The 70301-nt window shown below is 44.4% G+C and overlaps 20 non-coding genes across 20 annotated transcripts; all 20 read right to left on the bottom strand.

Moving 5' to 3' along the window:
- Window positions 1-2278: 2278 nt before the first annotated feature.
- On the bottom strand, window positions 2279-2350 carry TRNAD-GUC (transfer RNA aspartic acid (anticodon GUC)). Its single transcript has one exon. It is a non-coding gene; the product is annotated as a tRNA-Asp (tRNA).
- Window positions 2351-2713: 363 nt separating this feature from the next.
- Window positions 2714-2799, bottom strand: TRNAY-GUA (transfer RNA tyrosine (anticodon GUA)). Its single transcript is given in 2 exon segments — window positions 2714-2749; window positions 2763-2799. It is a non-coding gene; the product is annotated as a tRNA-Tyr (tRNA).
- A 6609-nt stretch (window positions 2800-9408) lies between these two features.
- On the bottom strand, window positions 9409-9480 carry TRNAD-GUC (transfer RNA aspartic acid (anticodon GUC)). The gene has a single exon. It is a non-coding gene; the product is annotated as a tRNA-Asp (tRNA).
- Window positions 9481-9843: 363 nt separating this feature from the next.
- Window positions 9844-9929, bottom strand: TRNAY-GUA (transfer RNA tyrosine (anticodon GUA)). Its single transcript is given in 2 exon segments — window positions 9844-9879; window positions 9893-9929. It is a non-coding gene; the product is annotated as a tRNA-Tyr (tRNA).
- Window positions 9930-16536: 6607 nt separating this feature from the next.
- Window positions 16537-16608, bottom strand: TRNAD-GUC (transfer RNA aspartic acid (anticodon GUC)). The gene has a single exon. It is a non-coding gene; the product is annotated as a tRNA-Asp (tRNA).
- Window positions 16609-16971: 363 nt separating this feature from the next.
- TRNAY-GUA (transfer RNA tyrosine (anticodon GUA)) lies at window positions 16972-17057 on the bottom strand. The gene is given in 2 exon segments: window positions 16972-17007; window positions 17021-17057. It is a non-coding gene; the product is annotated as a tRNA-Tyr (tRNA).
- Window positions 17058-23663: 6606 nt separating this feature from the next.
- Window positions 23664-23735, bottom strand: TRNAD-GUC (transfer RNA aspartic acid (anticodon GUC)). Its single transcript has one exon. It is a non-coding gene; the product is annotated as a tRNA-Asp (tRNA).
- A 363-nt stretch (window positions 23736-24098) lies between these two features.
- Window positions 24099-24184, bottom strand: TRNAY-GUA (transfer RNA tyrosine (anticodon GUA)). The gene is given in 2 exon segments: window positions 24099-24134; window positions 24148-24184. It is a non-coding gene; the product is annotated as a tRNA-Tyr (tRNA).
- A 6607-nt stretch (window positions 24185-30791) lies between these two features.
- On the bottom strand, window positions 30792-30863 carry TRNAD-GUC (transfer RNA aspartic acid (anticodon GUC)). Its single transcript has one exon. It is a non-coding gene; the product is annotated as a tRNA-Asp (tRNA).
- Window positions 30864-31226: 363 nt separating this feature from the next.
- TRNAY-GUA (transfer RNA tyrosine (anticodon GUA)) lies at window positions 31227-31312 on the bottom strand. The gene is given in 2 exon segments: window positions 31227-31262; window positions 31276-31312. It is a non-coding gene; the product is annotated as a tRNA-Tyr (tRNA).
- A 6608-nt stretch (window positions 31313-37920) lies between these two features.
- On the bottom strand, window positions 37921-37992 carry TRNAD-GUC (transfer RNA aspartic acid (anticodon GUC)). Its single transcript has one exon. It is a non-coding gene; the product is annotated as a tRNA-Asp (tRNA).
- A 363-nt stretch (window positions 37993-38355) lies between these two features.
- TRNAY-GUA (transfer RNA tyrosine (anticodon GUA)) lies at window positions 38356-38441 on the bottom strand. Its single transcript is given in 2 exon segments — window positions 38356-38391; window positions 38405-38441. It is a non-coding gene; the product is annotated as a tRNA-Tyr (tRNA).
- Window positions 38442-45049: 6608 nt separating this feature from the next.
- On the bottom strand, window positions 45050-45121 carry TRNAD-GUC (transfer RNA aspartic acid (anticodon GUC)). The gene has a single exon. It is a non-coding gene; the product is annotated as a tRNA-Asp (tRNA).
- A 363-nt stretch (window positions 45122-45484) lies between these two features.
- On the bottom strand, window positions 45485-45570 carry TRNAY-GUA (transfer RNA tyrosine (anticodon GUA)). Its single transcript is given in 2 exon segments — window positions 45485-45520; window positions 45534-45570. It is a non-coding gene; the product is annotated as a tRNA-Tyr (tRNA).
- Window positions 45571-52178: 6608 nt separating this feature from the next.
- Window positions 52179-52250, bottom strand: TRNAD-GUC (transfer RNA aspartic acid (anticodon GUC)). The gene has a single exon. It is a non-coding gene; the product is annotated as a tRNA-Asp (tRNA).
- A 363-nt stretch (window positions 52251-52613) lies between these two features.
- On the bottom strand, window positions 52614-52699 carry TRNAY-GUA (transfer RNA tyrosine (anticodon GUA)). Its single transcript is given in 2 exon segments — window positions 52614-52649; window positions 52663-52699. It is a non-coding gene; the product is annotated as a tRNA-Tyr (tRNA).
- A 6609-nt stretch (window positions 52700-59308) lies between these two features.
- On the bottom strand, window positions 59309-59380 carry TRNAD-GUC (transfer RNA aspartic acid (anticodon GUC)). Its single transcript has one exon. It is a non-coding gene; the product is annotated as a tRNA-Asp (tRNA).
- A 363-nt stretch (window positions 59381-59743) lies between these two features.
- TRNAY-AUA (transfer RNA tyrosine (anticodon AUA)) lies at window positions 59744-59829 on the bottom strand. Its single transcript is given in 2 exon segments — window positions 59744-59779; window positions 59793-59829. It is a non-coding gene; the product is annotated as a tRNA-Tyr (tRNA).
- Window positions 59830-66437: 6608 nt separating this feature from the next.
- On the bottom strand, window positions 66438-66509 carry TRNAD-GUC (transfer RNA aspartic acid (anticodon GUC)). The gene has a single exon. It is a non-coding gene; the product is annotated as a tRNA-Asp (tRNA).
- Window positions 66510-66872: 363 nt separating this feature from the next.
- Window positions 66873-66958, bottom strand: TRNAY-GUA (transfer RNA tyrosine (anticodon GUA)). Its single transcript is given in 2 exon segments — window positions 66873-66908; window positions 66922-66958. It is a non-coding gene; the product is annotated as a tRNA-Tyr (tRNA).
- Between the last annotated feature and the right edge of the window lie 3343 nt (window positions 66959-70301).

Genomic DNA, 70301 nt, shown 5'->3' with positions numbered 1-70301 from the left:
TTTAGGAGTGATGCAACAGAACACCCATCCTCCTGATCTGGTTCTCTGTATGTATGGGATGTGTGTGAGTAGGAGCCCTGAGTAGATGGAGGTCTCTTGGTGGTTGTGGAAAGAGATGCAACTGGTCAAGTAGGTGGGGCCTACGTTGTGTTGTGCCTTGAATGTGTATGTAAGGTGTTTGAAATTAGTTCATTTCTGTTTCGGGAGTCAGTGGAGCTCTCTGAGGTATGGTGAGATGTGAATTCAGAGCGGGAGGTTGAGGATGAGTCTGGGTGCCAACTTCCAGGTAGTTTTCTAGTGAGTTATCTGATGTTTCAAGCATAGAGAGCATCCCCGTGGCCCATCTTGCTGCTAACTTGGTCATGAGTGGCAGTTTTCTAGTGTTGCTGGCTGTGGATTCTAATGATGAGTATTGTCTGCTTTCAAGCCCTGCAGGAGGGTTGCCACTTTTTCAGAGAAGAATTCTAAATATTTCTGTCTAGACTCAGGTTACGGAAGGTCCGGGAGATTGTATTTAAATAGTAGTTTGTGGAAAGTTGCACTCCACTCTTTCGGACCTTCATACAAGGAGTAAAACTTTCCTCTTAGCAGTGAACTTACAGCCTGTGATAGTATTCTCTCAGTTCTGAGACTCACACTGAGTAGGGCTTTGAGAAACTTGTTCCAATAAAGAAAATAAAGACGGACTGAAGGGGGCTCAGAAAGAAATGAGGGGTGAAGAAAGAAAGAAGCTGGAATGTGGAGGGAAATAGATTGATGTTGTTAAAGTAATGTTTTATTTTACCAAGTTTGAGAGGGTTTAAAGTTTGACTTCTCAGCACTGAAGGTAATGGATATCAAACAAAAAGTCACTGTGGAAACCTGGGATCTTTAGAGCTTCAGTCTAACGTCCTAGCCAAGAGCCCATGGAGGGGCTCTGTTGTTTTGGAGAGCTCACAGGTATCTTTACAGGTGTCCAGGTCTCTCATCAACTCCCCCCTTAGTCTGAAAGAAGCCTCGCCGGGGGTCGCTGCTCTCTTTACAGCAGTGTGGACCAGACATCACCACACAGGCTTAAACCTACGCTTTCGCCGACTGACCAAGATATACAAAAAGCCAGAATAAAACACCAGACATGGAAGACACACTGCATTCATGGAGACCACGAAGAAAGAGATACTGCACATTAAATAGATTTACATTAAATAGATGGAGAATACTTGACGGAGACACAAACTATTAAAACAAGCATTTGCAATGCAACGGGTCTCGCGTTTGCTCATGTTAGAGCTGATCGCGTTGTAAACTCCTAACCCGACTTTTCACCTATCGGGCAAAAGTGCATTTATGTACATAACCCGAAAAAGTGAAGTTAATTATGTAAAGTGCTCGACTTCTGCCAAGCGAGATCGCGCTCGTGAATGAGAGAAAAAGAAGTCCATGAGCCCGATGGAAAACAGCGAGCCTCGCATGTTTTCTGTACTTGGTCGCTGCGCTGGAGGAGGGCTAGCCACCGGAAAAGGCATGACCTATGCGTGCCTTCGACTAATGAAAGCAAGCGGATTTTATTAGGCAAGCCCACGTACCAATAAAAAACACTGACGTGACGTTGACAGGGCTCCGAGCCCTTTTCTAAACACTAAAGCGTCTCGCTGCGATACGCATGCGCGAGCGCATGCAACGCAGGCTCGACCCTAAAAACATGGATAACCAATACACTACCCGGAAGCCTACGTTTCTTCGTTACTACAACTTGCGTTCACTCCAATTTCAGAAAAGTACGTTCGTTATTAAAAAAGATACAGTTTGGTTCTAATTGTTTGTATAGATGATATATAGTTTTGGTTGAAAATCAGAGGCGCAACTAGAAAAAGTAATAGTGATGAAGCTGATAATACATTTGAAATTAACCATGACGCAATTACGTGGAATTGATAATCAAGCAAAACAGCCAGTACCAATTGTTCACCACATAGTACTTTGTTTTTCTGTAAATATTAAACATTCGCTGTCGACAAAGTGGTCCATAACTTAAAATCAAAATGTACAAATGTGTTCCCAAAACTTGATTCCTTCATGTTGAAAGCTTTCTCTGTTGGATTTCCAAGCCTGCCAGCGCTCTGCTAGAGGCGCCTCGGTGTTGGTATTTATTACAATTCTATATGCTGCCACTGATCATATTATACAGTGCACTTCATATACATTAAATCGCAATACTTCTAAAATGTCGAGATTGTAAACGAAACAAATAACAAAATGTATTTCTAAAGTGTAAACATGGTTAAGTCATAAACATAGTCTCCCCGTCGGGGAATTGAACCCCGGTCTCCCGCGTGACAGGCGGGGATACTGACCACTATACTAACGAGGAACTGATGACTCCCTGGTACCTGACCTCCTACTGATTGTTCTACCTGTCCCCCTGCTGGGGGCGCTGCACCCACAGAAATGTCAGTGTTGACCCCGCCTGTGCCAGGAAGGAGCCGGTCTCTGTGTATCACTGATTTACAGCTTCCTCTGCACAGACTCCTCCTTTTCTCTCTCTGACAGTCACTGGGATCAGCGGCTGCACCTCCGTCCATTTCTGCTCTGGCTAAATTCACTTCTTGGTGCCATCTGAGAAAAATGGGGGAGACAAAAAGAATTGTCAAGCTCTAGCGTCGTTGCTTCAAAACATGGCGTATTTTAATTTCAGAATGTGAAAAGAAATATGAAGAGCAAATACGAAAAAAAATCCTTCGAGCCGGATTTGAACCAGCGACCTAAGGATATCAGCTTCACCACTACAGTCCTCCGCTCTACCAACTGAGCTATCGAAGGGATGGAAGCATCATGTGACTGCAGCCTTCAGGTTATGTACCTGCCAGCAGTGGGGCCCATGGTGACCATGTGTATGTTTGCTGTGCATTTAAAGACCGAGGTCACATATCAAGCTGTGTCTTCAGGATGCATGCTGGTTATTTTCAGATGCCTATCTCATTCTCCAACAGCACAAACCTACAATCAGCATCATTTAATCTACCACCTGAGTACTTTTTGGAAACTCATCGCACAATAACTACAAAGGGTGACTCGCCATTTTAATCGGCAAGGCGTGCTTTTCCTCTTCATTTGCGTACTCTGGAAAACACATGCCGCTTTAGCAATGCACATTTTCAGTGCTTTTCTAATATCTGAATATTTCAGCAGCAAGCATGGGGGAGGGCTTTCTGTTGAAGTCAGTCATACAGCCATTGTCTTTCCATCTTGATTACCTTTACTTAGAATTCAAAAAAATAAATGTGTCTTGTCGCAGACACACAAAGTGATTTCTCAGCATTCGCTGTGGTTTATTAAAAATAATGGGAACTAACTTTCTTGAGAAAAGTACAGCTCAGGAAATAAAATGGCAAAACCATCACAACAAGTATGTCGGCCAATGAACTCAGCTGGAATGCTGAAAGTTGTGTAGATTCTTAAACTTTGGAAAGCTTGGCGCTCAGTGTAAGAATGATAGGGAGTGTGCGGTGAAGGTGCAGGCATGTTGCCCCCCCTGTGATTGGTGAAGGCATGAACAATGACAATATTAACACTTACCAGTTTTACATAAAAAACCTTGCTCTAGTGCAAGGGTGCCCAACATAAGTCCAGTAGAGTCGGATCCATGCCGGATTTGCAGGATATCCACAAGATATATATATGATTGCCAGAAATGAACAACAGTTACATATTAAGCTCGTCAGAGGTCACCTTGAAAACCTGGCATGGACGGCCCCGCCTCCCACTGCAATGGAAACCATTCTCTAACACACAGGATGGGGGGAGTGATACTGCTTCCTACCTGGCCTCGTGCAGGAAGGAAGCCAGAGACAGTGTCTGTTAAACTCACTACAAACAGTGGCAACTTGGAACGATTTCACATTTAAGGCTGCACCCAACATTGTCTGCAGCTTGCCAGGCTGTGAGCAGGCCCAGGGTTTGCACAGACTTGAACAGATCCAGCTCTGCTTAAGAGGCTCAGCACTGGTTCTGTAAAGTGTCCATCCCTGGCCAGCCACAGTGCACGCGAGGAGCTGCTCATCCGGTCCTGTGCTCTTGTGCAACAAAAGGAAAGTAAAGTGACCTGATTTCTAAAGTGTTTGCTATTTCCATATGTCACCTTCATAGCACCGTAAATAACCCGTATTCATAGCAGCCACTTTATATACCTTGTGAGGGAAAAGCGTTGAGCCCACTCGGTTCGGATTTAAGGATGTGACCTGTAAGTCATGCTCAGGTACCAGCAGGGGGCACTTTACTAGTGAGCCATCTTGGAGGCTGCCCATGACTGACTCTGCCCTAGCCCACCCCACCTTTTTGAGACAAGCATCTGTTGTGAAAACTCCTCGTCCCCCCCTGGCTCCCAGCAAAGGCCTGACAGCCATCATCTCACCCCTGGAAGCACCTAGAAACTCTGCTGCTAGGCGCTCTCGAGCACAGTGTCAGTCCCACGGCTGCCTGCGTGTCTTTGACTTCTTCAGGCATCCCTCGCGCTTCCACATAAAGTGTAGCTCGTGACACGCATCACCAGAAGGGAGATTATGGTTGGGGCATAGAAGCTAGACCCCAGGCGCTACATTACATACCCTGCACTGATGCTACAGCAATTGGGCATCGTCATTTGAACGTATTTGCCCTGGTTAGTCAGCGAAAATGTCTTTTTATTTAGCACGTTGATGTGCCACAAATGTCATCACAAAACAGGATCAGTACAAGTGTAACATATGCATCCCAGAAATGCAGAAGCGTTGGTTCAACACTGCAATGTATGTAATCCCCCCCCCCCCCAGGACTGAAAAATGCAATTAAGGAGCAAACACTTTTTTTTTAGCTCAAATCACTCAGCTGTGTTTTTATAAAACATTACTGGTTTCTTGACAGCAGTGTGAATGATGACCCGAATTGCAGTCTGAACAGGGCGTGGCTATTGTTGGCAGCTCTTTCATGGCAGTACCACAATGGCTCCAGATGACAAACAAGCCTTGGTAAAGCTAATAGATCTTGCCTATGTGGGATCTATTGGTTTTGTGAATGTTTTTTTAGCCACATTGTACAGCAGCTCTGGCTTCAGTGCAGCATGGATGAATGTAAAAAAAAGCACTATGAAGTGATCAATGCTGGCTGTGTCATATACAGCTTTTTTCCTTTACTTTCAGCCATGTTGCAGCATGGCTAAATCACTGGCAAAACCAGTAGCTATCACATAGGCGATACCTATTGGCTTTGCCAATGCTTGTGTTCCTTGCCATTAATAACCTGACATCTGAAAAACATCAGGACTTTTACAAGGAGACGTGCACACTACAGGATACTGTCATTTCACTACTAACGCACCTCATGCTTGTCAATGGAAGGTTCCATGGTGTAATGGTTAGCACTCTGGACTTTGAGTCCAGCGATCTGAGTTCGAATCTCGGTAGAACCTGCTGTAGTTTTAATAATTTAACATTCATTTGTTTAGTTTTGTATTATTTTAAAATTTTCAGTCCCGTACTAATTACAAGCGAGCTAATATCTTTTGCACAGTTTACATCATCTATGCGTTGCTTATCTTGTTTATTTGAATATGTTACTATATGGATGATATCAATTAAAATTGTAGCACAGAAGTATCGCTCGTCATATATATTAATAATGCAGAACAAGTTAGGTGGACATAGATATTAATAATAATGCAGAACAAGGTAGATGGAAGTGTTAAAAGTGTTTCCGCCCAGTTTCAAACACGCGACCTTTCACGGGGGCAGCGAACGTGATAACCACTACACTACAGAAACTCGCGGGAGCTGATGTCGCCTGTACATTATACTGAGAATTATAAAGGGGTGGGGCATTGGGGGTGACGAGCAGTGAGGGGAGTGCACTGTGCACTCCCCTCAGTGCACATGTGTGTTTGGCCGGCCATCTGGGGCACACTGCTGCCGGGCTGGAGAGAGCAGGCACAGGCTCCCAGTCTGTCTGGGAGCGCCGTGGCTGGGCACTCCCAGCCAATCCTAACACTTCTCTGAGCAGCGTCAGGATTGGCCGCAGGGCAGGCTGGGAGCCTGCTGCTGACGGAGGAGCAGCGGTGCGACGGAGCAGGTAAGTTTTTAGTTTTTTAACTTTTTAATATTGTTAATATTCTCCTTGCCTCCCCACACCCCGCTCTCCACCCCACCTCTGGTAACCCCTGTGAGTCGCGACTGCCACTTAGTCAAGGAGAGTTATCTTTCCCTTAGAGTCCACTCTAGTCAAGGGGGCAAAAAGATTCTGAATCTCTGCCTAACTGAACAACACTTTAATCACCCCAGAGCCTTCCAGTAGCTGACATCACACCCAAAGAAACAATTACTAACAAGACACCATTGTGAATTATGTCCAATTCACTTTTATCCTCTTCTGAACACATCTGCTCCACCTTGGATTACATCCATGCCCAGGAATATAGTAAGGGAGACGTTCTTGTAGCTCCTTGTTACCAAGTTTCGTCCTTGGCAACCCAACTCTCTCTTCCTTACCTATCACCTGCAGACGAAAGAAAAATAGCGCACAAACAAAGCAAGTTTCATGTTGAAATTAAACATAGGAATTGGCAGACCTTAACTCCAGCTTGAACAATGGAATGGAAGCACATTTTAGTTATGTTTTTACGAATGCAATTGTCTTAAACACAGTAAATGATGAGTGACTATAAAATATATCATTTGTTAAGATACCAAGGTATAAATGCATCTGGTTAACATTTCATAAAAGCAGTTTATATCTAACAAGTGTAATATCACTCACAAAGGCACCATAATGTTGTGGTCTTTTAATGCATCACATTTACATGGGTATAGTTTTTCACACAATATATGAAGGTAAATGCTGTCCTTCTCTTCTACCAAAGAAAGCATAAAGGCACAGCCATGTTATGCTCTGTCACACCCATTGCTGTGAAACATCTGGTGGAGCCCTGGGGGTGCATCTGTAACGTAATGGGTATTTGTAAGGCACGCAATCACCTGCAAGGGTTTCCTGGCGCTGAGCAGGCGTGTGTGTGTGTAGCCCTGTCTAAGGTAGGTTGGTTTATTAAAAACGCAGGTCTTCAACTTCTTGCAGAATTGAAGAAGAGAAGAAAATGCTCTGGTGTGAAATGGGAGTCCATTCCATGCTTTAGGAGTGATGCAACAGAACACCCATCCTCCTGATCTGGTTCTCTGTATGTATGGGATGTGTGTGAGTAGGAGCCCTGAGTAGATGGAGGTCTCTTGGTGGTTGTGGAAAGAGATGCAACTGGTCAAGTAGGTGGGGCCTACGTTGTGTTGTGCCTTGAATGTGTATGTAAGGTGTTTGAAATTAGTTCATTTCTGTTTCGGGAGTCAGTGGAGCTCTCTGAGGTATGGTGAGATGTGAATTCAGAGCGGGAGGTTGAGGATGAGTCTGGGTGCCAACTTCCAGGTAGTTTTCTAGTGAGTTATCTGATGTTTCAAGCATAGAGAGCATCCCCGTGGCCCATCTTGCTGCTAACTTGGTCATGAGTGGCAGTTTTCTAGTGTTGCTGGCTGTGGATTCTAATGATGAGTATTGTCTGCTTTCAAGCCCTGCGGGAGGGTTGCCACTTTTTCAGAGAAGAATTCTAAATATTTCTGTCTAGACTCAGGTTACGGAAGGTCCGGGAGATTGTATTTAAATAGTAGTTTGTGTAAAGTTGCACTCCACTCTTTCGGACCTTCATACAAGGAGTAAAACTTTCCTCTTAGCAGTGAACTTACAGCCTGTGATAGTATTCTCTCAGTTCTGAGACTCACACTGAGTAGGGCTTTGAGAAACTTGTTCCAATAAAGAAAATAAAGACGGACTGAAGGGGGCTCAGAAAGAAATGAGGGGTGAAGAAAGAAAGAAGCTGGAATGTGGAGGGAAATAGATTGATGTTGTTAAAGTAATGTTTTATTTTACCAAGTTTGAGAGGGTTTAAAGTTTGACTACTCAGCACTGAAGGTAATGGATATCAAACAAAAAGTCACTGTGGAAACCTGGGATCTTTAGAGCTTCAGTCTAACGTCCTAGCCAAGAGCCCATGGAGGGGCTCTGTTGTTTTGGAGAGCTCACAGGTATCTTTACAGGTGTCCAGGTCTCTCATCACCTCCCCCCTTAGTCTGAAAGTAGCCTCGCCGGGGGTCGCTGCTCTCTTTACAGCAGTGTGGACCAGACATCACCACACAGGCTTAAACCTACGCTTTCGCCGACTGACCAAGATATACAAAAAGCCAGAATAAAACACCAGACATGGAAGACACACTGCATTCATGGAGACCACGAAGAAAGAGATACTGCACATTAAATAGATTTACATTAAATAGATGGAGAATACTTGACGGAGACACAAACTATTAAAACAAGCATTTGCAATGCAACGGGTCTCGCGTTTGCTCATGTTAGAGCTGATCGCGTTGTAAACTCCTAACCCGACTTTTCACCTATCGGGCAAAAGTGCATTTATGTACATAACCCGAAAAAGTGAAGTTAATTATGTAAAGTGCTCGACTTCTGCCAAGCGAGATCGCGCTCGTGAATGAGAGAAAAAGAAGTCCATGAGCCCGATGGAAAACAGCGAGCCTCGCATGTTTTCTGTACTTGGTCGCTGCGCTAGAGGAGGGCTAGCCACCGGAAAAGGCATGACCTATGCGTGCCTTCAACTAATGAAAGCAAGCGGATTTTATTAGGCAAGCCCACGTACCAATAAAAAACACTGACGTGACGTTGACAGGGCTCCGAGCCCTTTTCTAAACGCTAAAGCGTCTCGCTGCGATACGCATGCGCGAGCGCATGCAACGCAGGCTCGACCCTAAAAACATGGATAACCAATACACTACCCGGAAGCCTACGTTTCTTCGTTACTACAACTTGCGTTCACTCCAATTTCAGAAAAGTACGTTCGTTATTAAAAAAGATACAGTTTGGTTCTAATTGTTTGTATAGATGATATATAGTTTTGGTTGAAAATCAGAGGCGCAACTAGAAAAAGTAATAGTGATGAAGCTTATAATACATTTGAAATTAACCATGACGCGATTACGTGGAATTGATAATCAAGCAAAACAGCCAGTACCAATTGTTCACCACATTGTACTTTGTTTTTCTGTAAATATTAAACATTCGCTGTCGACAAAGTGGTCCATAACTTAAAATCAAAATGTACAAATGTGTTCCCAAAACTTGATTCCTTCATGTTGAAAGCTTTCTCTGTTGGATTTCCAAGCCTGCCAGCGCTCTGCTAGAGGCGCCTCTGTGTTGGTATTTATTACAATTCTATATGCTGCCACTGATCATATTATACAGTGCACTTCATATACATTAAATCGCAATACTTCTAAAATGTCGAGATTGTAAACGAAACAAATAACAAAATGTATTTCTAAAGTGTAAACATGGTTAAGTCATAAACATAGTCTCCCCGTCGGGGAATTGAACCCCGGTCTCCCGCGTGACAGGCGGGGATACTGACCACTATACTAACGAGGAACTGATGACTCCCTGGTACCTGACCTCCTACTGATTGTTCTACCTGTCCCCCTGCTGGGGGCGCTGCACCCACAGAAATGTCAGTGTTGACCCCGCCTGTGCCAGGAAGGAGCCGGTCTCTGTGTATCACTGATTTACAGCTTCCTCTGCACAGACTCCTCCTTTTCTCTCTCTGACAGTCACTGGGATCAGCGGCTGCACCTCCGTCCATTTCTGCTCTGGCTAAATTCACTTCTTGGTGCCATCTGATAAAAATGGGGGAGACAAAAAGAATTGTCAAGCTCTAGCGTCGTTGCTTCAAAACATGGCGTATTTTAATTTCAGAATGTGAAAAGAAATATGAAGAGCAAATACGAAAAAAAATCCTTCGAGCCGGATTTGAACCAGCGACCTAAGGATATCAGCTTCACCACTACAGTCCTCCGCTCTACCAACTGAGCTATCGAAGGGACGGAAGCAGCATGTGACTGCAGCCTTCAGGTAATGTACCTGCCAGCAGTAGGGCCCATGGTGATCATGTGTATGTGTGCTGGGCATTTAAAGACCGAGGTCACATATCAAGCTGTGTCTTCAGGATGCATGCTGTTTATTTTCAGATGCCTATCTCATTCTCCAACAGCACAAACCTACAATCAGCATCATTTCATCTACCACCAGAGTACTTTTTGGAAACTCATCGCACAATAACTACAAAGGGTGACTCGCCATTTTAATTGGCAAGGCGTGCTTTTCCTCTTCATTTGCGTACTCTGGAAAACACATGCCGCTTTAGCAATGCACATTTTCAGTGCTTTTCTAATATCTGAATATTTCAGCAGCAAGCATGGGGGAGGGCTTTCTGTTGAAGTCAGTCATACAGCCATTGTCTTTCCATCTTGATTACCTTTACTTAGAATTCAAAAAAATAAATGTGTCTTGTCGCAGACGCACAAAGTGATTTCTCAGCATTCTCAATGGTTTATTAAAAATAATGGGAACTAACTTTCTTGAGAAAAGTACAGCTCAGGAAATAAAATGGCAAAACCATCACAACAAGTATGTCGGCCAATGAACTCAGCTGGAATGCTGAAAGTTGTGTAGATTCTTAAACTTTGGAAAGCTTGGCGCTCAGTGTAAGAATGATAGGGAGTGTGCGGTGAAGGTGCAGGCATGTTGCCCCCCCTGTGATTGGTGAAGGCATGAACAATGACAATATTAACACTTACCAGTTTTACATAAAAAACCTTGCTCTAGTGCAAGGGTGCCCAACATAAGTCCAGTAGAGTCGGATCCATGCCGGATTTGCAGGATATCCACAAGATATATATATGATTGCCAGAAATGAACAACAGTTACATATTAAGCTCGTCAGAGGTCACCTTGAAAACCTGGCATGGACGGCCCCGCCTCCCACTGCAATGGAAACCATTCTCTAACACACAGGATGGGGGGAGTGATACTGCTTCCTACCTGGCCTCGTGCAGGAAGGAAGCCAGAGACAGTGTCTGTTAAACTCACTACAAACAGTGGCAACTTGGAACGATTTCACATTTAAGGCTGCACCCAACATTGTCTGCAGCTTGCCAGGCTGTGAGCAGGCCCAGGGTTTGCACAGACTTGAACAGATCCAGCTCTGCTTAAGAGGCTCAGCACTGGTTCTGTAAAGTGTCCATCCCTGGCCAGCCACAGTGCACGCGAGGAGCTGCTCATCCGGTCCTGTGCTCTTGTGCAACAAAAGGAAAGTAAAGTGACCTGATTTCTAAAGTGTTTGCTATTTCCATATGTCACCTTCATAGCACCGTAAATAACCCGTATTCATAGCAGCCACTTTATATACCTTGTGAGGGAAAAGCGTTGAGCCCACTCGGTTCGGATTTAAGGATGTGACCTGTAAGTCATGCTCAGGTACCAGCAGGGGGCACTTTACTAGTGAGCCATCTTGGAGGCTGCCCATGACTGACTCTGCCCTAGCCCACCCCACCTTTTTGAGACAAGCATCTGTTGTGAAAACTCCTCGTCCCCCCCTGGCTCCCAGCAAAGGCCTGACAGCCATCATCTCACCCCTGGAAGCACCTAGAAACTCTGCTGCTAGGCGCTCTCGAGCACAGTGTCAGTCCCACGGCTGCCTGCGTGTCTTTGACTTCTTCAGGCATCCCTCGCGCTTCCACATAAAGTGTAGCTCGTGACACGCATCACCAGAAGGGAGATTATGGTTGGGGCATAGAAGCTAGACCCCAGGCGCTACATTACATACCCTGCACTGATGCTACAGCAATTGGGCATCGTCATTTGAACGTATTTGCCCTGGTTAGTCAGCGAAAATGTCTTTTTATTTAGCACGTTGATGTGCCACAAATGTCATCACAAAACAGGATCAGTACAAGTGTAACATATGCATCCCAGAAATGCAGAAGCGTTGGTTCAACACTGCAATGTATGTAATCCCCCCCCCCCAGGACTGAAAAATGCACTTAAGGAGCAAACACTTTTTTTTTAGCTCAAATCACTCAGCTGTGTTTTTATAAAACATTATTGGTTTCTTGACAGCAGTGTGAATGATGACCCGAATTGCAGTCTGAACAGGGCGTGGCTATTGTTGGCAGCTCTTTCATGGCAGTACCACAATGGCTCCAGATGACAAACAAGCCTTGGTAAAGCTAATAGATCTTGCCTATGTGGGATCTATTGGTTTTGTGAATGTTTTTTTAGCCACATTGTACAGCAGCTCTGGCTTCAGTGCAGCATGGATGAATGTAAAAAAAAGCACTATGAAGTGATCAATGCTGGCTGTGTCATATACAGCTTTTTTCCTTTACTTTCAGCCATGTTGCAGCATGGCTAAATCACTGGCAAAACCAGTAGCTATCACATAGGCGATACCTATTGGCTTTGCCAATGCTTGTGTTCCTTGCCATTAATAACCTGACATCTGAAAAACATCAGGACTTTTACAAGGAGACATGCACACTACAGGATACTGTCATTTCACTACTAACGCACCTCATGCTTGTCAATGGAAGGTTCCATGGTGTAATGGTTAGCACTCTGGACTTTGAGTCCAGCGATCTGAGTTCGAATCTCGGTAGAACCTGCTGTAGTTTTAATAATTTAACATTCATTTCTTTAGTTTTGTATTATTTTAAAATTTTCAGTCCCGTACTAATTACAAGCGAGCTAATATCTTTTGCACAGTTTACATCATCTATGCGTTGCTTATCTTGTTTATTTGAATATGTTACTATATGGATGATATCAATTAAAATTGTAGCACAGAAGTATCGCTCGTCATATATATTAATAATGCAGAACAAGTTAGGTGGACATAGATATTAATAATAATGCAGAACAAGGTAGATGGAAGTGTTAAAAGTGTTTCCGCCCAGTTTCAAACACGCGACCTTTCACGGGGGCAGCGAACGTGATAACCACTACACTACAGAAACTCGCGGGAGCTGATGTCGCCTGTACATTATACTGAGAATTATAAAGGGGTGGGGCATTGGGGGTGACGAGCAGTGAGGGGAGTGCACTGTGCACTCCCCTCAGTGCACATGTGTGTTTGGCCGGCCATCTGGGGCACACTGCTGCCGGGCTGGAGAGAGCAGGCACAGGCTCCCAGTCTGTCTGGGAGCGCCGTGGCTGGGCACTCCCAGCCAATCCTAACACTTCTCTGAGCAGCGTCAGGATTGGCCGCAGGGCAGGCTGGGAGCCTGCTGCTGACGGAGGAGCAGCGGTGCGACGGAGCAGGTAAGTTTTTAGTTTTTTAACTTTTTAATATTGTTAATATTCTCCTTGCCTCCCCACACCCCGCTCTCCACCCCACCTCTGGTAACCCCTGTGAGTCGCGACTGCCACTTAGTCAAGGAGAGTTATCTTTCCCTTAGAGTCCACTCTAGTCAAGGGGGCAAAAAGATTCTGAATCTCTGCCTAACTGAACAACACTTTAATCACCCCAGAGCCTTCCAGTAGCTGACATCACACCCAAAGAAACAATTACTAACAAGACACCATTGTGAATTATGTCCAATTCACTTTTATCCTCTTCTGAACACATCTGCTCCACCTTGGATTACATCCATGCCCAGGAATATAGTAAGGGAGACGTTCTTGTAGCTCCTTGTTACCAAGTTTCGTCCTTGGCAACCCAACTCTCTCTTCCTTACCTATCACCTGCAGACGAAAGAAAAATAGCGCACAAACAAAGCAATTTTCATGTTGAAATTAAACATAGGAATTGGCAGACCTTAACTCCAGCTTGAACAATGGAATGGAAGCACATTTTAGTTATGTTTTTACAAATGCAATTGTCTTAAACACAGTAAATGATGAGTGACTATAAAATATATCATTTGTTAAGATACCAAGGTATAAATGCATCTGGTTAACATTTCATAAAAGCAGTTTATATCTAACAAGTGTAATATCACTCACAAAGGCACCATAATGTTGTGGTCTTTTAATGCATCACATTTACATGGGTATAGTTTTTCACACAATATATGAAGGTAAATGCTGTCCTTCTCTTCTACCAAAGAAAGCATAAAGGCACAGCCATGTTATGCTCTGTCACACCCATTGCTGTGAAACATCTGGTGGAGCCCTGGGGGTGCATCTGTAACGTAATGGGTATTTGTAAGGCACGCAATCACCTGCAAGGGTTTCCTGGCGCTGAGCAGGCGTGTGTGTGTGTAGCCCTGTCTAAGGTAGGTTGGTTTATTAAAAACGCAGGTCTTCAACTTCTTGCAGAATTGAAGAAGAGAAGAAAATGCTCTGGTGTGAAATGGGAGTCCATTCCATGCTTTAGGAGTGATGCAACAGAACACCCATCCTCCTGATCTGGTTCTCTGTATGTATGGGATGTGTGTGAGTAGGAGCCCTGAGTAGATGGAGGTCTCTTGGTGGTTGTGGAAAGAGATGCAACTGGTCAAGTAGGTGGGGCCTACGTTGTGTTGTGCCTTGAATGTGTATGTAAGGTGTTTGAAATTAGTTCATTTCTGTTTCGGGAGTCAGTGGAGCTCTCTGAGGTATGGTGAGATGTGAATTCAGAGCGGGAGGTTGAGGATGAGTCTGGGTGCCAACTTCCAGGTAGTTTTCTAGTGAGTTATCTGATGTTTCAAGCATAGAGAGCATCCCCGTGGCCCATCTTGCTGCTAACTTGGTCATGAGTGGCAGTTTTCTAGTGTTGCTGGCTGTGGATTCTAATGATGAGTATTGTCTGCTTTCAAGCCCTGCGGGAGGGTTGCCACTTTTTCAGAGAAGAATTCTAAATATTTCTGTCTAGACTCAGGTTACGGAAGGTCCGGGAGATTGTATTTAAATAGTAGTTTGTGTAAAGTTGCACTCCACTCTTTCGGACCTTCATACAAGGAGTAAAACTTTCCTCTTAGCAGTGAACTTACAGCCTGTGATAGTATTCTCTCAGTTCTGAGACTCACACTGAGTAGGGCTTTGAGAAACTTGTTCCAATAAAGAAAATAAAGACGGACTGAAGGGGGCTCAGAAAGAAATGAGGGGTGAAGAAAGAAAGAAGCTGGAATGTGGAGGGAAATAGATTGATGTTGTTAAAGTAATGTTTTATTTTACCAAGTTTGAGAGGGTTTAAAGTTTGACTACTCAGCACTGAAGGTAATGGATATCAAACAAAAAGTCACTGTGGAAACCTGGGATCTTTAGAGCTTCAGTCTAACGTCCTAGCCAAGAGCCCATGGAGGGGCTCTGTTGTTTTGGAGAGCTCACAGGTATCTTTACAGGTGTCCAGGTCTCTCATCACCTCCCCCCTTAGTCTGAAAGAAGCCTCGCCGGGGGTCGCTGCTCTCTTTACAGCAGTGTGGACCAGACATCACCACACAGGCTTAAACCTACGCTTTCGCCGACTGACCAAGATATACAAAAAGCCAGAATAAAACACCAGACATGGAAGACACACTGCATTCATGGAGACCACGAAGAAAGAGATACTGCACATTAAATAGATTTACATTAAATAGATGGAGAATACTTGACGGAGACACAAACTATTAAAACAAGCATTTGCAATGCAACGGGTCTCGCGTTTGCTCATGTTAGAGCTGATCGCGTTGTAAACTCCTAACCCGACTTTTCACCTATCGGGCAAAAGTGCATTTATGTACATAACCCGAAAAAGTGAAGTTAATTATGTAAAGTGCTCGACTTCTGCCAAGCGAGATCGCGCTCGTGAATGAGAGAAAAAGAAGTCCATGAGCCCGATGGAAAACAGCGAGCCTCGCATGTTTTCTGTACTTGGTCGCTGCGCTGGAGGAGGGCTAGCCACCGGAAAAGGCATGACCTATGCGTGCCTTCAACTAATGAAAGCAAGCGGATTTTATTAGGCAAGCCCACGTACCAATAAAAAACACTGACGTGACGTTGACAGGGCTCCGAGCCCTTTTCTAAACGCTAAAGCGTCTCGCTGCGATACGCATGCGCGAGCGCATGCAACGCAGGCTCGACCCTAAAAACATGGATAACCAATACACTACCCGGAAGCCTAAGTTTCTTCGTTACTACAACTTGCGTTCACTCCAATTTCAGAAAAGTACGTTCGTTATTAAAAAAGATACAGTTTGGTTCTAATTGTTTGTATAGATGATATATAGTTTTGGTTGAAAATCAGAGGCGCAACTAGAAAAAGTAATAGTGATGAAGCTTATAATACATTTGAAATTAACCATGACGCGATTACGTGGAATTGATAATCAAGCAAAACAGCCAGTACCAATTGTTCACCACATTGTACTTTGTTTTTCTGTAAATATTAAACATTCGCTGTCGACAAAGTGGTCCATAACTTAAAATCAAAATGTACAAATGTGTTCCCAAAACTTGATTCCTTCATGTTGAAAGCTTTCTCTGTTGGATTTCCAAGCCTGCCAGCGCTCTGCTAGAGGCGCCTCAGTGTTGGTATTTATTACAATTCTATATGCTGCCACTGATCATATTATACAGTGCACTTCATATACATTAAATCGCAATACTTCTAAAATGTCGAGATTGTAAACGAAACAAATAACAAAATGTATTTCTAAAGTGTAAACATGGTTAAGTCATAAACATAGTCTCCCCGTCGGGGAATTGAACCCCGGTCTCCCGCGTGACAGGCGGGGATACTGACCACTATACTAACGAGGAACTGATGACTCCCTGGTACCTGACCTCCTACTGATTGTTCTACCTGTCCCCCTGCTGGGGGCGCTGCACCCACAGAAATGTCAGTGTTGACCCCGCCTGTGCCAGGAAGGAGCCGGTCTCTGTGTATCACTGATTTACAGCTTCCTCTGCACAGACTCCTCCTTTTCTCTCTCTGACAGTCACTGGGATCAGCGGCTGCACCTCCGTCCATTTCTGCTCTGGCTAAATTCACTTCTTGGTGCCATCTGAGAAAAATGGGGGAGACAAAAAGAATTGTCAAGCTCTAGCGTCGTTGCTTCAAAACATGGCGTATTTTAATTTCAGAATGTGAAAAGAAATATGAAGAGCAAATACGAAAAAAAATCCTTCGAGCCGGATTTGAACCAGCGACCTAAGGATATCAGCTTCACCACTACAGTCCTCCGCTCTACCAACTGAGCTATCGAAGGGACGGAAGCAGCATGTGACTGCAGCCTTCAGGTTATGTACCTGCCAGCAGTGGGGCCCATGGTGACCATGTGTATGTGTGCTGGGCATTTAAAGACCGAGGTCACATATCAAGCTGTGTCTTCAGGATGCATGCTGTTTATTTTCAGATGCCTATCTCATTCTCCAACAGCACAAACCTACAATCAGCATCATTTCATCTACCACCAGAGTACTTTTTGAAACTCATCGCACAATAACTACAAAGGGTGACTCGCCATTTTAATTGGCAAGGCGTGCTTTTCCTCTTCATTTGCGTACTCTGGAAAACACATGCCGCTTTAGCAATGCACATTTTCAGTGCTTTTCTAATAGCTCAATATTTCAGCAGCAAGCATGGGGGAGGGCTTTCTGTTGAAGTCAGTCATACAGCCATTGTCTTTCCATCTTGATTACCTTTACTTAGAATTCAAAAAAATAAATGTGTCTTGTCGCAGACGCACACAGTGATTTCTCAGCATTCTCAATGGTTTATTAAAAATAATGGGAACTAACTTTCTTGAGAAAAGTACAGCTCAGGAAATAAAATGGCAAAACCATCACAACAAGTATGTCGGCCAATGAACTCAGCTGGAATGCTGAAAGTTGTGTAGATTCTTAAACTTTGGAAAGCTTGGCGCTCAGTGTAAGAATGATAGGGAGTGTGCGGTGAAGATGCAGGCATGTTGCCCCCCCTGTGATTGGTGAAGGCATGAACAATGACAATATTAACACTTACCAGTTTTACATAAAAAACATTGCTCTAGTTCAAGGGTGCCCAACATAAGTCCAGTAGAGTCGGATCCATGCCGGATTTGCAGGATATCCACAAGATATATATATGATTGCCAGAAATGAACAACAGTTACATATTAAGCTCGTCAGAGGTCACCTTGAAAACCTGGCATGGACGGCCCCGCCTCCCACTGCAATGGAAACCATTCTCTAACACACAGGATGGGGGGAGTGATACTGCTTCCTACCTGGCCTCGTGCAGGAAGGAAGCCAGAGACAGTGTCTGTTAAACTCACTACAAACAGTGGCAACTTGGAACGATTTCACATTTAAGGCTGCACCCAACATTGTCTGCAGCTTGCCAGGCTGTGAGCAGGCCCAGGGTTTGCACAGACTTGAACAGATCCAGCTCTGCTTAAGAGGCTCAGCACTGGTTCTGTAAAGTGTCCATCCCTGGCCAGCCACAGTGCACGTGAGGAGCTGCTCATCCGGTTCTGTGCTCTTGTGCAACAAAAGGAAAGTAAAGTGACCTGATTTCTAAAGTGTTTGCTATTTCCATATGTCACCTTCATAGCACCGTAAATAACCAGTATTCATAGCAGCCACTTTATATACCTTGTGAGGGAAAAGCGTTGAGCCCACTCGGCTCGGATTTAAGAATGTGACCTGTAAGTCATGCTCAGGTACCAGCAGGGGGCACTTTACTAGTGAGCCATCTTGGAGGCTGCCCATGACTGACTCTGCCCTAGCCCACCCCACCTTTTTGAGACAAGCATCTGTTGTGAAAACTCCTCGTCCCCCCCTGGCTCCCAGCAAAGGCCTGACAGCCATCATCTCACCCCTGGAAGCACCTAGAAACTCTGCTGCTAGGCGCTCTCGAGCACAGTGTCAGTCCCACGGCTGCCTGCGTGTCTTTGACTTCTTCAGGCATCCCTCGCGCTTCCACATAAAGTGTAGCTCGTGACACGCATCACCAGAAGGGAGATTATGGTTGGGGCATAGAAGCTAGACCCCAGGCGCTACATTACATACCCTGCACTGATGCTACAGCAATTGGGCATCGTCATTTGAACGTATTTGCCCTGGTTAGTCAGCGAAAATGTCTTTTTATTTAGCACGTTGATGTGCCACAAATGTCATCACAAAACAGGATCAGTACAAGTGTAACATATGCATCCCAGAAATGCAGAAGCGTTGGTTCAACACTGCAATGTATGTAATCCCCCCCCCCCCGGACTGAAAAATGCACTTAAGGAGCAAACACTTTTTTTTTAGCTCAAATCACTCAGCTGTGTTTTTATAAAACATTACTGGTTTCTTGACAGCAGTGTGAATGATGACCCGAATTGCAGTCTGAACAGGGCGTGGCTATTGTTGGCAGCTCTTTCATGGCAGTACCACAATGGCTCCAGATGACAAACAAGCCTTGGTAAAGCTAATAGATCTTGCCTATGTGGGATCTATTGGTTTTGTGAATGTTTTTTTAGCCACATTGTACAGCAGCTCTGGCTTCAGTGCAGCATGGATGAATGTAAAAAAAAGCACTATGAAGTGATCAATGCTGGCTGTGTCATATACAGCTTTTTTCCTTTACTTTCAGCCATGTTGCAGCATGGCTAAATCACTGGCAAAACCAGTAGCTATCACATAGGCGATACCTATTGGCTTTGCCAATGCTTGTGTTCCTTGCCATTAATAACCTGACATCTGAAAAACATCAGGACTTTTACAAGGAGACGTGCACACTACAGGATACTGTCATTTCAATACTAACGCACCTCATGCTTGTCAATGGAAGGTTCCATGGTGTAATGGTTAGCACTCTGGACTTTGAGTCCAGCGATCTGAGTTCGAATCTCGGTAGAACCTGCTGTAGTTTTAATAATTTAACATTCATTTCTTTAGTTTTGTATTATTTTAAAATTTTCAGTCCCGTACTAATAACAAGCGAGCTAATATCTTTTGCACAGTTTACATCATCTATGCGTTGCTTATCTTGTTTATTTGAATATGTTACTATATGGATGATATCAATTAAAATTGTAGCACAGAAGTATCGCTCGTCATATATATTAATAATGCAGAACAAGTTAGGTGGACATAGATATTAATAATAATGCAGAACAAGGTAGATGGAAGTGTTAAAAGTGTTTCCGCCCAGTTTCAAACACGCGACCTTTCACGGGGGCAGCGAACGTGATAACCACTACACTACAGAAACTCGCGGGAGCTGATGTCGCCTGTACATTATACTGAGAATTATAAAGGGGTGGGGCATTGGGGGTGACGAGCAGTGAGGGGAGTGCACTGTGCACTCCCCTCAGTGCACATGTGTGTTTGGCCGGCCATCTGGGGCACACTGCTGCCGGGCTGGAGAGAGCAGGCACAGGCTCCCAGTCTGTCTGGGAGCGCCGTGGCTGGGCACTCCCAGCCAATCCTAACACTTCTCTGAGCAGCGTCAGGATTGGCCGCAGGGCAGGCTGGGAGCCTGCTGCTGACGGAGGAGCAGCAGTGCGACGGAGCAGGTAAGTTTTTAGTTTTTTAACTTTTTAATATTGTTAATATTCTCCTTGCCTCCCCACACCCCGCTCTCCACCCCACCTCTGGTAACCCCTGTGAGTCGCGACTGCCACTTAGTCAAGGAGAGTTATCTTTCCCTTAGAGTCCACTCTAGTCAAGGGGGCAAAAAGATTCTGAATCTCTGCCTAACTGAACAACACTTTAATCACCCCAGAGCCTTCCAGTAGCTGACATCACACCCAAAGAAACAATTACTAACAAGACACCATTGTGAATTATGTCCAATTCACTTTTATCCTCTTCTGAACACATCTGCTCCACCTTGGATTACATCCATGCCCAGGAATATAGTAAGGGAGACGTTCTTGTAGCTCCTTGTTACCAAGTTTCGTCCTTGGCAACCCAACTCTCTCTTCCTTACCTATCACCTGCAGACGAAAGAAAAATAGCGCACAAACAAAGCAATTTTCATGTTGAAATTAAACATAGGAATTGGCAGACCTTAACTCCAGCTTGAACAATGGAATGGAAGCACATTTTAGTTATGTTTTTACAAATGCAATTGTCTTAAACACAGTAAATGATGAGTGACTATAAAATATATCATTTGTTAAGATACCAAGGTATAAATGCATCTGGTTAACATTTCATAAAAGCAGTTTATATCTAACAAGTGTAATATCACTCACAAAGGCACCATAATGTTGTGGTCTTTTAATGCATCACATTTACATGGGTATAGTTTTTCACACAATATATGAAGGTAAATGCTGTCCTTCTCTTCTACCAAAGAAAGCATAAAGGCACAGCCATGTTATGCTCTGTCACACCCATTGCTGTGAAACATCTGGTGGAGCCCTGGGGGTGCATCTGTAACGTAATGGGTATTTGTAAGGCACGCAATCACCTGCAAGGGTTTCCTGGCGCTGAGCAGGCGTGTGTGTGTGTAGCCCTGTCTAAGGTAGGTTGGTTTATTAAAAACGCAGGTCTTCAACTTCTTGCAGAATTGAAGAAGAGAAGAAAATGCTCTGGTGTGAAATGGGAGTCCATTCCATGCTTTAGGAGTGATGCAACAGAACACCCATCCTCCTGATCTGGTTCTCTGTATGTATGGGATGTGTGTGAGTAGGAGCCCTGAGTAGATGGAGGTCTCTTGGTGGTTGTGGAAAGAGATGCAACTGGTCAAGTAGGTGGGGCCTACGTTGTGTTGTGCCTTGAATGTGTATGTAAGGTGTTTGAAATTAGTTCATTTCTGTTTCGGGAGTCAGTGGAGCTCTCTGAGGTATGGTGAGATGTGAATTCAGAGCGGGAGGTTGAGGATGAGTCTGGGTGCCAACTTCCAGGTAGTTTTCTAGTGAGTTATCTGATGTTTCAAGCATAGAGAGCATCCCCGTGGCCCATCTTGCTGCTAACTTGGTCATGAGTGGCAGTTTTCTAGTGTTGCTGGCTGTGGATTCTAATGATGAGTATTGTCTGCTTTCAAGCCCTGCGGGAGGGTTGCCACTTTTTCAGAGAAGAATTCTAAATATTTCTGTCTAGACTCAGGTTACGGAAGGTCCGGGAGATTGTATTTAAATAGTAGTTTGTGTAAAGTTGCACTCCACTCTTTCGGACCTTCATACAAGGAGTAAAACTTTCCTCTTAGCAGTGAACTTACAGCCTGTGATAGTATTCTCTCAGTTCTGAGACTCACACTGAGTAGGGCTTTGAGAAACTTGTTCCAATAAAGAAAATAAAGACGGACTGAAGGGGGCTCAGAAAGAAATGAGGGGTGAAGAAAGAAAGAAGCTGGAATGTGGAGGGAAATAGATTGATGTTGTTAAAGTAATGTTTTATTTTACCAAGTTTGAGAGGGTTTAAAGTTTGACTACTCAGCACTGAAGGTAATGGATATCAAACAAAAAGTCACTGTGGAAACCTGGGATCTTTAGAGCTTCAGTCTAACGTCCTAGCTAAGAGCCCATGGAGGGGCTCTGTTGTTTTGGAGAGCTCACAGGTATCTTTACAGGTGTCCAGGTCTCTCATCACCTCCCCCCTTAGTCTGAAAGAAGCCTCGCCGGGGGTCGCTGCTCTCTTTACAGCAGTGTGGACCAGACATCACCACACAGGCTTAAACCTACGCTTTCGCCGACTGACCAAGATATACAAAAAGCCAGAATAAAACACCAGACATGGAAGACACACTGCATTCATGGAGACCACGAAGAAAGAGATACTGCACATTAAATAGATTTACATTAAATAGATGGAGAATACTTGACGGAGACACAAACTATTAAAACAAGCATTTGCAATGCAACGGGTCTCGCGTTTGCTCATGTTAGAGCTGATCGCGTTGTAAACTCCTAACCCGACTTTTCACCTATCGGGCAAAAGTGCATTTATGTACATAACCCGAAAAAGTGAAGTTAATTATGTAAAGTGCTCGACTTCTGCCAAGCGAGATCGCGCTCGTGAATGAGAGAAAAAGAAGTCCATGAGCCCGATGGAAAACAGCGAGCCTCGCATGTTTTCTGTACTTGGTCGCTGCGCTGGAGGAGGGCTAGCCACCGGAAAAGGCATGACCTATGCGTGCCTTCAACTAATGAAAGCAAGCGGATTTTATTAGGCAAGCCCACGTACCAATAAAAAACACTGACGTGACGTTGACAGGGCTCCGAGCCCTTTTCTAAACGCTAAAGCGTCTCGCTGCGATACGCATGCGCGAGCGCATGCAACGCAGGCTCGACCCTAAAAACATGGATAACCAATACACTACCCGGAAGCCTACGTTTCTTCGTTACTACAACTTGCGTTCACTCCAATTTCAGAAAAGTACGTTCGTTATTAAAAAAGATACAGTTTGGTTCTAATTGTTTGTATAGATGATATATAGTTTTGGTTGAAAATCAGAGGCGCAACTAGAAAAAGTAATAGTGATGAAGCTTATAATACATTTGAAATTAACCATGACGCGATTACGTGGAATTGATAATCAAGCAAAACAGCCAGTACCAATTGTTCACCACATTGTACTTTGTTTTTCTGTAAATATTAAACATTCGCTGTCGACAAAGTGGTCCATAACTTAAAATCAAAATGTACAAATGTGTTCCCAAAACTTGATTCCTTCATGTTGAAAGCTTTCTCTGTTGGATTTCCAAGCCTGCCAGCGCTCTGCTAGAGGCGCCTCAGTGTTGGTATTTATTACAATTCTATATGCTGCCACTGATCATATTATACAGTGCACTTCATATACATTAAATCGCAATACTTCTAAAATGTCGAGATTGTAAACGAAACAAATAACAAAATGTATTTCTAAAGTGTAAACATGGTTAAGTCATAAACATAGTCTCCCCGTCGGGGAATTGAACCCCGGTCTCCCGCGTGACAGGCGGGGATACTGACCACTATACTAACGAGGAACTGATGACTCCTTGGTACCTGACCTCCTACTGATTGTTCTACCTGTCCCCCTGCTGGGGGCGCTGCACCCACAGAAATGTCAGTGTTGACCCCATCTGTGCAAGGAAAGAGCCGCTCTCTTTGTATCACTGATTTACAGCTTCCTCTGCACAGACTCCTCCTTTTCTCTCTCTGACAGTCACTGGGATCAGCGGCTGCACCTCCGTCCATTTCTGCTCTGGCTAAATTCACTTCTTGGTGCCATCTGATAAAAATGGGGGAGACAAAAAGAATTGTCAAGCTCTAGCGTCGTTGCTTCAAAACATGGCGTATTTTAATTTCAGAATGTGAAAAGAAATATGAAGAGCAAATACGAAAAAAAATCCTTCGAGCCGGATTTGAACCAGCGACCTAAGGATATCAGCTTCACCACTACAGTCCTCCGCTCTACCAACTGAGCTATCGAAGGGACGGAAGCAGCATGTGACTGCAGCCTTCAGGTTATGTACCTGCCAGCAGTGGGGCCCATGGTGATCATGTGTATGTGTGCTGGGCATTTAAAGACCGAGGTCACATATCAAGCTGTGTCTTCAGGATGCATGCTGTTTATTTTCAGATGCCTATCTCATTCTCCAACAGCACAAACCTACAATCAGCATCATTTCATCTACCACCAGAGTACTTTTTGGAAACTCATCGCACAATAACTACAAAGGGTGACTCGCCATTTTAATTGGCAAGGCGTGCTTTTCCTCTTCATTTGCGTACTCTGGAAAACACATGCCGCTTTAGCAATGCACATTTTCAGTGCTTTTCTAATAGCTCAATATTTCAGCAGCAAGCATGGGGGAGGGCTTTCTGTTGAAGTCAGTCATACAGCCATTGTCTTTCCATCTTGATTACCTTTACTTAGAATTCAAAAAAATAAATGTGTCTTGTCGCAGACGCACACAGTGATTTCTCAGCATTCTCAATGGTTTATTAAAAATAATGGGAACTAACTTTCTTGAGAAAAGTACAGCTCAGGAAATAAAATGGCAAAACCATCACAACAAGTATGTCGGCCAATGAACTCAGCTGGAATGCTGAAAGTTGTGTAGATTCTTAAACTTTGGAAAGCTTGGCGCTCAGTGTAAGAATGATAGGGAGTGTGCGGTGAAGATGCAGGCATGTTGCCCCCCCTGTGATTGGTGAAGGCATGAACAATGACAATATTAACACTTACCAGTTTTACATAAAAAACATTGCTCTAGTTCAAGGGTGCCCAACATAAGTCCAGTAGAGTCGGATCCATGCCGGATTTGCAGGATATCCACAAGATATATATATGATTGCCAGAAATGAACAACAGTTACATATTAAGCTCGTCAGAGGTCACCTTGAAAACCTGGCATGGACGGCCCCGCCTCCCACTGCAATGGAAACCATTCTCTAACACACAGGATGGGGGGAGTGATACTGCTTCCTACCTGGCCTCGTGCAGGAAGGAAGCCAGAGACAGTGTCTGTTAAACTCACTACAAACAGTGGCAACTTGGAACGATTTCACATTTAAGGCTGCACCCAACATTGTCTGCAGCTTGCCAGGCTGTGAGCAGGCCCAGGGTTTGCACAGACTTGAACAGATCCAGCTCTGCTTAAGAGGCTCAGCACTGGTTCTGTAAAGTGTCCATCCCTGGCCAGCCACAGTGCACGTGAGGAGCTGCTCATCCGGTTCTGTGCTCTTGTGCAACAAAAGGAAAGTAAAGTGACCTGATTTCTAAAGTGTTTGCTATTTCCATATGTCACCTTCATAGCACCGTAAATAACCAGTATTCATAGCAGCCACTTTATATACCTTGTGAGGGAAAAGCGTTGAGCCCACTCGGCTCGGATTTAAGAATGTGACCTGTAAGTCATGCTCAGGTACCAGCAGGGGGCACTTTACTAGTGAGCCATCTTGGAGGCTGCCCATGACTGACTCTGCCCTAGCCCACCCCACCTTTTTGAGACAAGCATCTGTTGTGAAAACTCCTCGTCCCCCCCTGGCTCCCAGCAAAGGCCTGACAGCCATCATCTCACCCCTGGAAGCACCTAGAAACTCTGCTGCTAGGCGCTCTCGAGCACAGTGTCAGTCCCACGGCTGCCTGCGTGTCTTTGACTTCTTCAGGCATCCCTCGCGCTTCCACATAAAGTGTAGCTCGTGACACGCATCACCAGAAGGGAGATTATGGTTGGGGCATAGAAGCTAGACCCCAGGCGCTACATTACATACCCTGCACTGATGCTACAGCAATTGGGCATCGTCATTTGAACGTATTTGCCCTGGTTAGTCAGCGAAAATGTCTTTTTATTTAGCACGTTGATGTGCCACAAATGTCATCACAAAACAGGATCAGTACAAGTGTAACATATGCATCCCAGAAATGCAGAAGCGTTGGTTCAACACTGCAATGTATGTAATCCCCCCCCCCCCGGACTGAAAAATGCACTTAAGGAGCAAACACTTTTTTTTTAGCTCAAATCACTCAGCTGTGTTTTTATAAAACATTACTGGTTTCTTGACAGCAGTGTGAATGATGACCCGAATTGCAGTCTGAACAGGGCGTGGCTATTGTTGGCAGCTCTTTCATGGCAGTACCACAATGGCTCCAGATGACAAACAAGCCTTGGTAAAGCTAATAGATCTTGCCTATGTGGGATCTATTGGTTTTGTGAATGTTTTTTTAGCCACATTGTACAGCAGCTCTGGCTTCAGTGCAGCATGGATGAATGTAAAAAAAAGCACTATGAAGTGATCAATGCTGGCTGTGTCATATACAGCTTTTTTCCTTTACTTTCAGCCATGTTGCAGCATGGCTAAATCACTGGCAAAACCAGTAGCTATCACATAGGCGATACCTATTGGCTTTGCCAATGCTTGTGTTCCTTGCCATTAATAACCTGACATCTGAAAAACATCAGGACTTTTACAAGGAGACGTGCACACTACAGGATACTGTCATTTCACTACTAACGCACCTCATGCTTGTCAATGGAAGGTTCCATGGTGTAATGGTTAGCACTCTGGACTTTGAGTCCAGCGATCTGAGTTCAAATCTCGGTAGAACCTGCTGTAGTTTTAATAATTTAACATTCATTTCTTTAGTTTTGTATTATTTTAAAATTTTCAGTCCCGTACTAATAACAAGCGAGCTAATATCTTTTGCACAGTTTACATCATCTATGCGTTGCTTATCTTGTTTATTTGAATATGTTACTATATGGATGATATCAATTAAAATTGTAGCACAGAAGTATCGCTCGTCATATATATTAATAATGCAGAACAAGTTAGGTGGACATAGATATTAATAATAATGCAGAACAAGGTAGATGGAAGTGTTAAAAGTGTTTCCGCCCAGTTTCAAACACGCGACCTTTCACGGGGGCAGCGAACGTGATAACCACTACACTACAGAAACTCGCGGGAGCTGATGTCGCCTGTACATTATACTGAGAATTATAAAGGGGTGGGGCATTGGGGGTGACGAGCAGTGAGGGGAGTGCACTGTGCACTCCCCTCAGTGCACATGTGTGTTTGGCCGGCCATCTGGGGCACACTGCTGCCGGGCTGGAGAGAGCAGGCACAGGCTCCCAGTCTGTCTGGGAGCGCCGTGGCTGGGCACTCCCAGCCAATCCTAACACTTCTCTGAGCAGCGTCAGGATTGGCCGCAGGGCAGGCTGGGAGCCTGCTGCTGACGGAGGAGCAGCAGTGCGACGGAGCAGGTAAGTTTTTAGTTTTTTAACTTTTTAATATTGTTAATATTCTCCTTGCCTCCCCACACCCCGCTCTCCACCCCACCTCTGGTAACCCCTGTGAGTCGCGACTGCCACTTAGTCAAGGAGAGTTATCTTTCCCTTAGAGTCCACTCTAGTCAAGGGGGCAAAAAGATTCTGAATCTCTGCCTAACTGAACAACACTTTAATCACCCCAGAGCCTTCCAGTAGCTGACATCACACCCAAAGAAACAATTACTAACAAGACACCATTGTGAATTATGTCCAATTCACTTTTATCCTCTTCTGAACACATCTGCTCCACCTTGGATTACATCCATGCCCAGGAATATAGTAAGGGAGACGTTCTTGTAGCTCCTTGTTACCAAGTTTCGTCCTTGGCAACCCAACTCTCTCTTCCTTACCTATCACCTGCAGACGAAAGAAAAATAGCGCACAAACAAAGCAATTTTCATGTTGAAATTAAACATAGGAATTGGCAGACCTTAACTCCAGCTTGAACAATGGAATGGAAGCACATTTTAGTTATGTTTTTACAAATGCAATTGTCTTAAACACAGTAAATGATGAGTGACTATAAAATATATCATTTGTTAAGATACCAAGGTATAAATGCATCTGGTTAACATTTCATAAAAGCAGTTTATATCTAACAAGTGTAATATCACTCACAAAGGCACCATAATGTTGTGGTCTTTTAATGCATCACATTTACATGGGTATAGTTTTTCACACAATATATGAAGGTAAATGCTGTCCTTCTCTTCTACCAAAGAAAGCATAAAGGCACAGCCATGTTATGCTCTGTCACACCCATTGCTGTGAAACATCTGGTGGAGCCCTGGGGGTGCATCTGTAACGTAATGGGTATTTGTAAGGCACGCAATCACCTGCAAGGGTTTCCTGGCGCTGAGCAGGCGTGTGTGTGTGTAGCCCTGTCTAAGGTAGGTTGGTTTATTAAAAACGCAGGTCTTCAACTTCTTGCAGAATTGAAGAAGAGAAGAAAATGCTCTGGTGTGAAATGGGAGTCCATTCCATGCTTTAGGAGTGATGCAACAGAACACCCATCCTCCTGATCTGGTTCTCTGTATGTATGGGATGTGTGTGAGTAGGAGCCCTGAGTAGATGGAGGTCTCTTGGTGGTTGTGGAAAGAGATGCAACTGGTCAAGTAGGTGGGGCCTACGTTGTGTTGTGCCTTGAATGTGTATGTAAGGTGTTTGAAATTAGTTCATTTCTGTTTCGGGAGTCAGTGGAGCTCTCTGAGGTATGGTGAGATGTGAATTCAGAGCGGGAGGTTGAGGATGAGTCTGGGTGCCAACTTCCAGGTAGTTTTCTAGTGAGTTATCTGATGTTTCAAGCATAGAGAGCATCCCCGTGGCCCATCTTGCTGCTAACTTGGTCATGAGTGGCAGTTTTCTAGTGTTGCTGGCTGTGGATTCTAATGATGAGTATTGTCTGCTTTCAAGCCCTGCGGGAGGGTTGCCACTTTTTCAGAGAAGAATTCTAAATATTTCTGTCTAGACTCAGGTTACGGAAGGTCCGGGAGATTGTATTTAAATAGTAGTTTGTGTAAAGTTGCACTCCACTCTTTCGGACCTTCATACAAGGAGTAAAACTTTCCTCTTAGCAGTGAACTTACAGCCTGTGATAGTATTCTCTCAGTTCTGAGACTCACACTGAGTAGGGCTTTGAGAAACTTGTTCCAATAAAGAAAATAAAGACGGACTGAAGGGGGCTCAGAAAGAAATGAGGGGTGAAGAAAGAAAGAAGCTGGAATGTGGAGGGAAATAGATTGATGTTGTTAAAGTAATGTTTTATTTTACCAAGTTTGAGAGGGTTTAAAGTTTGACTACTCAGCACTGAAGGTAATGGATATCAAACAAAAAGTCACTGTGGAAACCTGGGATCTTTAGAGCTTCAGTCTAACGTCCTAGCTAAGAGCCCATGGAGGGGCTCTGTTGTTTTGGAGAGCTCACAGGTATCTTTACAGGTGTCCAGGTCTCTCATCACCTCCCCCCTTAGTCTGAAAGAAGCCTCGCCGGGGGTCGCTGCTCTCTTTACAGCAGTGTGGACCAGACATCACCACACAGGCTTAAACCTACGCTTTCGCCGACTGACCAAGATATACAAAAAGCCAGAATAAAACACCAGACATGGAAGACACACTGCATTCATGGAGACCACGAAGAAAGAGATACTGCACATTAAATAGATTTACATTAAATAGATGGAGAATACTTGACGGAGACACAAACTATTAAAACAAGCATTTGCAATGCAACGGGTCTCGCGTTTGCTCATGTTAGAGCTGATCGCGTTGTAAACTCCTAACCCGACTTTTCACCTATCGGGCAAAAGTGCATTTATGTACATAACCCGAAAAAGTGAAGTTAATTATGTAAAGTGCTCGACTTCTGCCAAGCGAGATCGCGCTCGTGAATGAGAGAAAAAGAAGTCCATGAGCCCGATGGAAAACAGCGAGCCTCGCATGTTTTCTGTACTTGGTCGCTGCGCTGGAGGAGGGCTAGCCACCGGAAAAGGCATGACCTATGCGTGCCTTCAACTAATGAAAGCAAGCGGATTTTATTAGGCAAGCCCACGTACCAATAAAAAACACTGACGTGACGTTGACAGGGCTCCGAGCCCTTTTCTAAACGCTAAAGCGTCTCGCTGCGATACGCATGCGCGAGCGCATGCAACGCAGGCTCGACCCTAAAAACATGGATAACCAATACACTACCCGGAAGCCTACGTTTCTTCGTTACTACAACTTGCGTTCACTCCAATTTCAGAAAAGTACGTTCGTTATTAAAAAAGATACAGTTTGGTTCTAATTGTTTGTATAGATGATATATAGTTTTGGTTGAAAATCAGAGGCGCAACTAGAAAAAGTAATAGTGATGAAGCTTATAATACATTTGAAATTAACCATGACGCGATTACGTGGAATTGATAATCAAGCAAAACAGCCAGTACCAATTGTTCACCACATTGTACTTTGTTTTTCTGTAAATATTAAACATTCGCTGTCGACAAAGTGGTCCATAACTTAAAATCAAAATGTACAAATGTGTTCCCAAAACTTGATTCCTTCATGTTGAAAGCTTTCTCTGTTGGATTTCCAAGCCTGCCAGCGCTCTGCTAGAGGCGCCTCAGTGTTGGTATTTATTACAATTCTATATGCTGCCACTGATCATATTATACAGTGCACTTCATATACATTAAATCGCAATACTTCTAAAATGTCGAGATTGTAAACGAAACAAATAACAAAATGTATTTCTAAAGTGTAAACATGGTTAAGTCATAAACATAGTCTCCCCGTCGGGGAATTGAACCCCGGTCTCCCGCGTGACAGGCGGGGATACTGACCACTATACTAACGAGGAACTGATGACTCCTTGGTACCTGACCTCCTACTGATTGTTCTACCTGTCCCCCTGCTGGGGGCGCTGCACCCACAGAAATGTCAGTGTTGACCCCATCTGTGCAAGGAAAGAGCCGCTCTCTTTGTATCACTGATTTACAGCTTCCTCTGCACAGACTCCTCCTTTTCTCTCTCTGACAGTCACTGGGATCAGCGGCTGCACCTCCGTCCATTTCTGCTCTGGCTAAATTCACTTCTTGGTGCCATCTGATAAAAATGGGGGAGACAAAAAGAATTGTCAAGCTCTAGCGTCGTTGCTTCAAAACATGGCGTATTTTAATTTCAGAATGTGAAAAGAAATATGAAGAGCAAATACGAAAAAAAATCCTTCGAGCCGGATTTGAACCAGCGACCTAAGGATATCAGCTTCACCACTACAGTCCTCCGCTCTACCAACTGAGCTATCGAAGGGACGGAAGCAGCATGTGACTGCAGCCTTCAGGTTATGTACCTGCCAGCAGTGGGGCCCATGGTGACCATGTGTATGTGTGCTGGGCATTTAAAGACCGAGGTCACATATCAAGCTGTGTCTTCAGGATGCATGCTGTTTATTTTCAGATGCCTATCTCATTCTCCAACAGCACAAACCTACAATCAGCATCATTTCATCTACCACCAGAGTACTTTTTGGAAACTCATCGCACAATAACTACAAAGGGTGACTCGCCATTTTAATTGGCAAGGCGTGCTTTTCCTCTTCATTTGCGTACTCTGGAAAACACATGCCGCTTTAGCAATGCACATTTTCAGTGCTTTTCTAATAGCTCAATATTTCAGCAGCAAGCATGGGGGAGGGCTTTCTGTTGAAGTCAGTCATACAGCCATTGTCTTTCCATCTTGATTACCTTTACTTAGAATTCAAAAAAATAAATGTGTCTTGTCGCAGACGCACACAGTGATTTCTCAGCATTCTCAATGGTTTATTAAAAATAATGGGAACTAACTTTCTTGAGAAAAGTACAGCTCAGGAAATAAAATGGCAAAACCATCACAACAAGTATGTCGGCCAATGAACTCAGCTGGAATGCTGAAAGTTGTGTAGATTCTTAAACTTTGGAAAGCTTGGCGCTCAGTGTAAGAATGATAGGGAGTGTGCGGTGAAGATGCAGGCATGTTGCCCCCCCTGTGATTGGTGAAGGCATGAACAATGACAATATTAACACTTACCAGTTTTACATAAAAAACATTGCTCTAGTTCAAGGGTGCCCAACATAAGTCCAGTAGAGTCGGATCCATGCCGGATTTGCAGGATATCCACAAGATATATATATGATTGCCAGAAATGAACAACAGTTACATATTAAGCTCGTCAGAGGTCACCTTGAAAACCTGGCATGGACGGCCCCGCCTCCCACTGCAATGGAAACCATTCTCTAACACACAGGATGGGGGGAGTGATACTGCTTCCTACCTGGCCTCGTGCAGGAAGGAAGCCAGAGACAGTGTCTGTTAAACTCACTACAAACAGTGGCAACTTGGAACGATTTCACATTTAAGGCTGCACCCAACATTGTCTGCAGCTTGCCAGGCTGTGAGCAGGCCCAGGGTTTGCACAGACTTGAACAGATCCAGCTCTGCTTAAGAGGCTCAGCACTGGTTCTGTAAAGTGTCCATCCCTGGCCAGCCACAGTGCACGTGAGGAGCTGCTCATCCGGTTCTGTGCTCTTGTGCAACAAAAGGAAAGTAAAGTGACCTGATTTCTAAAGTGTTTGCTATTTCCATATGTCACCTTCATAGCACCGTAAATAACCAGTATTCATAGCAGCCACTTTATATACCTTGTGAGGGAAAAGCGTTGAGCCCACTCGGCTCGGATTTAAGAATGTGACCTGTAAGTCATGCTCAGGTACCAGCAGGGGGCACTTTACTAGTGAGCCATCTTGGAGGCTGCCCATGACTGACTCTGCCCTAGCCCACCCCACCTTTTTGAGACAAGCATCTGTTGTGAAAACTCCTCGTCCCCCCCTGGCTCCCAGCAAAGGCCTGACAGCCATCATCTCACCCCTGGAAGCACCTAGAAACTCTGCTGCTAGGCGCTCTCGAGCACAGTGTCAGTCCCACGGCTGCCTGCGTGTCTTTGACTTCTTCAGGCATCCCTCGCGCTTCCACATAAAGTGTAGCTCGTGACACGCATCACCAGAAGGGAGATTATGGTTGGGGCATAGAAGCTAGACCCCAGGCGCTACATTACATACCCTGCACTGATGCTACAGCAATTGGGCATCGTCATTTGAACGTATTTGCCCTGGTTAGTCAGCGAAAATGTCTTTTTATTTAGCACGTTGATGTGCCACAAATGTCATCACAAAACAGGATCAGTACAAGTGTAACATATGCATCCCAGAAATGCAGAAGCGTTGGTTCAACACTGCAATGTATGTAATCCCCCCCCCCCCCGGACTGAAAAATGCACTTAAGGAGCAAACACTTTTTTTTTAGCTCAAATCACTCAGCTGTGTTTTTATAAAACATTACTGGTTTCTTGACAGCAGTGTGAATGATGACCCGAATTGCAGTCTGAACAGGGCGTGGCTATTGTTGGCAGCTCTTTCATGGCAGTACCACAATGGCTCCAGATGACAAACAAGCCTTGGTAAAGCTAATAGATCTTGCCTATGTGGGATCTATTGGTTTTGTGAATGTTTTTTTAGCCACATTGTACAGCAGCTCTGGCTTCAGTGCAGCATGGATGAATGTAAAAAAAAGCACTATGAAGTGATCAATGCTGGCTGTGTCATATACAGCTTTTTTCCTTTACTTTCAGCCATGTTGCAGCATGGCTAAATCACTGGCAAAACCAGTAGCTATCACATAGGCGATACCTATTGGCTTTGCCAATGCTTGTGTTCCTTGCCATTAATAACCTGACATCTGAAAAACATCAGGACTTTTACAAGGAGACGTGCACACTACAGGATACTGTCATTTCACTACTAACGCACCTCATGCTTGTCAATGGAAGGTTCCATGGTGTAATGGTTAGCACTCTGGACTTTGAGTCCAGCGATCTGAGTTCGAATCTCGGTAGAACCTGCTGTAGTTTTAATAATTTAACATTCATTTCTTTAGTTTTGTATTATTTTAAAATTTTCAGTCCCGTACTAATAACAAGCGAGCTAATATCTTTTGCACAGTTTACATCATCTATGCGTTGCTTATCTTGTTTATTTGAATATGTTACTATATGGATGATATCAATTAAAATTGTAGCACAGAAGTATCGCTCGTCATATATATTAATAATGCAGAACAAGTTAGGTGGACATAGATATTAATAATAATGCAGAACAAGGTAGATGGAAGTGTTAAAAGTGTTTCCGCCCAGTTTCAAACACGCGACCTTTCACGGGGGCAGCGAACGTGATAACCACTACACTACAGAAACTCGCGGGAGCTGATGTCGCCTGTACATTATACTGAGAATTATAAAGGGGTGGGGCATTGGGGGTGACGAGCAGTGAGGGGAGTGCACTGTGCACTCCCCTCAGTGCACATGTGTGTTTGGCCGGCCATCTGGGGCACACTGCTGCCGGGCTGGAGAGAGCAGGCACAGGCTCCCAGTCTGTCTGGGAGCGCCGTGGCTGGGCACTCCCAGCCAATCCTAACACTTCTCTGAGCAGCGTCAGGATTGGCCGCAGGGCAGGCTGGGAGCCTGCTGCTGACGGAGGAGCAGCAGTGCGACGGAGCAGGTAAGTTTTTAGTTTTTTAACTTTTTAATATTGTTAATATTCTCCTTGCCTCCCCACACCCCGCTCTCCACCCCACCTCTGGTAACCCCTGTGAGTCGCGACTGCCACTTAGTCAAGGAGAGTTATCTTTCCCTTAGAGTCCACTCTAGTCAAGGGGGCAAAAAGATTCTGAATCTCTGCCTAACTGAACAACACTTTAATCACCCCAGAGCCTTCCAGTAGCTGACATCACACCCAAAGAAACAATTACTAACAAGACACCATTGTGAATTATGTCCAATTCACTTTTATCCTCTTCTGAACACATCTGCTCCACCTTGGATTACATCCATGCCCAGGAATATAGTAAGGGAGACGTTCTTGTAGCTCCTTGTTACCAAGTTTCGTCCTTGGCAACCCAACTCTCTCTTCCTTACCTATCACCTGCAGACGAAAGAAAAATAGCGCACAAACAAAGCAATTTTCATGTTGAAATTAAACATAGGAATTGGCAGACCTTAACTCCAGCTTGAACAATGGAATGGAAGCACATTTTAGTTATGTTTTTACAAATGCAATTGTCTTAAACACAGTAAATGATGAGTGACTATAAAATATATCATTTGTTAAGATACCAAGGTATAAATGCATCTGGTTAACATTTCATAAAAGCAGTTTATATCTAACAAGTGTAATATCACTCACAAAGGCACCATAATGTTGTGGTCTTTTAATGCATCACATTTACATGGGTATAGTTTTTCACACAATATATGAAGGTAAATGCTGTCCTTCTCTTCTACCAAAGAAAGCATAAAGGCACAGCCATGTTATGCTCTGTCACACCCATTGCTGTGAAACATCTGGTGGAGCCCTGGGGGTGCATCTGTAACGTAATGGGTATTTGTAAGGCACGCAATCACCTGCAAGGGTTTCCTGGCGCTGAGCAGGCGTGTGTGTGTGTAGCCCTGTCTAAGGTAGGTTGGTTTATTAAAAACGCAGGTCTTCAACTTCTTGCAGAATTGAAGAAGAGAAGAAAATGCTCTGGTGTGAAATGGGAGTCCATTCCATGCTTTAGGAGTGATGCAACAGAACACCCATCCTCCTGATCTGGTTCTCTGTATGTATGGGATGTGTGTGAGTAGGAGCCCTGAGTAGATGGAGGTCTCTTGGTGGTTGTGGAAAGAGATGCAACTGGTCAAGTAGGTGGGGCCTACGTTGTGTTGTGCCTTGAATGTGTATGTAAGGTGTTTGAAATTAGTTCATTTCTGTTTCGGGAGTCAGTGGAGCTCTCTGAGGTATGGTGAGATGTGAATTCAGAGCGGGAGGTTGAGGATGAGTCTGGGTGCCAACTTCCAGGTAGTTTTCTAGTGAGTTATCTGATGTTTCAAGCATAGAGAGCATCCCCGTGGCCCATCTTGCTGCTAACTTGGTCATGAGTGGCAGTTTTCTAGTGTTGCTGGCTGTGGATTCTAATGATGAGTATTGTCTGCTTTCAAGCCCTGCGGGAGGGTTGCCACTTTTTCAGAGAAGAATTCTAAATATTTCTGTCTAGACTCAGGTTACGGAAGGTCCGGGAGATTGTATTTAAATAGTAGTTTGTGTAAAGTTGCACTCCACTCTTTCGGACCTTCATACAAGGAGTAAAACTTTCCTCTTAGCAGTGAACTTACAGCCTGTGATAGTATTCTCTCAGTTCTGAGACTCACACTGAGTAGGGCTTTGAGAAACTTGTTCCAATAAAGAAAATAAAGACGGACTGAAGGGGGCTCAGAAAGAAATGAGGGGTGAAGAAAGAAAGAAGCTGGAATGTGGAGGGAAATAGATTGATGTTGTTAAAGTAATGTTTTATTTTACCAAGTTTGAGAGGGTTTAAAGTTTGACTACTCAGCACTGAAGGTAATGGATATCAAACAAAAAGTCACTGTGGAAACCTGGGATCTTTAGAGCTTCAGTCTAACGTCCTAGCTAAGAGCCCATGGAGGGGCTCTGTTGTTTTGGAGAGCTCACAGGTATCTTTACAGGTGTCCAGGTCTCTCATCACCTCCCCCCTTAGTCTGAAAGAAGCCTCGCCGGGGGTCGCTGCTCTCTTTACAGCAGTGTGGACCAGACATCACCACACAGGCTTAAACCTACGCTTTCGCCGACTGACCAAGATATACAAAAAGCCAGAATAAAACACCAGACATGGAAGACACACTGCATTCATGGAGACCACGAAGAAAGAGATACTGCACATTAAATAGATTTACATTAAATAGATGGAGAATACTTGACGGAGACACAAACTATTAAAACAAGCATTTGCAATGCAACGGGTCTCGCGTTTGCTCATGTTAGAGCTGATCGCGTTGTAAACTCCTAACCCGACTTTTCACCTATCGGGCAAAAGTGCATTTATGTACATAACCCGAAAAAGTGAAGTTAATTATGTAAAGTGCTCGACTTCTGCCAAGCGAGATCGCGCTCGTGAATGAGAGAAAAAGAAGTCCATGAGCCCGATGGAAAACAGCGAGCCTCGCATGTTTTCTGTACTTGGTCGCTGCGCTGGAGGAGGGCTAGCCACCGGAAAAGGCATGACCTATGCGTGCCTTCAACTAATGAAAGCAAGCGGATTTTATTAGGCAAGCCCACGTACCAATAAAAAACACTGACGTGACGTTGACAGGGCTCCGAGCCCTTTTCTAAACGCTAAAGCGTCTCGCTGCGATACGCATGCGCGAGCGCATGCAACGCAGGCTCGACCCTAAAAACATGGATAACCAATACACTACCCGGAAGCCTACGTTTCTTCGTTACTACAACTTGCGTTCACTCCAATTTCAGAAAAGTACGTTCGTTATTAAAAAAGATACAGTTTGGTTCTAATTGTTTGTATAGATGATATATAGTTTTGGTTGAAAATCAGAGGCGCAACTAGAAAAAGTAATAGTGATGAAGCTTATAATACATTTGAAATTAACCATGACGCGATTACGTGGAATTGATAATCAAGCAAAACAGCCAGTACCAATTGTTCACCACATTGTACTTTGTTTTTCTGTAAATATTAAACATTCGCTGTCGACAAAGTGGTCCATAACTTAAAATCAAAATGTACAAATGTGTTCCCAAAACTTGATTCCTTCATGTTGAAAGCTTTCTCTGTTGGATTTCCAAGCCTGCCAGCGCTCTGCTAGAGGCGCCTCAGTGTTGGTATTTATTACAATTCTATATGCTGCCACTGATCATATTATACAGTGCACTTCATATACATTAAATCGCAATACTTCTAAAATGTCGAGATTGTAAACGAAACAAATAACAAAATGTATTTCTAAAGTGTAAACATGGTTAAGTCATAAACATAGTCTCCCCGTCGGGGAATTGAACCCCGGTCTCCCGCGTGACAGGCGGGGATACTGACCACTATACTAACGAGGAACTGATGACTCCTTGGTACCTGACCTCCTACTGATTGTTCTACCTGTCCCCCTGCTGGGGGCGCTGCACCCACAGAAATGTCAGTGTTGACCCCATCTGTGCAAGGAAAGAGCCGCTCTCTTTGTATCACTGATTTACAGCTTCCTCTGCACAGACTCCTCCTTTTCTCTCTCTGACAGTCACTGGGATCAGCGGCTGCACCTCCGTCCATTTCTGCTCTGGCTAAATTCACTTCTTGGTGCCATCTGATAAAAATGGGGGAGACAAAAAGAATTGTCAAGCTCTAGCGTCGTTGCTTCAAAACATGGCGTATTTTAATTTCAGAATGTGAAAAGAAATATGAAGAGCAAATACGAAAAAAAATCCTTCGAGCCGGATTTGAACCAGCGACCTAAGGATATCAGCTTCACCACTACAGTCCTCCGCTCTACCAACTGAGCTATCGAAGGGATGGAAGCATCATGTGACTGCAGCCTTCAGGTTATGTACCTGCCAGCAGTGGGGCCCATGGTGACCATGTGTATGTGTGCTGGGCATTTAAAGACCGAGGTCACATATCAAGCTGTGTCTTCAGGATGCATGCTGTTTATTTTCAGATGCCTATCTCATTCTCCAACAGCACAAACCTACAATCAGCATCATTTCATCTACCACCAGAGTACTTTTTGGAAACTCATCGCACAATAACTACAAAGGGTGACTCGCCATTTTAATTGGCAAGGCGTGCTTTTCCTCTTCATTTGCGTACTCTGGAAAACACATGCCGCTTTAGCAATGCACATTTTCAGTGCTTTTCTAATATCTGAATATTTCAGCAGCAAGCATGGGGGAGGGCTTTCTGTTGAAGTCAGTCATACAGCCATTGTCTTTCCATCTTGATTACCTTTACTTAGAATTCAAAAAAATAAATGTGTCTTGTCGCAGACACACAAAGTGATTTCTCAGCATTCGCTGTGGTTTATTAAAAATAATGGGAACTAACTTTCTTGAGAAAAGTACAGCTCAGGAAATAAAATGGCAAAACCATCACAACAAGTATGTCGGCCAATGAACTCAGCTGGAATGCTGAAAGTTGTGTAGATTCTTAAACTTTGGAAAGCTTGGCGCTCAGTGTAAGAATGATAGGGAGTGTGCGGTGAAGATGCAGGCATGTTGCCCCCCCTGTGATTGGTGAAGGCATGAACAATGACAATATTAACACTTACCAGTTTTACATAAAAAACCTTGCTCTAGTGCAAGGGTGCCCAACATAAGTCCAGTAGAGTCGGATCCATGCCGGATTTGCAGGATATCCACAAGATATATATATGATTGCCAGAAATGAACAACAGTTACATATTAAGCTCGTCAGAGGTCACCTTGAAAACCTGGCATGGACGGCCCCGCCTCCCACTGCAATGGAAACCATTCTCTAACACACAGGATGGGGGGAGTGATACTGCTTCCTACCTGGCCTCGTGCAGGAAGGAAGCCAGAGACAGTGTCTGTTAAACTCACTACAAACAGTGGCAACTTGGAACGATTTCACATTTAAGGCTGCACCCAACATTGTCTGCAGCTTGCCAGGCTGTGAGCAGGCCCAGGGTTTGCACAGACTTGAACAGATCCAGCTCTGCTTAAGAGGCTCAGCACTGGTTCTGTAAAGTGTCCATCCCTGGCCAGCCACAGTGCACGCGAGGAGCTGCTCATCCGGTCCTGTGCTCTTGTGCAACAAAAGGAAAGTAAAGTGACCTGATTTCTAAAGTGTTTGCTATTTCCATATGTCACCTTCATAGCACCGTAAATAACCCGTATTCATAGCAGCCACTTTATATACCTTGTGAGGGAAAAGCGTTGAGCCCACTCGGTTCGGATTTAAGGATGTGACCTGTAAGTCATGCTCAGGTACCAGCAGGGGGCACTTTACTAGTGAGCCATCTTGGAGGCTGCCCATGACTGACTCTGCCCTAGCCCACCCCACCTTTTTGAGACAAGCATCTGTTGTGAAAACTCCTCGTCCCCCCCTGGCTCCCAGCAAAGGCCTGACAGCCATCATCTCACCCCTGGAAGCACCTAGAAACTCTGCTGCTAGGCGCTCTCGAGCACAGTGTCAGTCCCACGGCTGCCTGCGTGTCTTTGACTTCTTCAGGTAGCCCTCGCGCTTCCACATAAAGTGTAGCTCGTGACGCGCATCACCAGAAGGGAGATTATGGTTGGGGCATAGAAGCTAGACCCCAGGTGCTACATTACATACCCTGCACTGATGCTACAGCAATTGGGCATCGTCATTTGAACGTATTTGCCCTGGTTAGTCAGCGAAAATGTCTTTTTATTTAGCACGTTGATGTGCCACAAATGTCATCACAAAACAGGATCAGTACAAGTGTAACATATGCATCCCAGAAATGCAGAAGCGTTGGTTCAACACTGCAATGTATGTAATCCCCCCCCCCCCAGGACTGAAAAATGCACTTAAGGAGCAAACACTTTTTTTTTAGCTCAAATCACTCAGCTGTGTTTTTATAAAACATTACTGGTTTCTTGACAGCAGTGTGAATGATGACCCGAATTGCAGTCTGAACAGGGCGTGGCTATTGTTGGCAGCTCTTTCATGGCAGTACCACAATGGCTCCAGATGACAAACAAGCCTTGGTAAAGCTAATAGATCTTGCCTATGTGGGATCTATTGGTTTTGTGAATGTTTTTTTAGCCACATTGTACAGCAGCTCTGGCTTCAGTGCAGCATGGATGAATGTAAAAAAAAGCACTATGAAGTGATCAATGCTGGCTGTGTCATATACAGCTTTTTTCCTTTACTTTCAGCCATGTTGCAGCATGGCTAAATCACTGGCAAAACCAGTAGCTATCACATAGGCGATACCTATTGGCTTTGCCAATGCTTGTGTTCCTTGCCATTAATAACCTGACATCTGAAAAACATCAGGACTTTTACAAGGAGACGTGCACACTACAGGATACTGTCATTTCACTACTAACGCACCTCATGCTTGTCAATGGAAGGTTCCATGGTGTAATGGTTAGCACTCTGGACTTTGAGTCCAGCGATCTGAGTTCGAATCTCGGTAGAACCTGCTGTAGTTTTAATAATTTAACATTCATTTCTTTAGTTTTGTATTATTTTAAAATTTTCAGTCCCGTACTAATTACAAGCGAGCTAATATCTTTTGCACAGTTTACATCATCTATGCGTTGCTTATCTTGTTTATTTGAATATGTTACTATATGGATGATATCAATTAAAATTGTAGCACAGAAGTATCGCTCGTCATATATATTAATAATGCAGAACAAGTTAGGTGGACATAGATATTAATAATAATGCAGAACAAGGTAGATGGAAGTGTTAAAAGTGTTTCCGCCCAGTTTCAAACACGCGACCTTTCACGGGGGCAGCGAACGTGATAACCACTACACTACAGAAACTCGCGGGAGCTGATGTCGCCTGTACATTATACTGAGAATTATAAAGGGGTGGGGCATTGGGGGTGACGAGCAGTGAGGGGAGTGCACTGTGCACTCCCCTCAGTGCACATGTGTGTTTGGCCGGCCATCTGGGGCACACTGCTGCCGGGCTGGAGAGAGCAGGCACAGGCTCCCAGTCTGTCTGGGAGCGCCGTGGCTGGGCACTCCCAGCCAATCCTAACACTTCTCTGAGCAGCGTCAGGATTGGCCGCAGGGCAGGCTGGGAGCCTGCTGCTGACGGAGGAGCAGCGGTGCGACGGAGCAGGTAAGTTTTTAGTTTTTTAACTTTTTAATATTGTTAATATTCTCCTTGCCTCCCCACACCCCGCTCTCCACCCCACCTCTGGTAACCCCTGTGAGTCGCGACTGCCACTTAGTCAAGGAGAGTTATCTTTCCCTTAGAGTCCACTCTAGTCAAGGGGGCAAAAAGATTCTGAATCTCTGCCTAACTGAACAACACTTTAATCACCCCAGAGCCTTCCAGTAGCTGACATCACACCCAAAGAAACAATTACTAACAAGACACCATTGTGAATTATGTCCAATTCACTTTTATCCTCTTCTGAACACATCTGCTCCACCTTGGATTACATCCATGCCCAGGAATATAGTAAGGGAGACGTTCTTGTAGCTCCTTGTTACCAAGTTTCGTCCTTGGCAACCCAACTCTCTCTTCCTTACCTATCACCTGCAGACGAAAGAAAAATAGCGCACAAACAAAGCAATTTTCATGTTGAAATTAAACATAGGAATTGGCAGACCTTAACTCCAGCTTGAACAATGGAATGGAAGCACATTTTAGTTATGTTTTTACAAATGCAATTGTCTTAAACACAGTAAATGATGAGTGACTATAAAATATATCATTTGTTAAGATACCAAGGTATAAATGCATCTGGTTAACATTTCATAAAAGCAGTTTATATCTAACAAGTGTAATATCACTCACAAAGGCACCATAATGTTGTGGTCTTTTAATGCATCACATTTACATGGGTATAGTTTTTCACACAATATATGAAGGTAAATGCTGTCCTTCTCTTCTACCAAAGAAAGCATAAAGGCACAGCCATGTTATGCTCTGTCACACCCATTGCTGTGAAACATCTGGTGGAGCCCTGGGGGTGCATCTGTAACGTAATGGGTATTTGTAAGGCACGCAATCACCTGCAAGGGTTTCCTGGCGCTGAGCAGGCGTGTGTGTGTGTAGCCCTGTCTAAGGTAGGTTGGTTTATTAAAAACGCAGGTCTTCAACTTCTTGCAGAATTGAAGAAGAGAAGAAAATGCTCTGGTGTGAAATGGGAGTCCATTCCATGCTTTAGGAGTGATGCAACAGAACACCCATCCTCCTGATCTGGTTCTCTGTATGTATGGGATGTGTGTGAGTAGGAGCCCTGAGTAGATGGAGGTCTCTTGGTGGTTGTGGAAAGAGATGCAACTGGTCAAGTAGGTGGGGCCTACGTTGTGTTGTGCCTTGAATGTGTATGTAAGGTGTTTGAAATTAGTTCATTTCTGTTTCGGGAGTCAGTGGAGCTCTCTGAGGTATGGTGAGATGTGAATTCAGAGCGGGAGGTTGAGGATGAGTCTGGGTGCCAACTTCCAGGTAGTTTTCTAGTGAGTTATCTGATGTTTCAAGCATAGAGAGCATCCCCGTGGCCCATCTTGCTGCTAACTTGGTCATGAGTGGCAGTTTTCTAGTGTTGCTGGCTGTGGATTCTAATGATGAGTATTGTCTGCTTTCAAGCCCTGCGGGAGGGTTGCCACTTTTTCAGAGAAGAATTCTAAATATTTCTGTCTAGACTCAGGTTACGGAAGGTCCGGGAGATTGTATTTAAATAGTAGTTTGTGTAAAGTTGCACTCCACTCTTTCGGACCTTCATACAAGGAGTAAAACTTTCCTCTTAGCAGTGAACTTACAGCCTGTGATAGTATTCTCTCAGTTCTGAGACTCACACTGAGTAGGGCTTTGAGAAACTTGTTCCAATAAAGAAAATAAAGACGGACTGAAGGGGGCTCAGAAAGAAATGAGGGGTGAAGAAAGAAAGAAGCTGGAATGTGGAGGGAAATAGATTGATGTTGTTAAAGTAATGTTTTATTTTACCAAGTTTGAGAGGGTTTAAAGTTTGACTACTCAGCACTGAAGGTAATGGATATCAAACAAAAAGTCACTGTGGAAACCTGGGATCTTTAGAGCTTCAGTCTAACGTCCTAGCTAAGAGCCCATGGAGGGGCTCTGTTGTTTTGGAGAGCTCACAGGTATCTTTACAGGTGTCCAGGTCTCTCATCACCTCCCCCCTTAGTCTGAAAGAAGCCTCGCCGGGGGTCGCTGCTCTCTTTACAGCAGTGTGGACCAGACATCACCACACAGGCTTAAACCTACGCTTTCGCCGACTGACCAAGATATACAAAAAGCCAGAATAAAACACCAGACATGGAAGACACACTGCATTCATGGAGACCACGAAGAAAGAGATACTGCACATTAAATAGATTTACATTAAATAGATGGAGAATACTTGACGGAGACACAAACTATTAAAACAAGCATTTGCAATGCAACGGGTCTCGCGTTTGCTCATGTTAGAGCTGATCGCGTTGTAAACTCCTAACCCGACTTTTCACCTATCGGGCAAAAGTGCATTTATGTACATAACCCGAAAAAGTGAAGTTAATTATGTAAAGTGCTCGACTTCTGCCAAGCGAGATCGCGCTCGTGAATGAGAGAAAAAGAAGTCCATGAGCCCGATGGAAAACAGCGAGCCTCGCATGTTTTCTGTACTTGGTCGCTGCGCTGGAGGAGGGCTAGCCACCGGAAAAGGCATGACCTATGCGTGCCTTCAACTAATGAAAGCAAGCGGATTTTATTAGGCAAGCCCACGTACCAATAAAAAACACTGACGTGACGTTGACAGGGCTCCGAGCCCTTTTCTAAACGCTAAAGCGTCTCGCTGCGATACGCATGCGCGAGCGCATGCAACGCAGGCTCGACCCTAAAAACATGGATAACCAATACACTACCCGGAAGCCTACGTTTCTTCGTTACTACAACTTGCGTTCACTCCAATTTCAGAAAAGTACGTTCGTTATTAAAAAAGATACAGTTTGGTTCTAATTGTTTGTATAGATGATATATAGTTTTGGTTGAAAATCAGAGGCGCAACTAGAAAAAGTAATAGTGATGAAGCTTATAATACATTTGAAATTAACCATGACGCGATTACGTGGAATTGATAATCAAGCAAAACAGCCAGTACCAATTGTTCACCACATTGTACTTTGTTTTTCTGTAAATATTAAACATTCGCTGTCGACAAAGTGGTCCATAACTTAAAATCAAAATGTACAAATGTGTTCCCAAAACTTGATTCCTTCATGTTGAAAGCTTTCTCTGTTGGATTTCCAAGCCTGCCAGCGCTCTGCTAGAGGCGCCTCAGTGTTGGTATTTATTACAATTCTATATGCTGCCACTGATCATATTATACAGTGCACTTCATATACATTAAATCGCAATACTTCTAAAATGTCGAGATTGTAAACGAAACAAATAACAAAATGTATTTCTAAAGTGTAAACATGGTTAAGTCATAAACATAGTCTCCCCGTCGGGGAATTGAACCCCGGTCTCCCGCGTGACAGGCGGGGATACTGACCACTATACTAACGAGGAACTGATGACTCCTTGGTACCTGACCTCCTACTGATTGTTCTACCTGTCCCCCTGCTGGGGGCGCTGCACCCACAGAAATGTCAGTGTTGACCCCATCTGTGCAAGGAAAGAGCCGCTCTCTTTGTATCACTGATTTACAGCTTCCTCTGCACAGACTCCTCCTTTTCTCTCTCTGACAGTCACTGGGATCAGCGGCTGCACCTCCGTCCATTTCTGCTCTGGCTAAATTCACTTCTTGGTGCCATCTGATAAAAATGGGGGAGACAAAAAGAATTGTCAAGCTCTAGCGTCGTTGCTTCAAAACATGGCGTATTTTAATTTCAGAATGTGAAAAGAAATATGAAGAGCAAATACGAAAAAAAATCCTTCGAGCCGGATTTGAACCAGCGACCTAAGGATATCAGCTTCACCACTACAGTCCTCCGCTCTACCAACTGAGCTATCGAAGGGATGGAAGCATCATGTGACTGCAGCCTTCAGGTTATGTACCTGCCAGCAGTGGGGCCCATGGTGACCATGTGTATGTGTGCTGGGCATTTAAAGACCGAGGTCACATATCAAGCTGTGTCTTCAGGATGCATGCTGTTTATTTTCAGATGCCTATCTCATTCTCCAACAGCACAAACCTACAATCAGCATCATTTCATCTACCACCAGAGTACTTTTTGGAAACTCATCGCACAATAACTACAAAGGGTGACTCGCCATTTTAATTGGCAAGGCGTGCTTTTCCTCTTCATTTGCGTACTCTGGAAAACACATGCCGCTTTAGCAATGCACATTTTCAGTGCTTTTCTAATATCTGAATATTTCAGCAGCAAGCATGGGGGAGGGCTTTCTGTTGAAGTCAGTCATACAGCCATTGTCTTTCCATCTTGATTACCTTTACTTAGAATTCAAAAAAATAAATGTGTCTTGTCGCAGACACACAAAGTGATTTCTCAGCATTCGCTGTGGTTTATTAAAAATAATGGGAACTAACTTTCTTGAGAAAAGTACAGCTCAGGAAATAAAATGGCAAAACCATCACAACAAGTATGTCGGCCAATGAACTCAGCTGGAATGCTGAAAGTTGTGTAGATTCTTAAACTTTGGAAAGCTTGGCGCTCAGTGTAAGAATGATAGGGAGTGTGCGGTGAAGATGCAGGCATGTTGCCCCCCCTGTGATTGGTGAAGGCATGAACAATGACAATATTAACACTTACCAGTTTTACATAAAAAACCTTGCTCTAGTGCAAGGGTGCCCAACATAAGTCCAGTAGAGTCGGATCCATGCCGGATTTGCAGGATATCCACAAGATATATATATGATTGCCAGAAATGAACAACAGTTACATATTAAGCTCGTCAGAGGTCACCTTGAAAACCTGGCATGGACGGCCCCGCCTCCCACTGCAATGGAAACCATTCTCTAACACACAGGATGGGGGGAGTGATACTGCTTCCTACCTGGCCTCGTGCAGGAAGGAAGCCAGAGACAGTGTCTGTTAAACTCACTACAAACAGTGGCAACTTGGAACGATTTCACATTTAAGGCTGCACCCAACATTGTCTGCAGCTTGCCAGGCTGTGAGCAGGCCCAGGGTTTGCACAGACTTGAACAGATCCAGCTCTGCTTAAGAGGCTCAGCACTGGTTCTGTAAAGTGTCCATCCCTGGCCAGCCACAGTGCACGCGAGGAGCTGCTCATCCGGTCCTGTGCTCTTGTGCAACAAAAGGAAAGTAAAGTGACCTGATTTCTAAAGTGTTTGCTATTTCCATATGTCACCTTCATAGCACCGTAAATAACCCGTATTCATAGCAGCCACTTTATATACCTTGTGAGGGAAAAGCGTTGAGCCCACTCGGTTCGGATTTAAGGATGTGACCTGTAAGTCATGCTCAGGTACCAGCAGGGGGCACTTTACTAGTGAGCCATCTTGGAGGCTGCCCATGACTGACTCTGCCCTAGCCCACCCCACCTTTTTGAGACAAGCATCTGTTGTGAAAACTCCTCGTCCCCCCCTGGCTCCCAGCAAAGGCCTGACAGCCATCATCTCACCCCTGGAAGCACCTAGAAACTCTGCTGCTAGGCGCTCTCGAGCACAGTGTCAGTCCCACGGCTGCCTGCGTGTCTTTGACTTCTTCAGGTAGCCCTCGCGCTTCCACATAAAGTGTAGCTCGTGACGCGCATCACCAGAAGGGAGATTATGGTTGGGGCATAGAAGCTAGACCCCAGGTGCTACATTACATACCCTGCACTGATGCTACAGCAATTGGGCATCGTCATTTGAACGTATTTGCCCTGGTTAGTCAGCGAAAATGTCTTTTTATTTAGCACGTTGATGTGCCACAAATGTCATCACAAAACAGGATCAGTACAAGTGTAACATATGCATCCCAGAAATGCAGAAGCGTTGGTTCAACACTGCAATGTATGTAATCCCCCCCCCCCCAGGACTGAAAAATGCACTTAAGGAGCAAACACTTTTTTTTTAGCTCAAATCACTCAGCTGTGTTTTTATAAAACATTACTGGTTTCTTGACAGCAGTGTGAATGATGACCCGAATTGCAGTCTGAACAGGGCGTGGCTATTGTTGGCAGCTCTTTCATGGCAGTACCACAATGGCTCCAGATGACAAACAAGCCTTGGTAAAGCTAATAGATCTTGCCTATGTGGGATCTATTGGTTTTGTGAATGTTTTTTTAGCCACATTGTACAGCAGCTCTGGCTTCAGTGCAGCATGGATGAATGTAAAAAAAAGCACTATGAAGTGATCAATGCTGGCTGTGTCATATACAGCTTTTTTCCTTTACTTTCAGCCATGTTGCAGCATGGCTAAATCACTGGCAAAACCAGTAGCTATCACATAGGCGATACCTATTGGCTTTGCCAATGCTTGTGTTCCTTGCCATTAATAACCTGACATCTGAAAAACATCAGGACTTTTACAAGGAGACGTGCACACTACAGGATACTGTCATTTCACTACTAACGCACCTCATGCTTGTCAATGGAAGGTTCCATGGTGTAATGGTTAGCACTCTGGACTTTGAGTCCAGCGATCTGAGTTCGAATCTCGGTAGAACCTGCTGTAGTTTTAATAATTTAACATTCATTTCTTTAGTTTTGTATTATTTTAAAATTTTCAGTCCCGTACTAATTACAAGCGAGCTAATATCTTTTGCACAGTTTACATCATCTATGCGTTGCTTATCTTGTTTATTTGAATATGTTACTATATGGATGATATCAATTAAAATTGTAGCACAGAAGTATCGCTCGTCATATATATTAATAATGCAGAACAAGTTAGGTGGACATAGATATTAATAATAATGCAGAACAAGGTAGATGGAAGTGTTAAAAGTGTTTCCGCCCAGTTTCAAACACGCGACCTTTCACGGGGGCAGCGAACGTGATAACCACTACACTACAGAAACTCGCGGGAGCTGATGTCGCCTGTACATTATACTGAGAATTATAAAGGGGTGGGGCATTGGGGGTGACGAGCAGTGAGGGGAGTGCACTGTGCACTCCCCTCAGTGCACATGTGTGTTTGGCCGGCCATCTGGGGCACACTGCTGCCGGGCTGGAGAGAGCAGGCACAGGCTCCCAGTCTGTCTGGGAGCGCCGTGGCTGGGCACTCCCAGCCAATCCTAACACTTCTCTGAGCAGCGTCAGGATTGGCCGCAGGGCAGGCTGGGAGCCTGCTGCTGACGGAGGAGCAGCGGTGCGACGGAGCAGGTAAGTTTTTAGTTTTTTAACTTTTTAATATTGTTAATATTCTCCTTGCCTCCCCACACCCCGCTCTCCACCCCACCTCTGGTAACCCCTGTGAGTCGCGACTGCCACTTAGTCAAGGAGAGTTATCTTTCCCTTAGAGTCCACTCTAGTCAAGGGGGCAAAAAGATTCTGAATCTCTGCCTAACTGAACAACACTTTAATCACCCCAGAGCCTTCCAGTAGCTGACATCACACCCAAAGAAACAATTACTAACAAGACACCATTGTGAATTATGTCCAATTCACTTTTATCCTCTTCTGAACACATCTGCTCCACCTTGGATTACATCCATGCCCAGGAATATAGTAAGGGAGACGTTCTTGTAGCTCCTTGTTACCAAGTTTCGTCCTTGGCAACCCAACTCTCTCTTCCTTACCTATCACCTGCAGACGAAAGAAAAATAGCGCACAAACAAAGCAATTTTCATGTTGAAATTAAACATAGGAATTGGCAGACCTTAACTCCAGCTTGAACAATGGAATGGAAGCACATTTTAGTTATGTTTTTACAAATGCAATTGTCTTAAACACAGTAAATGATGAGTGACTATAAAATATATCATTTGTTAAGATACCAAGGTATAAATGCATCTGGTTAACATTTCATAAAAGCAGTTTATATCTAACAAGTGTAATATCACTCACAAAGGCACCATAATGTTGTGGTCTTTTAATGCATCACATTTACATGGGTATAGTTTTTCACACAATATATGAAGGTAAATGCTGTCCTTCTCTTCTACCAAAGAAAGCATAAAGGCACAGCCATGTTATGCTCTGTCACACCCATTGCTGTGAAACATCTGGTGGAGCCCTGGGGGTGCATCTGTAACGTAATGGGTATTTGTAAGGCACGCAATCACCTGCAAGGGTTTCCTGGCGCTGAGCAGGCGTGTGTGTGTGTAGCCCTGTCTAAGGTAGGTTGGTTTATTAAAAACGCAGGTCTTCAACTTCTTGCAGAATTGAAGAAGAGAAGAAAATGCTCTGGTGTGAAATGGGAGTCCATTCCATGCTTTAGGAGTGATGCAACAGAACACCCATCCTCCTGATCTGGTTCTCTGTATGTATGGGATGTGTGTGAGTAGGAGCCCTGAGTAGATGGAGGTCTCTTGGTGGTTGTGGAAAGAGATGCAACTGGTCAAGTAGGTGGGGCCTACGTTGTGTTGTGCCTTGAATGTGTATGTAAGGTGTTTGAAATTAGTTCATTTCTGTTTCGGGAGTCAGTGGAGCTCTCTGAGGTATGGTGAGATGTGAATTCAGAGCGGGAGGTTGAGGATGAGTCTGGGTGCCAACTTCCAGGTAGTTTTCTAGTGAGTTATCTGATGTTTCAAGCATAGAGAGCATCCCCGTGGCCCATCTTGCTGCTAACTTGGTCATGAGTGGCAGTTTTCTAGTGTTGCTGGCTGTGGATTCTAATGATGAGTATTGTCTGCTTTCAAGCCCTGCGGGAGGGTTGCCACTTTTTCAGAGAAGAATTCTAAATATTTCTGTCTAGACTCAGGTTACGGAAGGTCCGGGAGATTGTATTTAAATAGTAGTTTGTGTAAAGTTGCACTCCACTCTTTCGGACCTTCATACAAGGAGTAAAACTTTCCTCTTAGCAGTGAACTTACAGCCTGTGATAGTATTCTCTCAGTTCTGAGACTCACACTGAGTAGGGCTTTGAGAAACTTGTTCCAATAAAGAAAATAAAGACGGACTGAAGGGGGCTCAGAAAGAAATGAGGGGTGAAGAAAGAAAGAAGCTGGAATGTGGAGGGAAATAGATTGATGTTGTTAAAGTAATGTTTTATTTTACCAAGTTTGAGAGGGTTTAAAGTTTGACTACTCAGCACTGAAGGTAATGGATATCAAACAAAAAGTCACTGTGGAAACCTGGGATCTTTAGAGCTTCAGTCTAACGTCCTAGCCAAGAGCCCATGGAGGGGCTCTGTTGTTTTGGAGAGCTCACAGGTATCTTTACAGGTGTCCAGGTCTCTCATCACCTCCCCCCTTAGTCTGAAAGAAGCCTCGCCGGGGGTCGCTGCTCTCTTTACAGCAGTGTGGACCAGACATCACCACACAGGCTTAAACCTACGCTTTCGCCGACTGACCAAGATATACAAAAAGCCAGAATAAAACACCAGACATGGAAGACACACTGCATTCATGGAGACCACGAAGAAAGAGATACTGCACATTAAATAGATTTACATTAAATAGATGGAGAATACTTGACGGAGACACAAACTATTAAAACAAGCATTTGCAATGCAACGGGTCTCGCGTTTGCTCATGTTAGAGCTGATCGCGTTGTAAACTCCTAACCCGACTTTTCACCTATCGGGCAAAAGTGCATTTATGTACATAACCCGAAAAAGTGAAGTTAATTATGTAAAGTGCTCGACTTCTGCCAAGCGAGATCGCGCTCGTGAATGAGAGAAAAAGAAGTCCATGAGCCCGATGGAAAACAGCGAGCCTCGCATGTTTTCTGTACTTGGTCGCTGCGCTGGAGGAGGGCTAGCCACCGGAAAAGGCATGACCTATGCGTGCCTTCAACTAATGAAAGCAAGCGGATTTTATTAGGCAAGCCCACGTACCAATAAAAAACACTGACGTGACGTTGACAGGGCTCCGAGCCCTTTTCTAAACGCTAAAGCGTCTCGCTGCGATACGCATGCGCGAGCGCATGCAACGCAGGCTCGACCCTAAAAACATGGATAACCAATACACTACCCGGAAGCCTACGTTTCTTCGTTACTACAACTTGCGTTCACTCCAATTTCAGAAAAGTACGTTCGTTATTAAAAAAGATACAGTTTGGTTCTAATTGTTTGTATAGATGATATATAGTTTTGGTTGAAAATCAGAGGCGCAACTAGAAAAAGTAATAGTGATGAAGCTTATAATACATTTGAAATTAACCATGACGCGATTACGTGGAATTGATAATCAAGCAAAACAGCCAGTACCAATTGTTCACCACATTGTACTTTGTTTTTCTGTAAATATTAAACATTCGCTGTCGACAAAGTGGTCCATAACTTAAAATCAAAATGTACAAATGTGTTCCCAAAACTTGATTCCTTCATGTTGAAAGCTTTCTCTGTTGGATTTCCAAGCCTGCCAGCGCTCTGCTAGAGGCGCCTCAGTGTTGGTATTTATTACAATTCTATATGCTGCCACTGATCATATTATACAGTGCACTTCATATACATTAAATCGCAATACTTCTAAAATGTCGAGATTGTAAACGAAACAAATAACAAAATGTATTTCTAAAGTGTAAACATGGTTAAGTCATAAACATAGTCTCCCCGTCGGGGAATTGAACCCCGGTCTCCCGCGTGACAGGCGGGGATACTGACCACTATACTAACGAGGAACTGATGACTCCTTGGTACCTGACCTCCTACTGATTGTTCTACCTGTCCCCCTGCTGGGGGCGCTGCACCCACAGAAATGTCAGTGTTGACCCCATCTGTGCAAGGAAAGAGCCGCTCTCTTTGTATCACTGATTTACAGCTTCCTCTGCACAGACTCCTCCTTTTCTCTCTCTGACAGTCACTGGGATCAGCGGCTGCACCTCCGTCCATTTCTGCTCTGGCTAAATTCACTTCTTGGTGCCATCTGATAAAAATGGGGGAGACAAAAAGAATTGTCAAGCTCTAGCGTCGTTGCTTCAAAACATGGCGTATTTTAATTTCAGAATGTGAAAAGAAATATGAAGAGCAAATACGAAAAAAAATCCTTCGAGCCGGATTTGAACCAGCGACCTAAGGATATCAGCTTCACCACTACAGTCCTCCGCTCTACCAACTGAGCTATCGAAGGGACGGAAGCAGCATGTGACTGCAGCCTTCAGGTTATGTACCTGCCAGCAGTGGGGCCCATGGTGACCATGTGTATGTGTGCTGGGCATTTAAAGACCGAGGTCACATATCAAGCTGTGTCTTCAGGATGCATGCTGTTTATTTTCAGATGCCTATCTCATTCTCCAACAGCACAAACCTACAATCAGCATCATTTCATCTACCACCAGAGTACTTTTTGGAAACTCATCGCACAATAACTATAAAGGGTGACTCGCCATTTTAATTGGCAAGGCGTGCTTTTCCTCTTCATTTGCGTACTCTGGAAAACACATGCCGCTTTAGCAATGCACATTTTCAGTGCTTTTCTAATAGCTCAATATTTCAGCAGCAAGCATGGGGGAGGGCTTTCTGTTGAAGTCAGTCATACAGCCATTGTCTTTCCATCTTGATTACCTTTACTTAGAATTCAAAAAAATAAATGTGTCTTGTCGCAGACGCACACAGTGATTTCTCAGCATTCTCAATGGTTTATTAAAAATAATGGGAACTAACTTTCTTGAGAAAAGTACAGCTCAGGAAATAAAATGGCAAAACCATCACAACAAGTATGTCGGCCAATGAACTCAGCTGGAATGCTGAAAGTTGTGTAGATTCTTAAACTTTGGAAAGCTTGGCGCTCAGTGTAAGAATGATAGGGAGTGTGCGGTGAAGATGCAGGCATGTTGCCCCCCCTGTGATTGGTGAAGGCATGAACAATGACAATATTAACACTTACCAGTTTTACATAAAAAACATTGCTCTAGTTCAAGGGTGCCCAACATAAGTCCAGTAGAGTCGGATCCATGCCGGATTTGCAGGATATCCACAAGATATATATATGATTGCCAGAAATGAACAACAGTTACATATTAAGCTCGTCAGAGGTCACCTTGAAAACCTGGCATGGACGGCCCCGCCTCCCACTGCAATGGAAACCATTCTCTAACACACAGGATGGGGGGAGTGATACTGCTTCCTACCTGGCCTCGTGCAGGAAGGAAGCCAGAGACAGTGTCTGTTAAACTCACTACAAACAGTGGCAACTTGGAACGATTTCACATTTAAGGCTGCACCCAACATTGTCTGCAGCTTGCCAGGCTGTGAGCAGGCCCAGGGTTTGCACAGACTTGAACAGATCCAGCTCTGCTTAAGAGGCTCAGCACTGGTTCTGTAAAGTGTCCATCCCTGGCCAGCCACAGTGCACGCGAGGAGCTGCTCATCCGGTCCTGTGCTCTTGTGCAACAAAAGGAAAGTAAAGTGACCTGATTTCTAAAGTGTTTGCTATTTCCATATGTCACCTTCATAGCACCGTAAATAACCCGTATTCATAGCAGCCACTTTATATACCTTGTGAGGGAAAAGCGTTGAGCCCACTCGGTTCGGATTTAAGGATGTGACCTGTAAGTCATGCTCAGGTACCAGCAGGGGGCACTTTACTAGTGAGCCATCTTGGAGGCTGCCCATGACTGACTCTGCCCTAGCCCACCCCACCTTTTTGAGACAAGCATCTGTTGTGAAAACTCCTCGTCCCCCCCTGGCTCCCAGCAAAGGCCTGACAGCCATCATCTCACCCCTGGAAGCACCTAGAAACTCTGCTGCTAGGCGCTCTCGAGCACAGTGTCAGTCCCACGGCTGCCTGCGTGTCTTTGACTTCTTCAGGTAGCCCTCGCGCTTCCACATAAAGTGTAGCTCGTGACGTACATCACCAGAAGGGAGATTATGGTTGGGGCATAGAAGCTAGACCCCAGGCGCTACATTACATACCCTGCACTGATGCTACAGCAATTGGGCATCGTCATTTGAACGTATTTGCCCTGGTTAGTCAGCGAAAATGTCTTTTTATTTAGCACGTTGATGTGCCACAAATGTCATCACAAAACAGGATCAGTACAAGTGTAACATATGCATCCCAGAAATGCAGAAGCGTTGGTTCAACACTGCAATGTATGTAATCCCCCCCCCCCCAGGACTGAAAAATGCACTTAAGGAGCAAACACTTTTTTTTTAGCTCAAATCACTCAGCTGTGTTTTTATAAAACATTACTGGTTTCTTGACAGCAGTGTGAATGATGACCCGAATTGCAGTCTGAACAGGGCGTGGCTATTGTTGGCAGCTCTTTCATGGCAGTACCACAATGGCTCCAGATGACAAACAAGCCTTGGTAAAGCTAATAGATCTTGCCTATGTGGGATCTATTGGTTTTGTGAATGTTTTTTTAGCCACATTGTACAGCAGCTCTGGCTTCAGTGCAGCATGGATGAATGTAAAAAAAAGCACTATGAAGTGATCAATGCTGGCTGTGTCATATACAGCTTTTTTCCTTTACTTTCAGCCATGTTGCAGCATGGCTAAATCACTGGCAAAACCAGTAGCTATCACATAGGCGATACCTATTGGCTTTGCCAATGCTTGTGTTCCTTGCCATTAATAACCTGACATCTGAAAAACATCAGGACTTTTACAAGGAGACGTGCACACTACAGGATACTGTCATTTCACTACTAACGCACCTCATGCTTGTCAATGGAAGGTTCCATGGTGTAATGGTTAGCACTCTGGACTTTGAGTCCAGCGATCTGAGTTCGAATCTCGGTAGAACCTGCTGTAGTTTTAATAATTTAACATTCATTTCTTTAGTTTTCTATTATTTTAAAATGTTCAGTCCCGTACTAATTACAAGCGAGCTAATATCTTTTGCACAGTTTACATCATCTATGTGTTGCTTATCTTGTTTATTTGAAATATGTTACTATATGGATGATATCAATTAAAATTGTAGCACAGAAGTATCGCTCGTCATATATATTAATAATGCAGAACAAGTTAGGTGGTCATAGATATTAATAATAATGCAGAACAAGGTAGATGGAAGTGTTAAAAGTGTTTCCGCCCAGTTTCAAACCCGCGACCTTTCACGGGGGCAGCAAACGTGATAACCACTACACTACAGAAACTCGCGGGAGCTGATGTCGCCTGTACATTATACTGAGAATTATAAAGGGGTGGGGCATTGGGGGTGACGAGCAGTGAGGGGAGTGCACTGTGCACTCCCCTCAGTGCACATGTGTGTTTGGCCGGCCATCTGGGGCACACTGCTGCCGGGCTGGAGAGAGCAGGCACAGGCTCCCAGTCTGTCTGGGAGCGCCGTGGCTGGGCACTCCCAGCCAATCCTAACGCTTCTCTGAGCAGCGTCAGGATTGGCCGCAGGGCAGGCTGGGAGCCTGCTGCTGACGGAGGAGCAGCGGTGCGACGGAGCAGGTAAGTTTTTAGTTTTTTAACTTTTTAATATTGTTAATATTCTCCTTGCCTCCCCACACCCCGCTCTCCACCCCACCTCTGGTAACCCCTGTGAGTCGCGACTGCCACTTAGTCAAGGAGAGTTATCTTTCCCTTAGAGTCCACTCTAGTCAAGGGGGCAAAAAGATTCTGAATCTCTGCCTAACTGAACAACACTTTAATCACCCCAGAGCCTTCCAGTAGCTGACATCACACCCAAAGAAACAATTACTAACAAGACACCATTGTGAATTATGTCCAATTCACCTTTATCCTCTTCTGAACACATCTGCTCCACCTTGGATTACATCCATGCCCAGGAATATAGTAAGGGAGCCGTTCTTGTAGCTCCTTGTTACCAAGTTTCGTCCTTGGCAACCCAACTCTCTCTTCCTTACCTATCACCTGCAGACGAAAGAAAAATAGCGCACAAACAAAGCAAGTTTCATGTTGAAATTAAACATAGGAATTGGCAGACCTTAACTCCAGCTTGAACAATGGAATGGAAGCACATTTTAGTTATGTTTTTACAAATGCAATTGTCTTAAACACAGTAAATGATGAGTGACTATAAAATATATCAGTTGTTAAGATACCAAGGTATAAATGCATCTGGTTAACATTTCATAAAAGCAGTTTATATCTAACAAGTGTAATATCACTCACAAAGGCACCATAATGTTGTGGTCTTTTAATGCATCACATTTACATGGGTATAGTTTTTCACACAATATATGAAGGTAAATGCTGTCCTTCTCTTCTACCAAAGAAAGCATAAAGGCACAGCCATGTTATGCTCTGTCACACCCATTGCTGTGAAACATCTGGTGGAGCCCTGGGGGTGCATCTGTAACGTAATGGGTATTTGTAAGGCACGCAATCACCTGCAAGGGTTTCCTGGCGCTGAGCAGGCGTGTGTGTGTGTAGCCCTGTCTAAGGTAGGTTGGTTTATTAAAAACGCAGGTCTTCAACTTCTTGCAGAATTGATGAAGAGAAGAAAATGCTCTGGTGTGAAATGGGAGTCCATTCCATGCTTTAGGAGTGATGCAACAGAACACCCATCCTCCTGATCTGGTTCTCTGTATGTATGGGATGTGTGTGAGTAGGAGCCCTGAGTAGATGGAGGTCTCTTGGTGGTTGTGGAAAGAGATGCAACTGGTCAAGTAGGTGGGGCCTACGTTGTGTTGTGCCTTGAATGTGTATGTAAGGTGTTTGAAATTAGTTCATTTCTGTTTCGGGAGTCAGTGGAGCTCTCTGAGGTATGGTGAGATGTGAATTCAGAGCGGGAGGTTGAGGATGAGTCTGGGTGCCAACTTCCAGGTAGTTTTCTAGTGAGTTATCTGATGTTTCAAGCATAGAGAGCATCCCCGTGGCCCAACTTGCTGCTAACTTGGTCATGAGTGGCAGTTTTCTAGTGTTGCTGGCTGTGGATTCTAATGATGAGTATTGTCTGCTTTCAAGCCCTGCGGGAGGGTTGCCACTTTTTCAGAGAAGAATTCTAAATATTTCTGTCTAGACTCAGGTTACGGAAGGTCCGGGAGATTGTATTTAAATAGTAGTTTGTGTAAAGTTGCACTCCACTCTTTCGGACCTTCATACAAGGAGTAAAACTTTCCTCTTAGCAGTGAACTTACAGCCTGTGATAGTATTCTCTCAGTTCTGAGACTCACACTGAGTAGGGCTTTGAGAAACTTGTTCCAATAAAGAAAATAAAGACGGACTGAAGGGGGCTCAGAAAGAAATGAGGGGTGAAGAAAGAAAGAAGCTGGAATGTGGAGGGAAATAGATTGATGTTGTTAAAGTAATGTTTTATTTTACCAAGTTTGAGAGGGTTTAAAGTTTGACTACTCAGCACTGAAGGTAATGGATATCAAACAAAAAGTCACTGTGGAAACCTGGGATCTTTAGAGCTTCAGTCTAACGTCCTAGCCAAGAGCCCATGGAGGGGCTCTGTTGTTTTGGAGAGCTCACAGGTATCTTTACAGGTGTCCAGGTCTCTCATCACCTCCCCCCTTAGTCTGAAAGAAGCCTCGCCGGGGGTCGCTGCTCTCTTTACAGCAGTGTGGACCAGACATCACCACACAGGCTTAAACCTACGCTTTCGCCGACTGACCAAGATATACAAAAAGCCAGAATAAAACACCAGACATGGAAGACACACTGCATTCATGGAGACCACGAAGAAAGAGATACTGCACATTAAATAGATTTACATTAAATAGATGGAGAATACTTGACGGAGACACAAACTATTAAAACAAGCATTTGCAATGCAACGGGTCTCGCGTTTGCTCATGTTAGAGCTGATCGCGTTGTAAACTCCTAACCCGACTTTTCACCTATCGGGCAAAAGTGCATTTATGTACATAACCCGAAAAAGTGAAGTTAATTATGTAAAGTGCTCGACTTCTGCCAAGCGAGATCGCGCTCGTGAATGAGAGAAAAAGAAGTCCATGAGCCCGATGGAAAACAGCGAGCCTCGCATGTTTTCTGTACTTGGTCGCTGCGCTGGAGGAGGGCTAGCCACCGGAAAAGGCATGACCTATGCGTGCCTTCGACTAATGAAAGCAAGCGGATTTTATTAGGCAAGCCCACGTACCAATAAAAAACACTGACGTGACGTTGACAGGGCTCCGAGCCCTTTTCTAAACACTAAAGCGTCTCGCTGCGATACGCATGCGCGAGCGCATGCAACGCAGGCTCGACCCTAAAAACATGGATAACCAATACACTACCCGGAAGCCTACGTTTCTTCGTTACTACAACTTGCGTTCACTCCAATTTCAGAAAAGTAAGTTCGTTATTAAAAAAGATACAGTTTGGTTCTAATTGTTTGTATAGATGATATATAGTTTTGGTTGAAAATCAGAGGCGCAACTAGAAAAAGTAATAGTGATGAAGCTTATAATACATTTGAAATTAACCATGACGCGATTACGTGGAATTGATAATCAAGCAAAACAGCCAGTACCAATTGTTCACCACATTGTACTTTGTTTTTCTGTAAATATTAAACATTCGCTGTCGACAAAGTGGTCCATAACTTAAAATCAAAATGTACAAATGTGTTCCCAAAACTTGATTCCTTCATGTTGAAAGCTTTCTCTGTTGGATTTCCAAGCCTGCCAGCGCTCTGCTAGAGGCGCCTCGGTGTTGGTATTTATTACAATTCTATATGCTGCCACTGATCATATTATACAGTGCACTTCATATACATTAAATCGCAATACTTCTAAAATGTCGAGATTGTAAACGAAACAAATAACAAAATGTATTTCTAAAGTGTAAACATGGTTAAGTCATAAACATAGTCTCCCCGTCGGGGAATTGAACCCCGGTCTCCCGCGTGACAGGCGGGGATACTGACCACTATACTAACGAGGAACTGATGACTCCCTGGTACCTGACCTCCTACTGATTGTTCTACCTGTCCCCCTGCTGGGGGCGCTGCACCCACAGAAATGTCAGTGTTGACCCCGCCTGTGCCAGGAAGGAGCCGGTCTCTGTGTATCACTGATTTACAGCTTCCTCTGCACAGACTCCTCCTTTTCTCTCTCTGACAGTCACTGGGATCAGCGGCTGCACCTCCGTCCATTTCTGCTCTGGCTAAATTCACTTCTTGGTGCCATCTGATAAAAATGGGGGAGACAAAAAGAATTGTCAAGCTCTAGCGTCGTTGCTTCAAAACATGGCGTATTTTAATTTCAGAATGTGAAAAGAAATATGAAGAGCAAATACGAAAAAAAATCCTTCGAGCCGGACTTGAACCAGCGACCTAAGGATATCAGCTTCACCACTATAGACCTCCGCTCTACCAACTGAGCTATCGAAGGGACGGAAGCAGCATGTGACTGCAGCCTTCAGGTTATGTACCTGCCAGCAGTGGGGCCCATGGTGACCATGTGTATGTTTGCTGTGCATTTAAAGACCGAGGTCACATATCAAGCTGTGTCTTCAGGATGCATGCTGTTTATTTTCAGATGCCTATCTCATTCTCCAACAGCACAAACCTACAATCAGCATCATTTAATCTACCACCTGAGTACTTTTTGGAAACTCATCGCAGAATAACTACAAAGGGTGACTCGGCATTTTAATTGGCAAGGCGTGCTTTTCCTCTTCATTTGCGTACTCTGGAAAACACATGCCGCTTTAGCAATGCACATTTTCAGTGCTTTTCTAATATCTGAATATTTCAGCAGCAAGCATGGGGGAGGGCTTTCTGTTGAAGTCAGTCATACAGCCATTGTCTTTCCATCTTGATTACCTTTACTTAGAATTCAAAAAAATAAATGTGTCTTGTCGCAGACGCACAAAGTGATTTCTCAGCATTCTCAATGGTTTATTAAAAATAATGGGAACTAACTTTCTTGAGAAAAGTACAGCTCAGGAAATAAAATGGCAAAACCATCACAACAAGTATGTCGGCCAATGAACTCAGCTGGAATGCTGAAAGTTGTGTAGATTCTTAAACTTTGGAAAGCTTGGCGCTCAGTGTAAGAATGATAGGGAGTGTGCGGTGAAGATGCAGGCATGTTGCCCCCCCTGTGATTGGTGAAGGCATGAACAATGACAATATTAACACTTACCAGTTTTACATAAAAAACATTGCTCTAGTTCAAGGGTGCCCAACATAAGTCCAGTAGAGTCGGATCCATGCCGGATTTGCAGGATATCCACAAGATATATATATGATTGCCAGAAATGAACAACAGTTACATATTAAGCTCGTCAGAGGTCACCTTGAAAACCTGGCATGGACGGCCCCGCCTCCCACTGCAATGGAAACCATTCTCTAACACACAGGATGGGGGGAGTGATACTGCTTCCTACCTGGCCTCGTGCAGGAAGGAAGCCAGAGACAGTGTCTGTTAAACTCACTACAAACAGTGGCAACTTGGAACGATTTCACATTTAAGGCTGCACCCAACATTGTCTGCAGCTTGCCAGGCTGTGAGCAGGCCCAGGGTTTGCACAGACTTGAACAGATCCAGCTCTGCTTAAGAGGCTCAGCACTGGTTCTGTAAAGTGTCCATCCCTGGCCAGCCACAGTGCACGCGAGGAGCTGCTCATCCGGTCCTGTGCTCTTGTGCAACAAAAGGAAAGTAAAGTGACCTGATTTCTAAAGTGTTTGCTATTTCCATATGTCACCTTCATAGCACCGTAAATAACCCGTATTCATAGCAGCCACTTTATATACCTTGTGAGGGAAAAGCGTTGAGCCCACTCGGTTCGGATTTAAGGATGTGACCTGTAAGTCATGCTCAGGTACCAGCAGGGGGCACTTTACTAGTGAGCCATCTTGGAGGCTGCCCATGACTGACTCTGCCCTAGCCCACCCCACCTTTTTGAGACAAGCATCTGTTGTGAAAACTCCTCGTCCCCCCCTGGCTCCCAGCAAAGGCCTGACAGCCATCATCTCACCCCTGGAAGCACCTAGAAACTCTGCTGCTAGGCGCTCTCGAGCACAGTGTCAGTCCCACGGCTGCCTGCGTGTCTTTGACTTCTTCAGGTAGCCCTCGCGCTTCCACATAAAGTGTAGCTCGTGACGCGCATCACCAGAAGGGAGATTATGGTTGGGGCATAGAAGCTAGACCCCAGGCGCTACATTACATACCCTGCACTGATGCTACAGCAATTGGGCATCGTCATTTGAACGTATTTGCCCTGGTTAGTCAGCGAAAATGTCTTTTTATTTAGCACGTTGATGTGCCACAAATGTCATCACAAAACAGGATCAGTACAAGTGTAACATATGCATCCCAGAAATGCAGAAGCGTTGGTTCAACACTGCAATGTATGTAATCCCCCCCCCCCAGGACTGAAAAATGCACTTAAGGAGCAAACACTTTTTTTTTAGCTCAAATCACTCAGCTGTGTTTTTATAAAACATTACTGATTTCTTGACAGCAGTGTGAATGATGACCCGAATTGCAGTCTGAACAGGGCGTGGCTATTGTTGGCAGCTCTTTCATGGCAGTACCACAATGGCTCCAGATGACAAACAAGCCTTGGTAAAGCTAATAGATCTTGCCTATGTGGGATCTATTGGTTTTGTGAATGTTTTTTTAGCCACATTGTACAGCAGCTCTGGCTTCAGTGCAGCATGGATGAATGTAAAAAAAAGCACTATGAAGTGATCAATGCTGGCTGTGTCATATACAGCTTTTTTCCTTTACTTTCAGCCATGTTGCAGCATGGCTAAATCACTGGCAAAACCAGTAGCTATCACATAGGCGATACCTATTGGCTTTGCCAATGCTTGTGTTCCTTGCCATTAATAACCTGACATCTGAAAAACATCAGGACTTTTACAAGGAGACGTGCACACTACAGGATACTGTCATTTCACTACTAACGCACCTCATGCTTGTCAATGGAAGGTTCCATGGTGTAATGGTTAGCACTCTGGACTTTGAGTCCAGCGATCTGAGTTCGAATCTCGGTAGAACCTGCTGTAGTTTTAATAATTTAACATTCATTTCTTTAGTTTTGTATTATTTTAAAATTTTCAGTCCCGTACTAATTACAAGCGAGCTAATATCTTTTGCACAGTTTACATCATCTATGCGTTGCTTATCTTGTTTATTTGAAATATGTTACTATATGGATGATATCAATTAAAATTGTAGCACAGAAGTATCGCTCGTCATATATATTAATAATGCAGAACAAGTTAGGTGGTCATAGATATTAATAATAATGCAGAACAAGGTAGATGGAAGTGTTAAAAGTGTTTCCGCCCAGTTTCAAACCCGCGACCTTTCACGGGGGCAGCAAACGTGATAACCACTACACTACAGAAACTCCTGGGAGCTGATGTCGCCTGTACATTATACTGAGAATTATAAAGGGGTGGGGCATTGGGGGTGACGAGCAGTGAGGGGAGTGCACTGTGCACTCCCCTCAGTGCACATGTGTGTTTGGCCGGCCATCTGGGGCACACTGCTGCCGGGCTGGAGAGAGCAGGCACAGGCTCCCAGTCTGTCTGGGAGCGCCGTGGCTGGGCACTCCCAGCCAATCCTAACGCTTCTCTGAGCAGCGTCAGGATTGGCCGCAGGGCAGGCTGGGAGCCTGCTGCTGACGGAGGAGCAGCGGTGCGACGGAGCAGGTAAGTTTTTAGTTTTTTAACTTTTTAATATTGTTAATATTCTCCTTGCCTCCCCACACCCCGCTCTCCACCCCACCTCTGGTAACCCCTGTTAGTCGCGACTGCCACTTAGTCAAGGAGAGTTATCTTTCCCTTAGAGTCCACTCTAGTCAAGGGGGCAAAAAGATTCTGAATCTCTGCCTAACTGAACAACACTTTAATCACCCCAGAGCCTTCCAGTAGCTGACATCACACCCAAAGAAACAATTACTAACAAGACACCATTGTGAATTATGTCCAATTCACTTTTATCCTCTTCTGAACACATCTGCTCCACCTTGGATTACATCCATGCCCAGGAATATAGTAAGGGAGCCGTTCTTGTAGCTCCTTGTTACCAAGTTTCGTCCTTGGCAACCCAACTCTCTCTTCCTTACCTATCACCTGCAGACGAAAGAAAAATAGCGCACAAACAAAGCAATTTTCATGTTGAAATTAAACATAGGAATTGGCAGACCTTAACTCCAGCTTGAACAATGGAATGGAAGCACATTTTAGTTATGTTTTTACAAATGCAATTGTCTTAAACACAGTAAATGATGAGTGACTATAAAATATATCATTTGTTAAGATACCAAGGTATAAATGCATCTGGTTAACATTTCATAAAAGCAGTTTATATCTAACAAGTGTAATATCACTCACAAAGGCACCATAATGTTGTGGTCTTTTAATGCATCACATTTACATGGGTATAGTTTTTCACACAATATATGAAGGTAAATGCTGTCCTTCTCTTCTACCAAAGAAAGCATAAAGGCACAGCCATGTTATGCTCTGTCACACCCATTGCTGTGAAACATCTGGTGGAGCCCTGGGGGTGCATCTGTAACGTAATGGGTATTTGTAAGGCACGCAATCACCTGCAAGGGTTTCCTGGCGCTGAGCAGGCGTGTGTGTGTGTTGCCTTGTCTAAGGTAGGTTGGTTTATTAAAAACGCAGGTCTTCAACTTCTTGCAGAATTGAAGAAGAGAAGAAAATGCTCTGGTGTGAAATGGGAGTCCATTCCATGCTTTAGGAGTGATGCAACAGAACACCCATCCTCCTGATCTGGTTCTCTGTATGTATGGGATGTGTGTGAGTAGGAGCCCTGAGTAGATGGAGGTCTCTTGGTGGTTGTGGAAAGAGATGCAACTGGTCAAGTAGGTGGGACCTACGTTGTGTTGTGCCTTGAATGTGTATGTAAGGTGTTTGAAATTAGTTCATTTCTGTTTCGGGAGACAGTGGAGCTCTCTGAGGTATGGTGAGATGTGAATTCAGAGCGGGAGGTTGAGGATGAGTCTGGGTGCCAACTTCCAGGTAGTTTTCTAGTGAGTTATCTGATGTTTCAAGCATAGAGAGCATCCCCGTGGCCCAACTTGCTGCTAACTTGGTCATGAGTGGCAGTTTTCTAGTGTTGCTGGCTGTGGATTCTAATGATGAGTATTGTCTGCTTTCAAGCCCTGCGGGAGGGTTGCCACTTTTTCAGAGAAGAATTCTAAATATTTCTGTCTAGACTCAGGTTACGGAAGGTCCGGGAGATTGTATTTAAATAGTAGTTTGTGTAAAGTTGCACTCCACTCTTTCGGACCTTCATACAAGGAGTAAAACTTTCCTCTTAGCAGTGAACTTACAGCCTGTGATAGTATTCTCTCAGTTCCGAGACTCACACTGAGTAGGGCTTTGAGAAACTTGTTCCAATAAAGAAAATAAAGACGGACTGAAGGGGGCTCAGAAAGAAATGAGGGGTGAAGAAAGAAAGAAGCTGGAATGCGGAGGGAAATAGATTGATGTTGTTAAAGTAATGTTTTATTTTACCAAGTTTGAGAGGGTTTAAAGTTTGACTACTCAGCACTGAAGGTAATGGATATCAAACAAAAAGTCACTGTGGAAACCTGGGATCTTTAGAGCTTCAGTCTAACATCCTAGCCAAGAGCCCATGGAGGGGCTCTGTTGTTTTGGAGAGCTCACAGGTATCTTTACAGGTGTCCAGGTCTCTCATCACCTCCCCCCTTAGTCTGAAAGAAGCCTCGCCGGGGGTCGCTGCTCTCTTTACAGCAGTGTGGACCAGACATCACCACACAGGCTTAAACCTACGCTTTCGCCGACTGACCAAGATATACAAAAAGCCAGAATAAAACACCAGACATGGAAGACACACTGCATTCATGGAGACCACGAAGAAAGAGATACTGCACATTAAATAGATTTACATTAAATAGATGGAGAATACTTGACGGAGACACAAACTATTAAAACAAGCATTTGCAATGCAACGGGTCTCGCGTTTGCTCATGTTAGAGCTGATCGCGTTGTAAACTCCTAACCCGACTTTTCACCTATCGGGCAAAAGTGCATTTATGTACATAACCCGAAAAAGTGAAGTTAATTATGTAAAGTGCTCGACTTCTGCCAAGCGAGATCGCGCTCGTGAATGAGAGAAAAAGAAGTCCATGAGCCCGATGGAAAACAGCGAGCCTCTCATGTTTTCTGTACTTGGTCGCTGCGCTGGAGGAGGGCTAGCCACCGGAAAAGGCATGACCTATGCGTTCCTTCGACTAATGAAAGCAAGCGGATTTTATTAGGCAAGCCCACGTACCAATAAAAAACACTGACGTGACGTTGACAGGGCTCCGAGCCCTTTTCTAAACACTAAAGCGTCTCGCTGCGATACGCATGCGCGAGCGCATGCAACGCAGGCTCGACCCTAAAAACATGAATAACCAATACACTACCCGGAAGCCTACGTTTCTTCGTTACTACAACTTGCGTTCACTCCAATTTCAGAAAAGTACGTTCGTTATTAAAAAAGATACAGTTTGGTTCTAATTGTTTGTATAGATGATATATAGTTTTGGTTGAAAATCAGAGGCGCATCTAGAAAAAGTAATAGTGATGAAGCTTATAATACATTTGAAATTAACCATGAGGCGATTACGTGGAATTGATAATCAAGCAAAACAGCCAGTACCAATTGTTCACCACATAGTACTTTGTTTTTCTGTAAATATTAAACATTCGCTGTCGACAAAGTGGTCCATAACTTAAAATCAAAATGTACAAATGTGTTCCCAAAACTTGATTCCTTCGTGTTGAAAGCTTTCTCTGTTGGATTTCCAAGCCTGCCAGCGCTCTGCTGGAGGCGCCTCAGTGTTGGTATTTATTACAATTCTATATGCAGCCACTGATCATATTATACAGTGCACTTCATATACATTAAATCGCAATACTTCTAAAATGTCGAGATTGTAAACGAAACAAATAACAAAATGTATTTCTAAAGTGTAAACATGGGTAAGTCATAAACATAGTCTCCCCGTCGGGGAATTGAACCCCGGTCTCCCGCGTGACAGGCGGGGATACTGACCACTATACTAACGAGGAACTGATGACTCCCTGGTACCTGACCTCCTACTGATTGTTCTACCTGTCCCCCTGCTGGGGGCGCTGCACCCACAGAAATGTCAGTGTTGACCCCATCTGTGCAAGGAAAGAGCCGCTCTCTTTGTATCACTGATTTACAGCTTCCTCTGCACAGACTCCTCCTTTTCTCTCTCTGACAGTCACTGGGATCAGCGGCTGCACCTCCGTCCATTTGTGCTCTGGCTAAATTCACTTCTTGGTGCCATCTGATAAAAATGGGGGAGACAAAAAGAATTGTCAAGCTCTAGCGTCGTTGCTTGAAAACATGGCGTATTTTAATTTCAGAATGTGAAAAGAAATATGAAGAGCAAATACGAAAAAAAATCCTTCGAGCCGGATTTGAACCAGCGACCTAAGGATATCAGCTTCACCACTACAGTCCTCCGCTCTACCAACTGAGCTATCGAAGGGACGGAAGCAGCATGTGACTGCAGCCTTCAGGTTATGTACCTGCCAGCAGTGGGGCCCATGGTGACCATGTGTATGTTTGCTGGGCATTTAAAGACCGAGGTCACATATCAAGCTGTGTCTTCAGGATGCATGCTGTTTATTTTCAGATGCCTATCTCATTCTCCAACAGCACAAACCTACAATCAGCATCATTTCATCTACCACCTGAGTACTTTTTGGAAACTCATCGCAGAATAACTACAAAGGATGACTCGGCATTTTAATTGGCAAGGCGTGCTTTTCCTCTTCATTTGCGTACTCTGGAAAACACATGCCGCTTTAGCAATGCACATTTTCAGTGCTTTTCTAATATCTGAATATTTGAGCAGCAAGCATGGGGGAGGGCTTTCTGTTGAAGTCAGTCATACAGCCATTGTCTTTCCATCTTGATTACCTTTACTTAGAATTCAAAAAAATAAATGTGTCTTGTCGCAGACACACAAAGTGATTTCTCAGCATTCGCTGTGGTTTATTAAAAATAATGGGAACTAACTTTCTTGAGAAAAGTACAGCTCAGGAAATAAAATGGCAAAACCATCACAACAAGTATGTCGGCCAATGAACTCAGCTGGAATGCTGAAAGTTGTGTAGATTCTTAAACTTTGGAAAGCTTGGCGCTCAGTGTAAGAATGATAGGGAGTGTGCGGTGAAGGTGCAGGCATGTTGCCCCCCCTGTGATTGGTGAAGGCATGAACAATGACAATATTAACACTTACCAGTTTTACATAAAAAACCTTGCTCTAGTGCAAGGGTGCCCAACATAAGTCCAGTAGAGTCGGATCCATGCCGGATTTGCAGGATATCCACAAGATATATATATGATTGCCAGAAATGAACAACAGTTACATATTAAGCTCGTCAGAGGTCACCTTGAAAACCTGGCATGGACGGCCCCGCCTCCCACTGCAATGGAAACCATTCTCTAACACACAGGATGGGGGGAGTGATACTGCTTCCTACCTGGCCTCGTGCAGGAAGGAAGCCAGAGACAGTGTCTGTTAAACTCACTACAAACAGTGGCAACTTGGAACGATTTCACATTTAAGGCTGCACCCAACATTGTCTGCAGCTTGCCAGGCTGTGAGCAGGCCCAGGGTTTGCACAGACTTGAACAGATCCAGCTCTGCTTAAGAGGCTCAGCACTGGTTCTGTAAAGTGTCCATCCCTGGCCAGCCACAGTGCACGCGAGGAGCTGCTCATCCGGTCCTGTGCTCTTGTGCAACAAAAGGAAAGTAAAGTGACCTGATTTCTAAAGTGTTTGCTATTTCCATATGTCACCTTCATAGCACCGTAAATAACCCGTATTCATAGCAGCCACTTTATATACCTTGTGAGGGAAAAGCGTTGAGCCCACTCGGTTCGGATTTAAGGATGTGACCTGTAAGTCATGCTCAGGTACCAGCAGGGGGCACTTTACTAGTGAGCCATCTTGGAGGCTGCCCATGACTGACTCTGCCCTAGCCCACCCCACCTTTTTGAGACAAGCATCTGTTGTGAAAACTCCTCGTCCCCCCCTGGCTCCCAGCAAAGGCCTGACAGCCATCATCTCACCCCTGGAAGCACCTAGAAACTCTGCTGCTAGGCTCTCTCGAGCACAGTGTCAGTCCCACGGCTGCCTGCGTGTCTTTGACTTCTTCAGGTAGCCCTCGCGCTTCCACATAAAGTGTAGCTCGTGACGCGCATCACCAGAAGGGAGATTATGGTTGGGGCATAGAAGCTAGACCCCAGGCGCTACATTACATACCCTGCACTGATGCTACAGCAATTGGGCATCGTCATTTGAACGTATTTGCCCTGGTTAGTCAGCGAAAATGTCTTTTTATTTAGCACGTTGATGTGCCACAAATGTCATCACAAAACAGGATCAGTACAAGTGTAACATATGCATCCCAGAAATGCAGAAGCGTTGGTTCAACACTGCAATGTATGTAATCCCCCCCCCCAGGACTGAAAAATGCACTTAAGGAGCAAACACTTTTTTTTTAGCTCAAATCACTCAGCTGTGTTTTTATAAAACATTACTGGTTTCTTGACAGCAATGTGAATGATGACCCGAATTGCAGTCTGAACAGGGCGTGGCTATTGTTGGCAGCTCTTTCATGGCAGTACCACAATGGCTCCAGATGACAAACAAGCCTTGGTAAAGCTAATAGATCTTGCCTATGTGGGATCTATTGGTTTTGTGAATGTTTTTTTAGCCACATTGTACAGCAGCTCTGGCTTCAGTGCAGCATGGATGAATGTAAAAAAAAGCACTATGAAGTGATCAATGCTGGCTGTGTCATATACAGCTTTTTTCCTTTACTTTCAGCCATGTTGCAGCATGGCTAAATCACTGGCAAAACCAGTAGCTATCACATAGGCGATACCTATTGGCTTTGCCAATGCTTGTGTTCCTTGCCATTAATAACCTGACATCTGAAAAACATCAGGACTTTTACAAGGAGACGTGCACACTACAGGATACTGTCATTTCACTACTAACGCACCTCATGCTTGTCAATGGAAGGTTCCATGGTGTAATGGTTAGCACTCTGGACTTTGAGTCCAGCGATCTGAGTTCGAATCTCGGTAGAACCTGCTGTAGTTTTAATAATTTAACATTCATTTCTTTAGTTTTGTATTATTTTAAAATTTTCAGTCCCGTACTAATTACAAGCGAGCTAATATCTTTTGCACAGTTTACATCATCTATGCGTTGCTTATCTTGTTTATTTGAATATGTTACTATATGGATGATATCAATTAAAATTGTAGCACAGAAGTATCGCTTGTCATATATATTAATAATGCAGAACAAGTTAGGTGGTCATAGATATTAATAATAATGCAGAACAAGGTAGATGGAAGTGTTAAAAGTGTTTCCGCCCAGTTTCAAACACGCGACCTTTCACGGGGGCAGCGAACGTGATAACCACTACACTACAGAAACTCGCGGGAGCTGATGTCGCCTGTACATTATACTGAGAATTATAAAGGGGTGGGGCATTGGGGGTGACGAGCAGTGAGGGGAGTGCACTGTGCACTCCCCTCAGTGCACATGTGTGTTTGGCCGGCCATCTGGGGCACACTGCTGCCGGGCTGGAGAGAGCAGGCACAGGCTCCCAGTCTGTCTGGGAGCGCCGTGGCTGGGCACTCCCAGCCAATCCTAACGCTTCTCTGAGCAGCGTCAGGATTGGCCGCAGGGCAGGCTGGGAGCCTGCTGCTGACGGAGGAGCAGCGGTGCGACGGAGCAGGTAAGTTTTTAGTTTTTTAACTTTTTAATATGGTTAATATTCTCCTTGCCTCCCCACACCCCGCTCT

This window comes from Pleurodeles waltl, unplaced genomic scaffold (genome assembly GCF_031143425.1).
Source record: "Pleurodeles waltl isolate 20211129_DDA unplaced genomic scaffold, aPleWal1.hap1.20221129 scaffold_67, whole genome shotgun sequence".
NCBI classification, from domain to species: Eukaryota; Metazoa; Chordata; class Amphibia; order Caudata; family Salamandridae; genus Pleurodeles; species Pleurodeles waltl.
Note: the sequence above shows the minus strand (reverse complement) of the source record. Positions and strands in the feature narration are given on the sequence as shown.